Consider the following 60,948-nt stretch of genomic DNA (forward strand, 5'->3'; position numbering starts at 1 on the left):
AGGGCCAGATGGCAAATCAGGAGGTCAGGGACAGGGCCAGAAAAGGAGCACAGAGGGGGTCTTCTAAGGAGGGCAACCTCTTGCTTGAGGAAAATGCTCCTGGACATAGGTGGGGACCCAATCAGACAGATACTTCTGGCCTCATGCTCCTAAGCAGGGGATGCAATAGAAAAACTAAGACAGATGTGTGGACAGAGGGAGCACCAATCAATAATAGTGAGGAGAGTGTGGATGGGCAGGAGATAAGGAGAGGAGGAACTTCCAGAGACCATAAAAAGAACAAGTCAAGACTCCCATATTTCCAGCTCTGGGCCCATCTCTCTGGAGAAGTCTGTCTCTGTTGCTTTTGCCATAAGCCTGCTCCTTGCTTGCGGTCTCTGTGTCCTGTTCTTTGATTCTTTGCTGAATGGTGAAAATGAACCCAGCAGCCCTAGATGGTAACAGCGAGAGAGGACACTATAGCTTCACATCCTGGTTCTTACCCCTCCCCACCAACGAGCTCATGAAGGATTCTTGGGAGATGACCATGGCAGCATATTCCAAAACCCCACACAAAAACAGAGTAAGAGCCGCTGGCAACATAAAGACCCTGGGTATGTGTGGACAGTGGATTTCCCAGAGACGACATGACAGGTGATAGCCCAAGAGATTAAAGGCTGACACAGATGTAAGAACCTGACCTCTTCCATTAATTCAGACCCAAGGAGATTTGCAGAAACAAAACAAGCCACTGTCCTCACTAAATGTTGTGTTTTAAGAAATATAATTCCTTTTCACTTAGAAACAAGTCATTTATGTTAACATGCAGTGGGAGCACTGTGGCAGAAGGGCTTCTGCTGCAGCTGTTGGGGTCCTGGAGACCCTGCGTGTGCACACGGCCTCCAGGACACACTGGGAGCGTATCAGAATCTTCGAGGGAAAGGACAATGGAGACAAATGGAGGAAAGAGTTTAGGCCAAAGTGAGGGAGAATTTTGGACCAAGAGACCTCAGACCAGGCTAATGTCACACACAAACAGCAGAAGGGGACCAGCAAAATGAGAAAAGCTGTCTGCAGCAAGCCTGCTCCAAAACCACGGCCACCACACTCTCATGGAAACAGGAAAGCACCAGTCCCGTTCACTCCAGGGCACTACGAGGAGGCTGGCTGTGGCTCAGTGGTGAGCGTTCGCCTAGCATGCATGAAGCCCTGGGCTCGATCCTCAGCACCACATAAAAAAAATAAATCAATAAAAAAGAAAAAGAAAAAGACAGGAAGTGAGAATAAGGAGCAGAATGACCCCACGGTCTGTGGAGCACTCCAGGAGGACGTGGCCACATGCACAGACCAAAATGGCGTCCTGCTGTTTGAAAAGCTAAAATCACACACACACACACACACCATGAAAAGACCCCAAGTAAAATCCAGAAGTGAGGTGACAGACTCAAGATCTGATTAGAAATGTAAAGAAACTATTTCATCAGCAAAGATTCACCTAGAAGAAGAAGAAGAGTAACTTGACACGATTAATAGCATTTGAGAGAAACAAGATGATGAGGAGAGTTTTGAGTTTCAAAACTCAAAAACAATCAAAAAACCCAAAGGAAGCCATGCAAGGGTGTGAGAGAAAGTGAGGAATACCGAGGTCAGCCAGAGGAACCCGGCGTCCAGACACGAGGAGGCCGAGGGAATGGCCAGGGCAGGGGAGCCCAGGACTTCGGCCACCAGGGCCTAGACAGGGCTAGGAAGATCGATCCCTGGGCGTCCGGGCCAAATCGCAGACTCAGGAGGGAGGAGATGGGACTGGGTGGACTTCCTGGGGGCAGCCCTTCCCGGCAGGGGCAATGGACTGGGGATGACAGAGGCTCAAGAGAAGCGCGTCTGGGCCGTGTCCCTATGCCACAGAACCGACCCCCAACCACGAAGAGGGCAGAGGAAACACCGAGGAGGGCGAGAACCCTGTCCCCACCTCCTTCTGAGGACCTGCGGGAGAAGGGCTTCCACCGCCGGCAGGACCAGGAGGACACGGACGCAGGATGGCTCCTGAGCTCCAGACAGGTGGGCGTTGAAGTACTAGTGGGAAAGAAGAGATGTTGTAAAGTGCAGCGGCCGCGTGGCGTGACGACGTAGGTGTCACGCAGATGCAGCAGGAGACCGGGGGCACCTCCTGAAAGCTGCGTGACTTTGTCAGCGGTCACACTCAGTGGTGGCATTAATATGCTCTCCCGAGACAAGGGTCTGAGAACCAGAGTACAGCTAATGAGCAACGAAGGGAGTCGCTCTCTCGCCCTCCTGTCCTTGAGACTCAGGACTCTGTGCAACATGAAGGGGTCAGAGGAGGATTCCAGGCTGCTGTCTTGAGATACCGCTTCCCACTGCCAGGGCCTGGAAAATGCTGGATCCCAGGTCTGGGCAGGAAGGTCATGGTGCGCCTACAGCTGGGAGCCACGAGGACCATGAGGGCCGCTCAACAGGCCCCGGGCGATAGCCTGGGGAGGGTCTCGCTGTCCCAAGAGGGGGGAGTTCAGCCCCAACGATGCTGAGAGCTGTGACAAATCCGAAGCCCCTAGATCTGTGTGGACCCAAGAGTCCACCATGGCATTTAACAAACAAACTCATCTCTCACACTGCGAGGGTGATTCGGGTGAGTCTTTCTCTTGAAGATGAGGTGAATTAAAGCAAGTATTGATCGCGTCTTTGCTGCGAGACGTGCACCACTGTGATCAAACAGCAGCTGTGGGAGAAGTCCTCTTTCCAAGATCGTGGATCATTCCAACTCTTTGATGAAAACAAAGGGGGCAATTAGCTTTGCAGCCCCAATGGCTCCCGACATCACAAAAGGAGGTGCCAGCAGACGCCTGTGTCCAACACAGAGCAGGTGCCGCTGGGAGCTCACGGGTGGCCGCACGTCACGCCAGCCTGCACCGTGAGCGCGTGCCCAGCCAGTCCAGGCGTGGGAAACTCCTCAGCTTGAGCTGTGTGGCCCCCTCAAAGACAGATTGCAAAGGAAGGACAGACTGACGAGGAGCACAGAGGTGAGGACGCTGATGCCACCCCAGGCCGCCGTGCAGCAACCTCTCGGCAGCATCCAGGGCCACACCCAGATCAGAGCCTTGGTCAGCACGTGCAGGGAGCGGGGGCCAGACAGTTGTCAGAACCGCCACAAGAGGAGGGTTGGGCTGGAAAGGAGGCCTGTGGGGGTTCTCCTGGATGGCAAAGGCTATTTCTCGACCCCTGGTGTGCCGGGTGCAGGGATCCAGTATCTACTCTTGCTCTGCGTGGCTCTCTGAATCTGTTTTACCTTCAGGATATAAAGGTAGCAGGGCAGGATGTCCGTGCTGAACTGCCCTCCCGTCGTTCCTGCCTCTCAGAACCCAGCCCCTCAGAAGTGAGTGCACCTGTGGCGAGGCCTTTCAAGAGGTTACTGAGGTAAGATGAGGATGTCAGGGTGGCCCAAGTTCAATCTGACTGCTGTCCTCAAAGAGGAGGGATGGGGACAGGCCGAGACACCAGGGACGCCTGTGCGCACAAGGGACAACCATGGAGGTGCTGCGGATGGCCAAGGAGCCTCAGGGAAGACCAACCTTGGTGCCCCCTTGACCTTGAATGTCCAGCCTCTAGGGCTGTGAGAAAATCACGGTCCTTGTTGGAGCTGCCCAGCTGTAGTCTGGCAGTCTGAGCAAAGAATAGGGGAGGCAGAGTCCCAGCCCCAAGCTGGCCACAGGGTCATCCTGCAGTGGGGACTGCAGAGTAGGGGCCGAGGGCAGGGAGCAAGAGCCCAGACGCTTGCCACTCGGGACAGGAGCGACCCAGGATAGCCAAGTCACACAGGGCTTGCTCATGTCTTTTAATAGACTTTTTTTTTTTAGAGCAGTTTTAGGGCCATGGCAAAATCGAGCCGTAAGTAGTTTCCACACACCCTGCCCCGTGCACACAGCCCTCTCCATGGACATCCACACCAGAATTCATCCTGATCCATGGGCCTACATGGACATATCATGGTCACTCAGAGCCCTTAGCTGCTTTTAAGAACCAGTCTGTCCTCCCTCCAGGTTGGTGTTGAGTTCCTGACTCCACAGCCGACCTTGGGAAGGTGTACGTTCTAGTCTCCTGGTCCAAAGTTCTGGGACATGAGGACAGGTGCAACCATGGAAGGAAGAGGAAGGCTGAGGCGGAGCTGCAGAGCCCTCCATGAGCTGGCGAGGGTGGGAGGCCAAGGGCTGGAGCCTGCAGGGGCTGGGCGACGCGAAGGGCAGAGCCCCTTTCCTGGGCCACACTGGGTGTGGTTGTGCTCAGATGCCTGGCGAAGAGACGGCCGTTGGCTGGTCCGACCCAGCAGCCTGAGCAAGATGTCTGGGGGCTGGCAGGAGGCCGTGGACCCCTGCCATGGCCCCACTGCCCGAGGCTCAGCAGTGCTTAGCTCTTTGTGCTTGGTTCCCTGAGTTTGCAGAATGCAGCCGGCGTTCTGCAAACCCAGCATGTCTGGGAGAGAGTAAGGGGAACAACGCCCGGCCGCCTGGCCGGTGTGGGTTGTCTGGGTGGCAGGAGAGCAGCAGAGGAGCCTTCTTCTTTGCAGCTGCAGAGGCACCTGAGAGGCCACTGAGCAGGAGGCTCAGGTGCAGCTCCAGCCTTCACACCAGGGGCAGCTGAAGGGTGGGAGTGGGGGCACAGGACAGTCTGAAAAGAGAGCCCTGTCTAACTGTGGCTAACTGTCTGCTGCTTGGGCCTGGGGGGGACAGAACAAGGGTCTCCTGGAAAACAGCAACATCCACACGAGGTCTGGAGTTGGGCTGGTAGCAATGTCCCAGTGTTGTGGTCTTGGTCGTGACCAGTGTATGGGGTCATAGAAGGTGAGCCCAGAAGAACTCTCAGGACTATCTGCTACTTGTCTCAAACCTAAAGTTATTCTAAAAGAAAAGACACTATCAAAAACGCAAACAGGGCTGGGATGATGCTCAGTGGCAGAGCACTTGCCTCGCACATGTGAGGCACTGGGTTGGATCCTCAACACCACATAAAAATAAATAAATAAAATAAAGGTATGTGTCCGTTTACAACAACAACAAAAAAGAAAAGCAAAAGCAAAAACAAAACACACGCACATACAAACAAAATGAGCGGCAGCAAGAGCTGTGGGAGGCTGACCCCGGGAGTGGGGGCAGCCGTGTGGGGGCTGCAGAGCGAGCGGGAGCGCTGCGAGAGAGGACGCGCAGCTCTCTTGGCCGGCCAGAGGTCAGCCAGCGCCTTCTCTTTCATGTGCCTCCATGACGAAGATGATCCCAGTGAAGATTAGGATCATGATCAAACAGACAGCGCCGCCCGGGGCCCTTGGCAGTTGCCGGCTCACCTGGGTCCTCACCGCTTCCTTTGGTCTTCAGGACAGATGAGCAAACAGTGATTCACTGGTCTCCATGGACACCTAAGTGATACTGGGGACTCTGGATGGCCGTTGCCCTGGCTTCAGATTGGTCCCCTCCTCCCAGGACTCCTTCTGGGTGGTAAAAGTCAGGCAGGTGCCCCTGGCTCCCAGGGTTCCAGTTGTGTCCAGTGCTGGGCTGGCTGCGGCCCCACCTCACACAGCCTGTCCAGCAAGTGTCCCAGGCAGGGATGAACCTCAGGCTGCCCTGTGCATAAGTGAGAAACTGGCAACATTGCTTCCTCCTCAATCAATTCTGTAAAACGGTCACTAAATCTGCACCAAAGCCCTTCTTAAAACACATGGAACAGAATGCAGCTCCTGAACATGTCAGTCTGGGAGGAAGGCGCAGACACAGAAAAGCTGCTTTTCAGAGCCATCTCCCACCCCGGCTTCCTGGTTGGACTGGCCAGCACAGTTGCACAGAGGCCAGCCTGTCTGCAACAGCCACAGCAGGTCTCACAGCTGTGACAAGACAGGGTGCTGAGGCTTCTGTAGCTGTCAAACACTTAGCACGGGCTCAGTCCTGCTGGTCCCAGGTCCTTCCTGGGCTTGAGCAGATGATGCAATGTTTGCATCCTGTTTTGGCACAGCCCCAGGGCTCTTTTGTGTTGATGGGCTGACCTCTGGTGGCCAACCTGGACATTGCCAGGCTCAGAGCTTCTAACCAACTTGTAGGCTATGTTGCATCAGCCAAGGAGCCACAAGGGAGTCTGAGATCTGCTCTGCTCCCAGGGCCCAACAGGCCTCAGTTTTGTGGGTGTGGGTGGGTCAAGGGACTTCAATAAGTCTACCTCAGAGGCTCAGCTGCTCAGCACTGCGGGGACTGTCTGACTGACCGCCTGCAACTGGCTCCAGGCCAATGGGAGCTAGTGGCCAGGAAGAACCCTCCCAGGAGGCTCTGCCACTATTTCTGAACAGGGTCTGTGCTGACCCCTGGTGCTTCAGCCCTCTCTGCGCCCATCTTCGGTCCACAAAAGGGTCAGTCCTCTCTGTGCAAAGGCCCAAAATGCCTGGGATTCAGGCCAAAGTGTCTGACACTAAGAGAAAACAAAACACCCCTCTTGCCTTTGAAAAACGTTATCACCACTGAAGTGTGACAGAGCTCTCTGGCAGCTTCTCTGGAGACACTGGCAGGGTTGGCTCAGGGGTCAGAAATGGGGGCAGACAGGGGCAGGGTAAGGATGCTCAGCTCACGTGTTACCTATGACCTGGCTTTCTGGCTTCTCCTCTGCTGTCTCTCTGTATGTCTCTCCATCTCTCATTATTTTTTTATTTTAAAATATATTTTTAAATTGTAGATGGACACAATAACATTATTTTTTTATGTGGTGCTGAGGATGGAACCCAGTGCCTCACATGGGCTAGGCAAGGGCTCCACCATTGAGACACAACTCCACCCCCAATTCTATTATCATAAAACATATACTAATTTGACATGTCACATGTGCCTCTAGGCAAAGTGGGTTGCTGAGGAGTGGCGTGAGTCACCACCTGGTGGCAAGCCCTAGCACTGCGGTTCCTGGTTCTGGATGGGGTGGCCAGGAGGCATCACATGGAGTCAAGGTTCCTAAGCCAGGAAAACAATGATTTTAACGTTCTTTAACATCATGCAGACAACAGTCGGTCAGTGAGCGGGCTGCAAGGAAACCATGACCCTAGCGTGCTCCCCGCGTGATCGCAGGCTCACATCTGCTTCAGGCGTGTGCCTCCTGAACCCACCCACACAGCCTGTCTCCCCCTTCCCGCAGCAGTGATCAGAGGTGCCCCCTGAGAAAATGCTGAACACAGGCGGGGCAAACTGCTAATGCTTGGCGTGATTTTAAAGAGGTCAGAGTACTGGACCCAACAGTGTTAGATGTAGATGGTGCTGACAGTGAGTTGGGTTTAAAAAGAAAACAATGTTTTTTCGGTATTGGGGATGGAATTCAGAGTCACTTTACCTCTGAGCTATACTCCCAGCCCTTTTTATTTTTAAGACAGGGTCTTACTAAGTACACAGGCTGGACTGGATCTTGTGATCCTCCTGCCTCAGTCTCCTGAATTGCTGGAATGACAGGCGTGGCGTGGTGGCCACACCCACCACAGTTTCTAAAATCCCTCTAACAGCCCTGTTTTGAGCACTTGGTGCTTTCATTCTGCTCAACCCAGGAGCCAGCTCAGCTTTCCAGCCCAGTGATCCCTTAGCCAGCGACCTGTGCACAGTGCTCACTGCAGCAGTCTTTAAATACCACTGTCTGCCTGTGAACGTAGATGCCCGGAAAACTCTCCGTTCTCAGAAAGAGCTCTTCTCTGGATGTTTAGCCACAGGCTCCGATGGAGGTCCATCTGGAGGGGCCAGGTGTTGCCTTCACGGAAGCTGAAACCTCCGCTCTGGGCATGGAGCTAACCACATCCTCTTAGTTTTGGCTGAGTTAGTGAATGATGCAACCCGTGGAGAACAGGTGAAATGCAGCGAGGGCCGCCCCTCCGCCAGATTCTGGGGTGGGCAGCTGTAGAAGGCATGGCAGTTTCATACCAGGAAACCAGATCGAAGATTTGGCAACACGTTGCCCAGTGTTTCATAGACAAACCTGAAACAGATCGCTGGCATCTGATTTCCAAGTAACCCAAGATGTTCCCTTTAATGGCACTTCCCTGATGGCACACGGACCTACTCCAGAAATGACTCAGAATTCCTCTTCCACCCCATTCTTCCTCCTGCCTTGTCTCACTTGCCTTTGTGTCCCCGGGACAAGACTTTTGCCCAGTTTGTTAAATGTAAATAAATCATTGATAAATGGAGAATGAAGAAAGTCCCCAAATGGCTCATGAAAGGATGCAGAGAGTATTAGCTGGCATGGTCGGAGGAAGGGAACATATTAGTTGGTCAAATGTCTGACTCATCCTGTATGGTGGATCACCCATTTCCAAAGACTAAGAGCCATACGTGTTCGATATCAAAACTTAGGTGAGATACAAATGAAGAATCAAAGGGTTGTGACAGGCACACAGATGGACAGTGCACTTGCGTCTGATGGGAAGAGGTGCCGGTTCTGCTGCTTTCCCACTTAGATGCAGGTCTGGTCTTCCCTGTGAAGGGATTTTACCGTGCGGAGCTTGACAGTCTCATTGCGAATCTGTAACTCCCGTCTCTGACACCCCCGTTAAAGATTTTGGTGACAGTTCTCCTGCTCATTCATTTCTTACATCTATCTACTTTTCTTTCCTTCTTTTACTTTTTTGTAGCCTTTTTTCTAAGAAGGAAGGCCTGGAACAGAGCAGAGGGGCGCTCTCGGCACTGGGCCCTAGAAACACTGATGGCATTGAAAGGAAAACACGGGCAAGGGTGTTCCAGGGAATCGGTGGGAAATGACCCCAGGCAAAACCGAGCCACAGGTGACATCACTGTGGGGTCAAGCGAGGCCTCATGCTCCCTCTGCTCTAGTCCCATCAAAATGCACCCGAGTTCCAGTTTCCCACAAGACCCCTCAGCACCGAGAGAGAGCTAATGACTTCACGAATTGTGTCATTGTCTGTCATCAGGAAAACACCAAACACAATGGTACACAACACCACCACTTGCCTGTTGAAGCGGCCAAACTCCAGAGCGAGGGAGACACCGAAGTCTAGTGAGGTGGGGGGCTCTTTCCATATAAGTTGTGTGTTGACTGTGACCCTCGATTAACTCACCCACAGAAGAGCAGCTCTGAGCAACTCGTACTACGCAGAAGGCAGGATGTGGTGGGGGGACTTGGAAGCCAGGGCTCACCTTCCAGAAAGTGAGGCCTCAGGAAGCAGGCCCGAGCCTGCCACCTCCTGTGGAGCCCTCAGGAGCGCCTCTCGCCTCCTGACACCATGCTCACTTTCAAAACCAGGGCAAAGGTGGCTACTCGGGCTGCGACCACATGTCCAGCATGGCTTCTGTCTTTCTTCTGTTCTCTGTGCTGTTTTCTAGGTTTTGGAGTTCTCCTCTCTCCTATCTGCATCTGATGACTTACGAAATGTCCTCATCTTCATGTGATGCCTTGAGATCCTGATAACAGTGAGAATGCAGGAGACCCTGCCCTGAAGCCAGCAGAGGAGACCACAGGGATCTGCCTGCAATCAGGCAGAGGATGTTCCTCCAGATGCCAGCAGTGTCTGCCTGGGGAGGAAGACTGTAGGCACCTTTGGGTTCCCTCAGTGTTTCTGTTCACATTTTCCAAAATTCAAAGGTGTGTTTGTATTAATTACACACAAAAAAACTACCATTTGGAAATGAAGCGAAGCCGCACCTCAAGGCACAGGTGGATCCCTACAGTGGGTGTGGAAGTGCCCCTGGGGATTCAGGTGAGCTTGGTCCCAGTGTGGAGATGCTGAGATGGGGGACCTGTAAGAGCTGGGCCTCGTGGGGCAGTCCTAGGTCACTGGGGAGCTGCCCTCAGAAGGGATGAAGGCAGCTTTTGTGGGATTTTGAGCTCTTGGGAGAACAGGATGTTAGAAAAGGAAGCTCGACCTCTGAGTTGCTCTCTGGCTCCCTGTTTCAAGATGTGATCTCTTCTTCCTGTGTGTTCGTGTGCACTCACTCTCACCATCCTCCACGGGACCCCTGCCAGAGCTGGAGCCCTGCTGCTTAGTCTCTGATCCTCTGTAACTGTGAGTTAAATCTCTTTTCTTTATAAAGTAACCTGTCTCAGTTATTTCACTACAGTAATGAAAAATAGGAAAATACATCTAGGTAATTTGGACTATTCCTCCCATTTGAAACTGAAAAATACAGGATAAAGGTTGAAACAGATCTTCTTAAAGGCATGAGAAAGCTAAATAGGAAGTAAGGAATTACCAGGCCTAAACATGGGAAGCTGATATCAAGAAAGGTCACTGGACTCTGAAACCCATTATGCTTACAGACACAAGCCAGTCTTAACACACTCAGATTGTGTTCAATAGCCTCCAAGGGCAAGGGAAAAGTCAAGGCTGACAGAGGGGATCTAAGAGAGACCTGCCAGGTTCTGTTGAGGTCTCAAGAGCTCTGCTGGAGTGGCAAGGGCCGAGAATCCCATAAGGAGGTTACTCAGCACTGTGTGCCTGTTGCAGAGGGAATCCCTGAGACACTGACCACACTGCAGCCAAAATTAACCCCAACTGGGTTTTCCAAAGCCTCACACCATGAATTTGGACTGGTAGTGCCTGTGATTTTCTGATGGCAGTGAAAGTTCTTCCCTCTGGAAAAACTGGAATCTTTCAAAGGACACTCACAGAGAATTATCCAAGGATAATGAGTACAATTATTGAAACACACACTGACAAAAGACAAGCTTGAAAATATCTACGGGGAATGGGAAACTACAAAAATGATCCAGCAGATTCCAGAAAGAAACAAATAGGACTTTTGTCCCATTTTATCATTGGCTGTCATTAACCAGGGTTGAAGTTATGTGGACAGCTTACACTGACTTGCTGGGGCTAAGGCAAAAACCCAAGAACCCAGTAGACAGATCAGAAGTATTTCCAAGAACGCAGCACAGAGAGCCAAGAAGATGGAACCTGCAGCACAGAGGCTGAGATCTGAGAGGCAGTGAGAAGAGACACTGCATGACGGATGGGTGACACAAAAGGAGAGAGACGGAGCAATCAGCCCTCTGAAGGGAAAATGACTGAGAAGTTCCCAGCCCCGATGCAGCCAAGATTCACAAGAGCAGCCAAAGCCAAGTGGGATGAACCAAAATAAATTAGAATCCAGATACATTTTTGTGAAATTCAGAATAATAAAGACAGAATCATGAAAGCAGCTAGAGGAAAAAGTTACTTTCCAGGAAGATCTCTGGAAAATCTCCAAATAACACCTTCTAAGTAGCCCCTGGGTCTAAGAAATCGGGGAAATCAGGGAGTATTTTGTACTGAATGAAAATCAAAGCACAGCACATCAAATTTGGGAAAGATCTGCAGCAACATTCAAAGGGAAACAGAACGCCAAACAGAGATCTCCAATCAACAAAATCAACTTCAAAGCTAAGGAACTGGAAAAAGCAGCAAATTAAACCCATAGCAAGCAGAAGAAAGGAAAATACTAAAAATCAGAAAGGACAACACAAGAAATATAGGGGGAAATCAGTGAAGTGCTTTGAGATTGATGAAGTTGATAGACCTCCAACTTGATGCAGACAGGCTGGGGTGGATGGGGAGAAAGGAATTAATGGTATCAAAGAGTGTGCAAAAGATAAAAATTACCAATGTCAGGAACAAGAGAGGGGACATTACTATGAATTTACCAACAGAAAATATAATAAAAGACGACTCTGGGCAACTATTTTGCCATTGAATTCAACAACCCAAGTGAATGGACAAATTCCTTGAAATATACCAACTACTAAAGTTCCCTCAAGAAGAAACAATCTTACAGCCCTGTATCTGTTAAAGAAAACAGATTTGCAGTCAGAAAATTTCCCCTCAAAGGAAACTCCAGGCCAAGCTGGTTTCACTGATGAATTCTACTAAGCAGAAGTAGTATTGATTCTATACCAACCATGGATGGTAGTATTGATTCTATACCAACTAGAGGTTCTATATCTACCATAGCAAAACTATTTGACAAAATCCAACATCTATTTCCTATAAGAACTCTTGGAAAACAAGGAATAAAAGAGAACATTTTCACCCAGGTAAATGGTCGCTATCGTACCGATTCACCAGCTGACAGGCCAGATGCCTAGAGAGAGGTGGTTGGGCCTCTGGCTCCATGTCTTGCGAAGTTATCACTGCGGCGCTGCCTGCCCTGTGCTCCTGATGACTTGGGTCCTCCTCCAAGCTTGAGCAGTGATGACTGGTGGCAGAACTCTTTCCTGGTTGTAGGACTGAGGCTGCCATGTTGGCTGGCTGCCAGCCCCAGGTTACTGCTTTACTTGCCATGTGGCCGCTCCATCTTCAGAGCCAGCACAGAGAATCTCCACATGAATTCCTCTCCTGACATGGGCCTTGCCAAGAAGGCTGGGTCCCCCTAAGTCCCCTGGGTAAGTCAGGCACTCCTCAGGCAATCTCCCTTTCTCACAGTCAACTGTGCCATGTAACCCACACTTCCTATGTGAGAAATGTCCATTATCTACAGTCCTGCGACACTATGGGACAGTAATTGTGGGGGGAATCTTGGAATTTCGCCTACCACCAAAGATAGAATGCTTTCTTCCTAAGATTAGGATCAAGGTAAGAATGTTCCTCCTAATTCTACTCAAACAACCATGGAGGTTCTAGCCCTGCAGTAAGAAAAGAAAAAGAAAGTAGCCAGATTGAAAGGAAGAAGTTAAATTGCCTTTACTCACAGATGGCATGGTGATAAATGGGACCAGGCTATGGAATCTACCCAAAGCTACTAGATCTAATAAGTGAGCTGAGGTGGTTGGATACATGGTTGGTATAAAAGACAGTTGTAGTTCAATGTAGTAGTGACATTTTATGAATAGAAGTTGAAATTAAGTGAATAATACCACATACAATAGCACCAAGAAATGAAATACTTAGTGATAAATCTAACAAATGATAAACAAGACCCATGTGGAAAGGAAAAAAAACCTCGTAGTTGTTTCAAAAAGGCCCAAATAAACATATTATGTTCATGAATTGAAAGACTGAATGTCAAGGGATCAGTTCTTCCTAAATTGACCTATAGATTTAATGAAATCCCAACTGAAATTCCAAGAGGTTGTTTTTGTAGAAATTGACAAGCTGACATAAAGATATACAACTTGTGTGATTACAAACAACTTTGAAAGAAGAATAAAGTAGGAGAACCAATACAAACTGTTTTATGCCTAATAAAGCTACTATAAAAAAAAGACAGTGTGGTATTGGCATGAAGGAGAGCAACAGATGGATGGAACTAAACTGAAAACAGATGGACTGACTTGACATATATATTTTTTTAATCTGGGGGATTGAACCCAAGACCTTGTGCATGTTAGGCAAGTAGTCTACCTCTGAGAGACTTCCCCAATTCTTTTTATTTTTTGAGACAGGGCCTCGCTAAGTTGCTGAGGCTGGTCTTGAACTTGTGATCCTCCTGCCTCAGCCCCCCAAGTCACTGGGATTACAGGTATGGGCCGCTGCAACTGGCTCAATTGATTTGATAAAGGTGGAAAAGCAATTCACTGGAGGAAGCATGATCTGTCCAACAAACGTGGAAGAATATCTACATGCCAAGACATTTCTTTCAGTCATGCCTTGCACCCCAAACAAAAATCAGCTCAAAGGGATCACGGATCTATTTATAAAATCTAAAACTTTAAGAAAATCTTAGAGAAAATATTAGGCCCCTATGCCAGACTAATGTTTTTCTAAATGTGATAAGCCTGATCTATAAGGAAAAATCAATAAATTGGACTTTATCAAAATTAAGAACTTCTGTTCTCTGAAAGATACTCTTAATCTAAGTATGAAAATTCAAGCCACAGACAGGAAGAAAATATTTTAAAATCACATATCTGATTAAGCATTCTGTCTCAATAAAAAGGAAACAACCCAATAAAAAATGGGCAAAATAAGCCAGGTGGGGTGGTATATGTCTGTAATCCCAGCTGCTTGGGAGGCTGAGGCAGGAAGATCACAAGTTCCAGGCCAGGCTGGAATTTATTCAGACCCTATCTCAAAACAAAAAATAAAAAAGGTTGGGATGTAATTCCAGTAGTAGAGAGCCCTGGATTCACAAAATATCACAAAAATAAATAGATCAGAAGGATAGATAAATACCTAGAGTTTGAAATTTTAACAATTCTCTCTCTGGGATTGATTGGAACAAGAAGAAAAATTCAGTAAAATAAATAAGGCTATATATAGTTTGGACAACACTATTAATTGACTGAGCCTAACTTATGTTTATAGAATGCCATTCACCACACAGCTGTTGAATCAAACTCAACCATAAACACATGCAACATGCTCTAGGACCAGGGGTTGGCTCTGAACTGTGCCTCAGTACATCTAAAAGGACTGGAATCATGCAGTGCACCTCCCCAATTAGAAATAAGTACCAAAAGATGAAAAGATCCCCACATTTTTGGATATTGAACAACACCCGAGAGAGGAGATAATTTTGTCTCCAGTCACTATGGAGCAATGAGACTGGATTTGCCATCTTTCCCCCTAAAATACTGGAAAACTGGTGAAATATATGAAACAATAGCTTTGCTCCTTTCCTTTTCCCTTCCCCTTCTCCTTTTTTGTACCAGGAATTGAACCAGGGAAGCTTAACCATTGAACCACATCCCCAGTTTTTTTTTTTTTTTTTTTTTTTTTTTTTTATTCTTTATAGAGACAGGGTCTCACCAAGTTGCTGAGGCTGGTTTTGAACTTGCCACCCTCCTGCCTCAGCCTCCTGAGCTGCTGGGATTTCAGGTGTGTGCCACTGCACCCAGCTCCTTTCTTATTCCTTGTTTCATTTCACAAAGCATTTGGGGAACATTTTCATATGTTTGTTTCAATAGAACAAAATCTCCCTGAAGCTGGCAGCTGGTTCTTCTGTTTGGTGTTTCATGTGTCCTAGTACAATGTCCCACATGTTGTAGTATTTAATTAATGTTGTTAAATGACTGTCAGGTCAAAATCATGATCTCACTCAACAGTATGCAGAATCTCTTAAGGTTTATATATTGCTTTTGATGTTTCTATGCTTTGTTATTATTTCACTTGATTCTCCCAAGGCTTTTGTGTAGTATGGGCTGGTTTATTATTCTCATTTTCCATGTGGGAAATGTGTGAAGAACCACCTCATCTATACCACACCTGGGCGACTCTTCCGGTCTTGCTGATTATTGTGTGAAAGTAAAAAGTTGGTATCTGTCCTTCATTTAGTCTATTATTAATACACTTTCTTCTTCTGAATTTCTACTTGAAAGCAGCAGAGGGCGCCTGATTACACAAAAGATAGTCTAAAAGGGACATATTACATTTGAGAATTCATTAAATTGTCAAAAATGTGAATATCACAAAATTAGGCGCCTGTACTTAATCTTTTTACTATTTCAGGATTCTGATCTCACTTTAGATGTTCCATTCTATTCCTTTCTCAGTAATGAGAATTTCAACCTCATGCAAATTACCATATGTGTAATCCAAGAGTCTTCCCATTTAGCTTCAAGATTCTTTCAGATAATGAATGTACTAAACCCTCCATCTTCCAGGTCCTTCTAAATCTTGAAGAGGGACTACACTCTCCCTTTTGTAGCTATTACGAGGGGACCACTATAATGTATTGCAGACAGATGTGCTGTGACTTAAGGGTCAGTTTGCTTCAAGTGCATTGCCTTAAGGTGACCCAGTATTCTCAAAAAAGCGTGGAAGGCTTAGTTCTGTTCTTAAAGTCACGGAATTCCCCCCGTTCAATGGTGAGGGTTTAGTCTTTGGTAGTTCATTACAAATGATCATATCTGCGGGTTCAGGTCAGGTTTTGAGAAGTTCTCCAGCTCCATACTGAGTAGCTTCTAACTAGTTCTCTGCACTGACCCACCATCACTCATGTTCCACAAAAGTGCTGAAGGTCGTGGGAGATTTAATCCAGTTCTACTTTTCTTCCTATTGTTTCCCCCAAATTCATATTTTTCTTGAAGAACTGGGTTCATGGGCAATGACATGGGCAATGAATGACCCTTCCTTAGCGATTCTGTGTCAGGTAACCGACTGCATCCAAGGCTGAGTCCTTTGGCACCTCACCCGCAAGGTAAGAAACTGGATGATTTCCTGATCTGCGCTTTCCCTTTGGCAAGCGTCTGCGTGTCCTCGTCCCCGTTGTCCCCCTTCCTTGATTACAAGCCCAAAGAGGACATCTAGGTTTAACCAGCGCTTTCACTCTGCCCTTTCCAACCACCGCGCGCGCTCTCGCCCACGGCCATCTGCGGCGTCATCGGAGACACATCCTAGCGGGTTCCCAGCGCGGTGGGCTTTTCCGTTTCTCAGCCTCGACCGTCCGCCTAGCCCCAGGGCGACGCTGCCAGGGCCACCAGGACGTGCGGCAGCCGAGGCCCCGCAAGGGGAGGAGGGCAGTCAGCTCGAGGCCGCCAGTCCGCGCGACCGCGAGGAAACTTCCGGGAGGGACTCGGCTCCCCTGCGGACGGCCGCGCCCAGCCTCAGGCTGCGGCGGCAGCGCCGCGCCGGAAGCGCCGCGCCGGAAGCGCCCGGCCCGCCGGAAGTGACGCCATCTGCGCGCGCCAGACTTCCGCCCGGCCGCGCTCCCGGCCAGCCGCGCTCCTTCCCAGGCGTCAGGGTTTCCTCGGCCCCGGCGCGATGGGCAAGAAGGGCAAGAAGGAGAAGAAGGGCCGCGGCGCGGAGAAGACGGCCGCAAAGATGGAGAAGAAGGCGTCCAAGCGCTCGCGGAAGGAGGAGGTGAGCGGGCCGGCGCGCTGGGCACGGCCTGCGCGGGACTCGCCGCAGCCCCGCCGCCCCTCGAAGGGTAGCCGGGTTGACGGGCATGCTTTCCCTTGCCCGGCAGTGTCCCTCTTGCTCCGCCGCCCTGTTCCTTGCGAGGCAGGGTGGTGGCAAGAGGCTGGGGTTAGCGCGGGGGCCTGGGGTGAGCATCAGATGGCTTCTGCGAGCTGTGGGATCTGGGAGTGAGCCTCTCTTGGGCTCCTAAGAGGACAGACATTCCTGACAGCAGCCGGAGGAATGAGCGTGTAGCGGGATCACGGAACTGAAGACGCCGCTGGAAATGTAGGGTACCCAGCGCAGTCGATGGCGACCCACTGCCATATTTTCATTTTATCCCTCCGCTCACCCCAATACCTGTTGGTCGGTCAGTGCTGACTTTGGGGTAGAGTGTCGTGCTTTCTGTTGACCTCTGCTCAAGGGGAGGGGTGGTTGTCATGGCAGCGTGTGGTGCGTGTTTGTAGCATGCCAGGACTGTGCTGTCTGGGTTTTCATCCTCACAGCTTCCTGAGTTAGGTAGCACTGGCATTTCCACTGGACAGGAGGGAAGCCAGAGACAACAGGTCACACGCCCATGAAGTGGTGGGGAGCTGGAATTTGACCAGATATTCCCAATCCAGTCCAGAGCTCCTGGCCACTCTTTTGTGCTTTTCTTCCTAAGACACTCATCCCTCCATTTCCTCAACTGTCACATAATGCGCTGGTTTTTCCCTTTCAACTTGCGTTAGGCTTTAAGATCCTAAGGTTCCTGACCAGTTAGGTGCACAGGCTGTGCTAGTCTGATTTGCCGGTCTTCACCACCACTAGCTGGACAGCCTCAGAGGAGCAGGACCTGCTCCTAGGGTTGTGGCATAGTCAGTTCATCAGTGTGGTGTTTGAAAGCAGTGCTTGGCACTCAAAACTGTCATCTTTATACATCTTTATATCACCCAGTTTTGCTGGGACTTAGAATATGATACCAGCAGCTTCCACAAAGAGAGAGCTTGGCCTGGGACCTTGCACACTGTCTGGATTCATTCTCAAAACAAACCCTTGGGGTCACTGGTCAATTGATTAGGCCAGCCCCACAGAGGATAATCTCCCTGTCTTCAAGTTAGCTGTGCCATAAAATACCTCGTTATGGGAGTGATGTCCCATCAAATCACAGTCCTGGAGATCATTAGGGGGAGGCAGGGCGGTCTTGGAGGCAGCTGGGAATTCTGCCACAGAACCTATATGTCTGACCACCTGACTGATAGCTTGTCTCTGTCCTGGCCTCTGCCACCTCTCCAGCTCTCTCCCCAGGCTCACTGCTCCAGCCACACCACCTTTATTCTGGTGTCTCAAATGTGCCAAGTTCTTCCTGCTTTTGTTTTTTACCTCTACCCCAATCACATTCCTTGTGATTGGCTCTTTTCGTCTTATCTTTGCCTGGAGAGACTATCACTGACTAGACCACCTGTATCACCCAGACCCTGCTCCTTCCTGGTAATTATGAACCTCAGCCAAGGCTAAGAGGTGCTGCCCGAGAGTAGTAGGAGCAAGTGCCGCTACTGCACCAGTGTGTGCTGGTGAGGGTTCAGCATGCAGGCATGTGGTGGGGATGCTGGAGAACTGGTGAGGCATGGGAGATGCCCAGCCTGCCCTTCTCATGAGTGATGACACTACCCCTCCCAGCTGTACTCATTTCCCTGTGTCTGAGAAATCTGGACAAAGCCCAACTCCAACAGGAGACACAGTGGGACTCCTTTGTCCTTGTATGATTGGGTTAGCAACATGGATGGCCTTAGTCTGGGGGACTAAGTGCCAGCTGCATGCCAGGGATACTCCCTGTCCCACCCACTGCCTCTTTGCAGCCCATTCTTTCTTCCCTCCTCATCTTTCAGTAGTCCCTTCTCCATCCAGGTCTTCTGTAAAGTTCCATTTGTTCAATAAAACGTCTTAAGTATGGAATGCAGCGTATTTTGTTAGGGACATGGTGTTCCATGGATGGTTGCAGATGACTACCACATAGGAGCAGGATGGTGGGTGCTTACTTGGCCTGCTGGGGAGCATACAGATTGTTGGAGCTAATTGGATTCTAATTTGCCCATATCTAGGAAAGAGGAGGCTCAGCCCTCAGTCATATCTGAGGTCTTCTTGTGGACAAACTCCCTTTTCCACAAGAAGACAGACTTGAGAGTGGCCATGGTAGTATCACTTGTTAAAGAAAGCGGGAGGGCAGGGGTATTAACTGAGTCGTTCTTTGCCACAGAGATGGACAGATAAGCTGTGACTGAGTCGTAAATGAGTAGTTTAGTGTCTCAAATGGAGACAGGGCCCAACAGAGAGACGGGGCAGAGGTACTTTGGGTCTTGTCTCTCGGCCTGGCAGCAGACTCGGGCAGCTTGGTGAGCCACCCTCAGCCAGCGTCGTCTGCATCATTGAGGTCGGGTGCCCTGTGTGTGTTCTCATGTCTTCAGCACAGAGTAGCGTGCTTGAGTTGAGTGTCGTCACCATTCCCACCCCTGCAAGTCACCAACAAGACCGCTTGTTCAGAGAGTCAGCCTGACCTCGGCCTGTTGGAGCTGAGTCTCCCTAAATGGAAGCCCCAATATTGCCTGCAACCCCCAACTGCCTGCGTGCTTGCTCACCTGACTCAGTTTGACGTCCGTAGTCATCACTTCAACAGATCCCATTGCCATCCAGGTATGGTGGTGCACACCTATTACCCAGCTACTCAGGAGGCTAGGCATGGCCCCGAGTTTGAGGCCAGTCTGGGCAACTCAGTGAGACGTCTGAGGAACAGATAGAAAGGCTAGGGACGTTGCTCAGTGGTAGAGCTCTCCTGAGTACTACACACCTGGAGAAAAAGGATCCCAAAGGATCCCAGTGTCTGGTAGGACTTTGTGAGAGGAACATGGGGCGGGGCCTGCTGGACTGGGATTACCTAATGCAATTTTATGGTGACAGTGTGGCTGCCCAGATCTTTTTCCAGATTAGTTGTGGTGACCAGTGCCCTGCCTTCCATATTCCTGGGCTCTTGTTCCTTTCTGCAGGCAGGACTTCCCCTCCTCTCCTAATCTTGCAGGCATCTCTCCCCATTCACTGTCTTTACTTTCCCTTTCTCCTCCTCTCTGTTTTTCTTTCCTCCCTTTGTGTCTTCCTCTATTTTTCAGTCCCTGCTTAAGTCAGGCACAGGTGTGCAGAGACCTCTGTATACTGGGAGTTAGCATCCCCTGACACAGCTGGCTCTCGCCAGGGCTAGTCACCCTGGCAGCCACTAACTAGAAAACAGGCCTGGTCCGCTGAAGTAGTTGGCAGGCCCACGTGAAAGCCGGGGTTGAGTCCCTGGCATGTGGAAAGCAGGAGAGTTTGAGAACCTTTCCTTTTCTTTCTCGGGGGAGAGGAGTCCTATTTATTTTTCAAAACTGGGTGACAGCAAAAGTACTGGGTCCGCTCCATCATAAGAAACACTCTTGATGACCCACTCTTGTACATCCTTCCTCATCAAGGTTGAGTTCAGGGTCATCTGCCCCTTCTGCTCCTCTGATGCCTTCCCTGCCGTTGCTACCTCCTTAGTGGCACTGGTTCCCTCTTGCCCTACCACTCCACCCTGAGAGACCAGCCCTGACCTTTCCTGGGAGACTTTGTTCTGGGACAAAATTAGAACCAGCTATTGGGGTTTATCCTCTGAGGAAAGTATCTAATGGAGAAGGAAGTCTCACTAGAGTGTCTGTCCTTTTCCTAACAGATTTGGATTATGCAAGGAAAGATTCTAAGATGAATTTATAAAGCTAAGCTTGTCTTTCCCTTACTTGGCGAGATGTGATGGTAGTCCTGGCTCATTGCTGCTCTGCTGGTGAGGGACTGGAATAAGTGCTAAGGAATGGACGTGACTGATGGGTCCCCAGGTGGCAGTGTATGCAAGGCAGGCAGTGGTGCTGTCCCAGGTCAGGACACTGATGGCATTACAACTTTGCTGTCCATAGGGAGCTGATAGGGCACTCCGTCACCTGCTTGACTGAGGGCAGGAAAGGATGCATAGTTAAATCTGTGAATTATGACAGAGTCCAGCTGCATTCTTATACAGGCTGATAGAGAAGCTTTTAGAAAATATACTGAAATTGATCCTAACTTAGCAGAGGGAGAGACCCTGATATTCATGGCTTTAATCTCTCAACCAACCGCAGACATTAGGAGAAAAATTACAAAAATTAGAACATGGACATTAAACTCCTGTAGCTACTCTGGTTAATGAGGCCTTGAATGTATTTAATAATAGAGGGCAGAGGCAAACTGGGGTAAGTTATTGGCTAGAAAACCAAACCCCGAGCTTTCAGCTGCCCTATTACAGTCCCCTCGAAGTGACCCTAAGAAACAGCCCTGTCAGAAGTTTGGAAGTCACTGAAAGCCCCTGGGGCCTAGTCAGTGTGCTTACTGATAGCAGAAAGGCCACGGGCAACCTGGTTGTCCAGGTTGGGCTCAACTGTGTGTCAACCCAAGCTAGAGGCCTTGTTGGCACTGCTGGAAGATGACTGGCGGAGTGACAGGCCTGAGCGCCCATGTGGCTCCAGGAACTCTCTTAAGCTTCACATTGATCGTGCTCAGTGTGGCAGGTAGGAAAAGTAAGTTACCTGTCCACACTAGGGCTACCTCTTCTGTTCTGTTGACCTTTATCACACCTGAAATGTTCCATGATAGGAGATAGTAGACCTCAGATGAGACACTTCACTTTTCTTCTTACTTGCAACATGGCTCTTCAACTATCTCCCATTCCTTCTTTATGTTCCAGAATGTCCTATCCCTCTGTTAGGAAGGAACCTACTGACAATTAGGAGCAAGTGTCTCACTAACAGGAAGCCAGATTCAGGTAGAAGAGCCCTCAATGCCAGGCATTCCTTTGGGGTGGATTCTAGGTGATAGCTTGCTCAGTAGCAAGACCTGTATGTGAAGCAGGGGATAGAGACAGAGCAGAGGCTCCCACTGGGCCGCAGGCACCAGAGGGTGTTTTGACTAGGTAAAGATAGCTGGATTGTGCTTCTTTGGCCTCCCCGACTCAGAAATCCTTTCATATACTTCATATGTGAAAGACTGGGTTTAGCTTTAGGAGTTCTAACCCCCAAATTGGGTCAGGAGCCTATTCTCAAGACCAGTAGCCTATTCTCAGAACAGATCCAGTGATATCATCAGTACTGTAATCAGCCAGACCTCGAAGATGTCCTCTTGACAACTCTGAGGTTGAGTGGTTTGTAGATGGGAGTAGTTTTGTAGAAGGTCATGGAAATTACCACCCTGCAGGTGTTAGGACTCTCTGCTGAGAATTCCCTACACTTCCTGTGTGCGTTTCCCTGAACCCTGAGCCCACTTCTAGTTACCTCCTTGCCTCCACCATAGCTAGGCTCCCAAATACTAGTCCACAATGTCCTTTTTTTTTTTTTTTTTTTTTTTTTTTTTTTTTTTGGCACCAGGGATTGAACTCAGGGGCACTTAGCCACTGAACCACATCCCCAGCCCTATTTTTAATTTTATTTAGGGACAGGTTCTCACTGAGTTGCTTAGCATCTTGCTTTTGCTGAGGCTGGCTTTGAACTCGCCATCCTCCTGCCTCAGCCTCCCAAGCTGCTGGGATTATAGGTGTGTGCCACTGCGCCCAACCACAGTGTCTTCCTGCCTCACTTGTCATTAGTCAGCCAGCTCTTAATTGAACTCCTAACTGGTTACACTTTGACCTGCCTGCATCCTCCTATTAAGACAGTCCTGGCAAAATACTCCATTGCGCTCCTCGGCGGTGGCCCTCGGTCCCAGCCGCGGTGGGGCTGGAGGTCGTCCTGGGCTGAAGTACTCTGCCAGTAAAGTTTAAAACTTTAAATGGGAATAAAGGGTTGTATTTACGAGGAAATGAGAATGAATAAATCATCCCTGGTTTTCCAAAGAGAGACCATATTAAACTTACATATGTGAAGACTGCATCCCCTGCCTCAGTACCAGCAGTTTCTCTGTTCTGTGTTCAGTGTGATTCACAGGAGCTTCTTAGTGACAAACGAAATGAGCCCAGGGCGTGGAAAATATGATTTCTATATTGGTTTGGGATTGGCTATGACCTCCAGCATTTTCATAGGAAGGAGTTTCATTTTGAAAAAAAAGGCCTTCTGCGACTTGCCAGAAAAGGCTCCATGAGAGCAGGTCAAGGTGGCCATGCATATCTTAAAGAATGGTTGTGGTGGGCTGGACTGCTGTCAATGGGGGCAGGCGAGGCGGCCAACTTCGCTGCATATGCCTTGGCACCAGCCACACTAGTGACGCCACTGGGAGCTCTCAGCGTCCTTGTAAGTGCCATTCTGTCTTCATACTTTCTAAATGAAAGACTTAATCTTCATGGGAAAATTGGATGTTTGCTAAGCATTCTAGGGTCTACAGTTATGGTCATCCATGCTCCAAAGGAAGAGGAGATTGAGACCTTAAATGAAATGTCACACAAGTTAGGTGATCCAGGTTTTGTGGTATTTGCAACACTGTGGTCATTGAGTCCTTGATATTAATCTTTGTGGTAGGACCTCGCCATGGACAGACAATTATTCTTGTATACATAACAATCTGCTCTGTGATTGGAGCATTTTCAGTCTCCTGTGTGAAGGGCTTGGGCATCGCCATCAAAGAACTGTTGGCTGGAAAGCCCATGCTGCGGCATCCCCTGGCCTGGATTCTGCTGCTGAGCCTCATAGTCTCTGTGAGCACACAGATCAATTACCTAAACCGGGCCCTGGACATATTCAACACTTCCATCGTGACACCAATATATTATGTTTTCTTTACAACCTCAGTTTTAACTTGTTCAGCTATTCTTTTTAAGGAGTGGCAAGATATGCCTGCTGATGATATCATTGGGACTCTGAGTGGCTTCTTCACAATCATTGTGGGGATATTCTTGTTGCATGCCTTTAAAAACGTCAGCTTTAGTCTAGCAAGTCTGCCTGTGTCTTTTCGAAAAGATGATAAAGCAATGAATGGCAATCTCTGTACTATGTATGAAATTCTTAATAATAACAAAGAAAGCTTATCCTGTGGAATTGAACAACACACTGGTGAGAATATCTCCTGGAGAAATGGAAATCTGACGGCTTTTTAAAAAGAAAGATGCGATTTAAAGGTTAATTCATAATTATGTTATAAAGTGATTTTGAATATCAGAATCTGTCTGAAAAAGCATTGTCCTCAAATAATGCTCTCTAAAGACAATCTTTTTTAAGTTTTCACTAATTTGAACCAAGAAGTTACTTTTCTTATATTTAAACAATGTTAGCTCACTAAAACGGTCTCAGTATGTGGCCATTTTCTATTAACATTGTATTATTGTAGAGGTATTTTACATTTTGATTCTTTCTTCAAAATCTAAGTGCACTAATGACAAGTTTTAAGTCTATAAAAATGCTTTATTTTTTCATTGGTGATGAAGGTCTGAAATGTACATTTGTCATTCCCACTCCCATCAATCCCTGATCATATAAGGCTTTTGATTGTAAACAAGAACAAAACTATCCCAATACATTATCCTCTGATTTACCTTACCTATTAAAAAAAAAAAAAAAATACACCATTGCCTCATCTTAAACCCAGAAGGGTGGCTTTGGTTCTCCTGTTACTTGATTCCTTTGTGATTGGTGTGATCAGCCACCCACTTCTTGAAGCTTTGGATTTCCTTGGTTTCTGTGACATCAGTCTGATCCCTTGTTTTAACTTATTCAACAAACTTCCCTGCTTGGTGTTGTGCTGGTTGTCTGCGATGCAAAGATGTCAACCATGATCATTCAGGACTAAGAGGTTTGGGCAGATTTCTGAAAATTTTCTAACTTCTTGAGGTTGTTTTGCTGCCTCTTTGTTTCTCAGCCCTGTGTGGGAATGCTTTAAAGACACTGCTCAGAAAAATGGAGGTTCAGTAGGCCTGGCCTTGGAGACAACAGGGAGGGCAAAGAGAGGAGCTCCCAGGAAAGAAGAGCTAAGAGATTGAGGGGGCAACTGAGAGACAGAGGCAGCAGGAAAGACTCTGTTGCATCAGAGTAGCCTCAGGGCCATAACTTGGAAAAATCTCTGTGACTTCCTTGACCTCAAGAACAGTCTCTAGTGCATGCTCTGGACAGTACTATACCTCTGAGCTACACTCCCTGAGACTGAGACTGCTTTCAAAGTTACACTCCCTGAGACTGAGACTGCTTACAGCCTGAGACTGTTCCTTCTTTCAAAGATTGTGTTTCTCCTGAACATGTGAAACCATGACCCTGCAGGTTAAGGAGTCTGAGTGGAATTTGCTTGGATTTTAAGGGATTTATGTGACCCTCTTGAAGATGTCCCCTGAAGTGAGTAGATAGGAGTTTACAACCCCAGAGAGAATGCACACTTTGTAAACTAGATCATTGCTGTGTCAACTTCCTTGTGCTTAGTAGACTTTTCTTAAGTTGATGTTTATTTGACCTGTGCTAAGGAAAGGGGTGTGGGTGACTGTTGAGGCCCAGGGATCTGTGTGCGGAGGCCAGTGTTGTGTGGGGAGGAGGGGAGATGCTCTGGAAGTGTCTTAAGTGCTAGAAGGACATCTGATTTCTTCCAGCCCTGCAGAATGTGGGAACAGGGTGTGTAAGAGGGAGGAGTGGAGGCAGATCCCATGGCTCAGTGCCAACAAGGTGAGGGTGTGAGATGGAGAGGAGACCACAGGCAGCTTTCCAGATGACAGCTGCGCACCAGGCGTGGGGGCAGGGTGTACTTCATGCCTGCAGGGAGTGAGCGCCCCGCAGGGTGGGAAGACTGGCCTCCAGGTCTGCCCAGCTGTGCCAGTGCGTCAGCTTTAGGTCTGCTGCCAGAGCTGTCAGTAGAGCCTCTGAGCCCCTGTGCAGGCCCTGTCCCAACCTGATTCCAGTGCTCTTCTCCTGGAGCTCACGTTTTATCATGGGGGTGGAGGTGTGAACAGAACAGACAGGAGAAGGGAAAGACCAGGTGTTGCTGTCCTACAGGAGGCAGGCTTGGGGGTGCCCAGGCCTGAGTGCTGAAGTTCGGTGGACAGGTGTTCTGCCACTGAGCTGCGTCCCCAGCCCGGTGTATTTCCTGAATGTGTTCAGTCCTGTGTATTTCAGACTCAGGGAGAGCAGGTGAGGATTCCAGATGTGATAGACGAGTCTGATCCAAGTGACTGAGGAAGAAAACTGGATAGGCTTTTGGCTCCATGGCAGGTTCTAGAAAGAGTCTCATGTTGGCTGTTTGTGTGCCCCTAGGAAGACCTGGAAGCCCTGATAGCCCATTTCCAGACCCTGGATGCCAGGAAGACCCAGGTCACAGAGACGCCATGCTCCCCACCCTCTCCACGGTAAGCAGACAGGCTTCCCTGCCTTCTGGTTCTGTTTCCTTTTCTTCCCTAAGTTGGAAAATGACTTGACATGGATACCACATTCTTGTGAATGACTGAGCACTTGGGACATTTCCCATGAGCACTTGCTGTGGGTCACTTGCCTCTGCAGAGCTGGGGCTAGGCTGTCAGCTGTGCCCTGCAGGGGCCTGGTGGTAAGGCTCAGCATGGTTGCTTCTCTCAGAGTGGGTTTGAAGACCCTGTAGCTGGTGGCAACCATGGGTGAGTATTGTCCCCCAACTGTTCTTTGGCTCTGAAGGTGTTTTAAAAGTCCATGTGACATGGGTTTGTTCCCAATGCCTTTAAATTCTCACGTGAAGTTTATTAGACATATGTTGCCATTTTAAATGAACGTGTAAATGATGAAGGAAATCTCAAGTCTTTTGTAGGACTTCAAACACCGGTGGAAACAGCTGGAATGGGCTGAAATGAACAGGCATTGGGCCCCCTGCTTCCTCTGAGTTTCTGAGTGCTGATCATTTTCTGCTTCTGTTTGGGACCCTGTAATTCTCTGTCAGCTACTCAGAGCAGTCAGGTCACTGAGTGCATCAGGTTAGGAACCTAGGAATGCCCAGCACCCTCATGAGAAGACGGTGCAGCCTTCAGAGTAGGGAAACACGTCCCTGCCATGGGCACCTTGGCTTTTTTTTGTTGAGAAATACTTGCTTTAGTTCTCAGAATGAGATGAGCTTGCAGGCCCCACCTGGTGGTATGTCAGCCTGGGCCAGTGCTCAGGAACGGGGCTGTGCTGGCTGTCTTCGCCTTAGCAAGGTCAGCGGTGACTCTTGTGCCTGCATCCCCAGACCTGAGGGCCGGCGGGGGATGAAGCGAGCCCCGAGCAGAGTGCGGTGGTGGAGCAGCTCCAGGCACACAGCCTCTTGTTGTCTGGTTCATCCTGCCTGGGACTGGGTTTTATTTTTCCCTTTAGTTGGCATGTTATGTTTGGTAGATGGGCATTTTCATTTGGATTGTTGAAGCAGATTGAATGTCTTAAAGCTTTGTGTGTGTACCGGCACTCCTGAGGGAAGCCACTTGGAACACGGATTATTATTTGATGGTGTTTTAGAATTTTTGTAAAGAAAAAACTTGCCCCAAAAGTCAGGCTTAACGCCAAGATATATAAAGTGCTGGCTGTCCCTGTGCCCGCTGCGTTGGAACGTGCAGTGAAATGAAGACCTCGTTGGGGAGCCTTCGTAACTTCTGCCCTCCCTCCTCTGGGTTGTCATTAGAAACCCTAGACAGTTACCAGTTCTTAAGGGTGCGTGGCCCTGAGTGTGGCCCAGGTGTGGCCTAGGGCTGTAAGGAAGCTGCTCTCACTGGGGTGTCTGTGCCTCTCACTGCCTGAGCCCGGGTGGTGCCTGGGTAAAGTGGAGGCCTTGCTGCTGCTTTCTGCTTTGGGCCTTGTGCAGATTCTTAGTGTTGGGTACTTTTCCACAGAAAAGTAGGAGATGTTAAGAGAAAAAAAATTCGGGGTAGGGGAAATTTGAGAAGTACTGCTCTTTTCTAAAAACGTTTTATTATGGTTGTGTGTATAACACAATTTGCCATTTTAACTGTTTCCTTCAATTCCGTGGCATTGCTTACCTTTGCAGTACCATGCAGCCGTGGGCTCAGCCAAGTTCCCACTCCTGCCTTTACTCAGTACAGCGATGGCTCCCGTGGGGCGGTCACTCCCTGTCCTGCTTGCTTTGTCTCCTGGACTGTGGAGCTGTGTCCAGATGTTGGCGCCATGTGGTGTTGGCGTTGGGGCCTGGCCTCACCCACTCTGTGCTGGTGAACACTTGTGAGCAGTGCTGTGGTGAACACGGCCACAGGTGGCTGTTGATTCACACTGTAATTCTGGATTTAGCTTCCAAGGGACTGCCAGACTATTTTCCTGCAGCTGCACTGTTTTAATGCTGGTTTCTTTACTGTGAAATTTTCTAGACTGTGGAATGCTTCTGTGCATAATAAATCCCCAAGAGAAAAATAGAGGTTTCAGGTTTCCAGAGCTGCTTGAACTTGAGACCTGCTTTCCCTTTGAGAAGCAGCTTTTGGAGTAGTGTGGGCCCACCTGGGGGCTCCAGTGCAGAAAAGGTTCTGAGAGCCCGGCCTCAGCCTTGGTTGGCCTCGTGCTCACTGCCCCTTCTGCTTTCTGCTGAAGTAGGCAGTGTGTGTATAATTTCCCCCATGGTATTATTTTGTCCTGCATGTACAGGAAGTAGAGTTACTGACATTATCTTGGCAGAAGACCCCTGGGATCCACTGGGCTTGCGGGGCAGTTTCGATTGTGCTTTAAGGGGCTAGGCCCCTAAAACAGGGCAGGGTTGGCAGAGACAACATGTCAGGCCTCTGGACTTCTGCCTGCCTGCTTTGTGTTTTCAACCGGTTCTGAGTGAGGCAGCCCAGACAAGGGCTCTTCAGGTGTGTGAATCTGCATCTGGCCAATGGTCCCAGGATGGCCCCTGTGCCTGCTGTCCCTGGTGAGGCATGCTGATGGAAGAAGCGTGGCCTCAGCATGGCTGAGGTGCTCATCTGTGCATTCTGTCTCTTGCAGGTTAAATGCCTCCCTCTCCGCTCACCCTGAGAAAGATGAGCTAATCCTTTTCGGAGGTGAATATTTCAATGGCCAAAAAGTAAAGTATATATTTTTTCTTTTCCTCTCAACCTTTTCTGGGTCATTTGAAGTGCAGTTAATTGATATAAACATCACTTTTACTTTCCTGTCTTACATCCCACTTCCTGAGTGTCAGGCCTGGTGCATCCATGACAGTCACCAGGGCCAGCCAGGGACTGAGTGACTGCAGGCAGAGTTCTGCAGGGTGCTCGTCTCTGACCTGCAGAGTTCACCCCCAGCACTGCCTGCAGAGGCAGACCTGCCTGCTGCTGTGGTGCTTGACTGGACTGCTCTTCCTTATGGCAGTTTTTCACATTCCCATCCTTCACCATTGGTTTCCAGCCCTGGGAATGGATCCCAAGGGCTTGCTCATGCCAGGCAAGCTCTCTACCCCTGAGCTGTATTTCCAGCCTTCAAGGTTGTTCTGAATAAAAAATAGTGCTAATAAGTCGTGGGGCTTTTATTTTTGAGTAGGCCAGAAAGCCTCATGCACGAAGCAGAAAGTGTGAGCCCGCTTCCTCTGGCCTGTGAGGAGCTCCATGAGCCTGACTTCATTCATGCATTTCTTAGCCTTCTCTTCCTTTTCAGACATTCAAAAACTAGATTTGAGCTGAATGTAGTGCCACACGCCTGTAATTCCAGTGACTGGGGAGGCTAAGGCAGAAGGATCTCAAGTTTTAAGGCCAGCATCAGCAACTTAGATCCTATCTCAAAAAAAAGGACTGGGGATGTAGCTCAGTGGTAGAGCCCTGGATTCAATCCCTAGTGCCTCAAATCAGTCAATCCATCTCCAAAAAGCTAGGCTTGGTTTTGGAGAGTGAGGGTCTGGTTGATCAATCAAGGTGGCACTCGGCACCTCAGAGGAGTTGGGCCATGGGCATTCAGCCTCTGTCTGCAGCGACCTCTGGGAAGGAGCACCTACATAGCCATTCTGTGTTTCACTTTCAGAGCCATGACATAAGATGACAACACTCTGTTATAAAAAGGGCTGTGCTTTAGATGGTTTGCCCCACTGTGGGCAGATGTAAGTGTTCTGGGCACACTTAAGGCAGGCTAGTTCAGCTGTGATATGTGGTTGGTTGAGTGTGTCAAATGCCTTTTCAGCTTAGAGTGATAAGCAAGCTAACCTATACCAAGTTTGGGACACCTGTCCTGTCGTCCCTGCAGATCTCAGGACCAGAGCACTGCCTGCCTGCTTTGGTCTGCAGTCTGTTGCTGTAGGAGACAGGCTTTCTGGGGAATTCTCACAGCATCCTGACCACATTCTGTCACTTTCCTGGGAGCATGTCATTCATGATACTGAGGTTCCTTTTCTTCCCACAGACTCTTCTGTACAACGAGCTGTATGTCTACAATATCAAAAAGGACACCTGGACTAAAGTTGATATCCCCAGTCCACCTCCAAGGCGCTGTGCTCACCAGGTAATTGCTACTGACCATCCTCCTTTCTCCCTCTGCAGGCTGGAGCCAAGGGTAGGCCCTTGCAGAGTCTGTGGAGAGCAGGCAGCCTCATGCTGATCATCTGGGCTCTGCTATTTCTAATCTGGACTCTTCATTAGGTTCTTTGTGCTCGTAGTTCTTCACCTGTGAGAAGGGGAGGGGACACGTGCTTCCCAGGTGGGGTGAGATCATATTAACAACTCGTGTCTGGCCTGGCACATAATAGGCTAGTAAAAGGCTTGCTTCCCTTCTGAGTGAGGAACCCCGCAGGCCTAGGATCTGAACTTGTGTTGAAGAGGAGGGGATGGGGTATGCAGGAAAAAGGCACATGGAGGAAGGAAAGTAATCATATTAGAATGAAGTGAGCCATGGCGAGATGCAGTGTGGAGCCAGCTTGTGGTTGGCCTGTTTCTGCCCTGTGCCTCTTGGGGAAGGAGTTCCTGGCTCCGGTGTTCTGGGCTCCATGGGATGTGGGTCTCTCCTTGGTCCTCACCACAGCTTTGCCCTGAGAATAGTGGGACTCACTTGCTGCCCTGTAGGAAGGCAGGGAGCGTGTGTTAGGCACAGCGCTTCTGCCTGGGCTGTCCGTCAGCGGGCAGCGTGCAGTGAGTCTGAGAACTGCAGGAATGAGAGTTGGTGTCCTTGGTCACTTGCTGTGGCCCCAGTGACTACCTGACCAGAACACACTTGGAGTGGGATGTGTTTTCCCACAAAGAAGACATTTTCAAAGATTCCAGATGCTGAGAGACATCAAGACTTCTATGGGCCTAGCATACGGATGAGCAGTGGTGGTTTATGGGGAAGAGTTAACAGATACACACTTTTATGAAATAAGCACAGTCACTGTGTCCACCCAAGCCACAGAAAGTTGTTGCTAAGCAACGACTCCTGAGCAGGCCTTGTAGGACTCCTCTGTGTCCATACTAAAGAGACATACAGAGTGGCCTTTATCTGGTAGGCCCTATTCTGGGTGCTGGGATGTGGCCATAAGCCTGGCTCTTTCTAGCTGTGTGCCTGTTCCTTGCCCTGTCTGTTCCCGAGGTTGTTGGGTGTGGATGGGGCTTGGCTATGCCTCAGCGGAATCTAAGACTGGCAGTAGAACTTGTTCACAGCATGCTGTTTTATGTTGAAGTCCATTGATTGCTGCTTCTGGCCTTTGGGAAGAGGGTTGTAAACTTCAGGTTTTTAGTTTATTCCAGTTAAAACCACAAGTAAGCACAGCCTCACAGGATGAGGAGGAAGTGGGTGCTGGCAGAGATGACCTTGCTCTGTGCCTCGAGTCCTTGGGGCAGGCGCCAGGCACTTGGTCCCGTGGCAGTGTTTTGCCTCCATTGGACCTGGGGAGTGAAGGTGGTTAGTCACCTTAAACAGAGCTTCAGAAACGTCATATGTGTGCGCTACGTATACATCTTGAAGGTGATGCTGTTTAAGACACTCTATTTCTAAACAGGTAATAAACGACCACACACGGATGGCTGGGGGAGTAGCCTCTTTATCAGCAAGCCGGACACTGCCGTGAAGTATAGATGGTGGTGGGGGAGCTACCTGCAGCCCATTCCAGCCAAGGACGCCTGGTCTCTCCGGAGGGTGGCCAAATTTGTCCTGAGGGCTGCATGATAGTCCTAGTCCATAACCTCAGTGGTCTCTAAAAAGAAAATGCTGGTCTTTACCTGGGAGGGATGTGACAGAAAGCAGTTTTGTGAGAGCACTTTTATAGTGAACTCTAATACTTCCTTCTTGACCCTGAACCTGTTATGTTTTAAGATAAATTTCTTCCTCTTAATATCTTTTGTCTAATGATTGGTTTTTCTTATACCTCAGCATGCTTCAGAGTACTGCATGCTCGTGATTAGATTTGTTTTAACTGACAGTGGCCTTGTTGGGTCCTTGTTGGGTCCTTTCTGCCAGACAGTGGTTCATTCTGTTTGCTTAATAGTTTCAAAATGGAGAGAACATTGAACTTGTCCTAGATTGAAAGCCAGGGCCTCACACATACTAGGCAAGTGTTCCACCACTGAGCCACCTCCCCAGCCTTGAAATGTTTGGGTTTGAATGATTAGCTCCTGTTGTTAGTGCCTTAGTTAACCATTTCATTCTTCTGTTTTTCCTTACCCAAATAGTTTTTTCCCCATGTTTTTCTTGTTTAGTGACTGACTTAAATCTGTATAATGGTCTTTACCCCTAGGTAGTTGGTTCAAGATATTTGAACAGGCCAGATTATTTGAAATAACTAGAATTTCAGTGTGTATCTTGCTGAAGGAGAGTGAACTGTGTGTTTTGACAGTAGCATGACTTCTTCAGTGTCCTTCTTGACACGTGCATTCAGACTGATTTCTGTGGGAAATCTGGGCAGTTTGGCTCAAGCGTCCTTGGTGGTTCTGGAAGACAAAGTGCTCACCGTATATGCAGTGTGCATGCTTCTTTTGTGGAAGAGAGGGAGGAGAGCCATCTTCCTCAAGTCTTTTGGTGTGACAAGTAGAGATTTTGTTTTATCGTGCATTTCCTTAAGAAGTTAAAACATAATTTGGCAGGAAGTACAGATTTATTTTGTCATGGTTTATTTTTAGTGTGCACGTGGTAAGGGTCTCTCTCTGCAGGAGTCTCTTTTGATGTGAATGGCAAGTGGGCTTTGGTCTCATGTTGCAAGCTCAGCTTGTTTAACTCAGGTTTTCTGATTGTGCTGCTGGCTGGCATTAGATGACCACAGTCCCTTCTGTATTTGAATCTTTAGGAGATGATGCTGAAGTTTGAAGTTTGGGGAAAATAATGACTCTACTGCCTTTTATCTAGCAACTTTGAAAGCATTCTTGAATGAAGGTAGAAAAGGTTTCCAAGTTACTTAAAAATCTCAGCATTACACCCTAAACAGAAATAGTGTTTTCTTTAGGTATTTATGATTTTTCTACTTTCTTGACGTTGGGTTCATTGATTTCTATTTCTATTTTATTTTTCAGTAATTTTTATATTCCATTATTTCCTTCCTTCCACACTTTGAGTCTTGTTTGCTGTTTCTAAGCTTCCTAAGCTGAAGGGTCCACTTTTAAATCTTTTGTAACATAGTATTTAAAACTGTGAGTTTCCTTCTAGACTTGGCCTTGCTGCTCCCTGCATGCTGGACCTCTTGTGTTTTGTGTCACTCAGATTGAAGTAAGGTACTTCCAGAAGTCTTCTTTGACCCGTGGGTTAGAGTTCAGAAGTTGTCGTTTAATTTGTGAATATTTGGGGATTTTTCAAGAGGCCTTTTGTTACTCATGTCTAATTCTGTTGCACAGAGCAGCTTGTGTGATTCAGTTTTCATGTCGAGACTTAGATTTTGGCCCAAAATGACCTATCTGGGTGTCTGTCCCATGCATGTTGGTGAAGCAGTTGTGGCTGGTGGTGGTCAGGTCTTCTGTGGCCTTGCTGACCTTGCCTGATGACCTTCGCTGTTCTCAGGACCCTTTCCCTTCGTCTTGACCTTTCACCCCTCATGTTTCAAGTGCTCTTCCTGTAAACAGTGCTCTGATTGTGTCCTGTTTCATGACCCTTGCTTTTTAATTGGTGAGTTCCCCTCGGCGTCAGTGTGATTGCTGATTCCACCATCAGGCTCTCGATACTACGGTTCGTGTTTGTCGCGACTGTCCTGTAGCTCTCCTCCTTCCTCCCTTCTTTTGGATGGACTGCATTTTAATGTCTCATTTTTGTTTCCCTGTTGGCTTCCTAGCAGGTCCCATTGTTTGTTGTGGCACCTGTTCTGTGGCCTGCAGTGTCCTTCCTCGACTTCAGGTGGTCTGTCTTCGGAGGCCACACTGCTTCTCATAAACAAGAGCTGCAGTGGGGTCCACAATGTCTGTTCTGTTGTGTGCTATTATTGGCAGATATCTTCTGTGTATTTTATAAACCCCACAGTGCAATGTTACTCTTTGATTTAGATAGTTATTTTTAAAAGGAACTTTAAAAGGAGAAAGAACCTCATGTTGACTTATTCACCACTTCCAGCACCTTTCGTTCCTTTGTGTAAATCCAGGCTTTCCCTTGGTAATGTTGTCCTCCAGTCTGAAGAACTTCTCTGGCTATTTCTTGAACAGGTCTGCTGCAATCAAGTATTTTTTCAGCTTTTTTTGCTAGTGAACAATGTCTTCATTTTGAAGGTTATTTTTGCAGTTGACAGCAGTTTTCTTTCCATTGTGTGTTCTTTCCATTGAGAGGCTAGTGGTCATTAGTGTGTGTGCGTGTGCACACACATGTGCTGGGGGCGGCCCCCGCCAACTGGTGCTCTGGCCTTAGGTCTCCTGTACAAGGTGCCCACTTGGTCCTTTGCTCTTAATTCTCCTGTGTGGGTCATGCCTGTCTTTCCTTCCCAAGGATGCCTAGAAGATTTCTCTTTATTACTGCTTTTTCATCAGTTCAGTTTTGCTCTGTCATTGATTTTCTGGGAGTTGCATGTATGTTGGAGTGTTTAATATTATCCAACCTGGTGATCTTTCCCTCTCCCACTCTGGTTTTTTAAAAATTTCTATTCAACTTGGTGTAGTTTCTACTGCTCTTCTTCACGATCAGTCTGTGCTCTGTCAGCTAATGAAAATTTCTTTTTATAGTCTGTATCGGAAAGCTCTAGAAGTTGTGTGGTTCTTCATTGTAGCTTCCATTTCTCTTATGTTGGTGTGTTCTTTTAAATCTTTGAACATAGTTATAATTGTTTTAAAGTCCTCATTTGCCATTTCTCCCATTTTTGCCACTTTTGGATCAGTTTCTGACCAGCTGTGCTAACTGGCCACTTCTGGGCAGTTTCTAGTGCTGAGCTCTCTCCTTCCTGTGGCTCACGTTTTCCTACTAGTACTGTGTGGTTAGAAGCTGGCTTCGTGAAAGCCTCCTGTGAGTATTTTCTTGACTAGACTGAGAGCTGCAGCTCCATCCGTCCATCCTGGTTGGAATGGACTGACTGGGTGGTAACTGTAGACAAGTGGAGCTTCTGCCCCTGGCCCCTCTTCCTCCGCTTCCTGATAACCCCGTGAGCTTATAGCCATCCTCTCCTGGGCCGTTCCACTGTGACACACTGCCTCACCTGGGGCCCAGAATTGGCTGTCTGGAGACTCTGCTGCTGGAGTCGCTGGGGAGCAGGTCCTGTGGGCCTCACACCTACAGCCCGTGTCCTTCTTTTGGTTGGCAGCCTCTGATGACTGTTGAGGAGTGCCCTTGCTGCAGGTTTGATGTTCTGCGGCCAGTGGAGACCTTGTGGCTTTGCCCTCTGCTGTCCTCAAGTCCTCTGTGCTGATTCAGCACAGGAAGAGCTTCCTGGGGTGGCCCAGAGGCCTGTGCTTTCACTGCTTTCAGTTTGTCCTAATCCATTTTGTGAACTATAACACAGTGTCATAGTCTCTGTAGTTGTATTAAGAACAGAGGTTTGTTTCTCACAGTTCTGGGGCTGGGAAGTTCAGTATTGAGTGCCAGCCTCTGGTGAGGACCTCAGTGCTGCGTTATAACATGGCAAAGGGCATTAAGTGTCAGGAGAGCCCACTGTTGTGACAAAGCCCCTCCTGCCATCACTGATCCACTGGCGAGGGTGGAGCTCCAGGTTCACAGCAGCAAAGAGGGCCTGTGCCCAGCCTGTCACGCAGACGAGAGGGGCTTTCAAAGCATAGCAACTCCTGCGTTTCAGTCTTCAGAAGTGAACATTAGTGAAACTCCACAAATTTTTCTGTATTATATGTACATTTTATTTCTTCTGAGGATAGTTTTAGGTGTACAGTGTGAGGGTCGAAACAGCTTTATGGTAGACATTTAATGAAGAGAAAGTAGCGATGGCTTGTGTATAACTATTGTTACGTTCCAAAGTAACTGTCCATTTTAACAGGCTGTGCCATTGTCTAACTTCAAGTGGAAGCTCATTTTGCAGTCTGAGAAGGCACGAAAGTATCTTGACTTTTGACTGCGCCTAGCGGGAGTTTTCAGGATTCTTCTTTGCAGAGGCAGGAGATGGTAGCTGGGGTTCCCTGAGTTCTCTGGCCCTCTGGGACTGGCTTGCTGCTCTTGTCTGACGTGACTTGTCTTTCCCTTAACAGACTGTCGTGGTCCCTCAGGGTGGTGGACAGCTGTGGGTCTTCGGTGGGGAGTTTGCTTCTCCCGATGGAGAGCAGTTCTACCATTACAAGGACCTCTGGGTCCTGCACTTGGCCACCAAGACATGGGAGCAAGTCAGGTAAGGTGCTGGACAGGAACCAAGCCCTGGGCTTTCCCTTCTGTGCCATGCTGTGTGCAAGGGAGCAGCGCTGGTGGGCCCAGGTCACAGTCCCCAAACTGCTGTGGAGGGAAGTCCCCTCCACTGGGCTGTGGAGGGAAGGCTCACACTCTCTTGGACCTGCAGAGGGAGGCCTGGACGAGGAAGGTTGCAGCTGCCCGCTGCCCAGGCGTGGTGAGCACTGGCTGCACGGACAGTGTGTCTGAGCCTGCTTCCCTGCTCCTCCCACGTTCGCTCCCCATGTCCCGTTTTAGTGTGTCCTTGCTGTGGGCCTTCTGTCTTTCTCTGGGCAGGGCTGGAGGTGGTTCTGGGTTCAAACCTGCTAGAAAGGAAGACGACCTCCTGGGTGTGCTTCTCCAAAAAGGTACTCCCTCTAAGAGTGGAGGCGGGAACGTGCAGCAGGTCATGGGGACCAGAGAGCCTATGCATTTCTCCTCACGAAGTCAGGCTCAGCAGCCTTTGACGCTGATGTCTGCCCGTTGGAAGCCTGGCAAACGTGGTTGTGGGCTGCACCGAGCAGGCGGGAGCAGCACACCCTTCTCTGTCTGGGGAGGCAGATGGTATATTTGCACATGAATTACCAGAAAAGCCTGGTCGAGGTGCCATTCTCCATGAATGCTGCCAGACCCAGTTGCCAGGGCTGTGCAAACTGCAATTCCAGGGCACCATCCCTGCTGGCGAAGCAGCAGGCCCGGGGTCTGCTTGTTCCAGGGGGACAGGTAGCCTTGTGGTGCAGAGCCTTCTCCCACAAGGGCTTTGACCCTCCCTGCAGGACTGCAGCTGCTCAACAAGAAGTCTGGGCCTCGTGGACTGCCCCTCTTGGCGCTGGGCCTGGACAGCCTGTCAGGTAGAGAGCTTGCCTCTCACTCAGCACTCATGCTGGCACTGGGGAAAAAAGGTCACTTAGCAGGCACTACAATCAGGAAATCACTGCATCTGAAACCATTGCTGTGTGTGCATTGAGCCTTGATGTATCTAGACCCAGACCATGTGCTCTTCATTCTCTTTTGCTTTCTTCTAGTTATTCTTTCAAAACCCATTTGGGTTTATTTGCTTGTTGGGTCCTGTTTGAAGAATCCTATTCACGCTGTTTAGTGCGTGTGTCAGCCTCAGCAGCTCTCATCCATGACCGAGGTGGGCACAGGACGCAGCTCCTCAACAGACTCCACTGTAGCTCCTCTCGGCTGCTGTTGGCTGGCACCTCTGTGGGTCGTGGTGACGCTCTGAGCAGTGTTGGTGGCATGAGCACTTTGCTGCTGCGTTTCTCTTCTAAGGACACAGAGGTGCGCTCGAGGCATGGTTGTTAGCACGCAGAGACCGGGCCGGAGGCAGACCACACATATCAGCTCAGCTCAGCTCTTTTATTCAGGAACCGAGTCATGGTTCTGATGGACCCACTTTCCTGGTGGAAAATGAACTGCTGAACAGAGAAAGGAACTAGGCTTATACAGGTTATACTGAGAGGTGGTTTAGTGAACGTATGTTTGGGCACTCAGGAAGTTGAGTTCTTGGGTTGGGGGTTCAGTGGCCAGCACGTGGAGAAGAGTTATCTTGGAAGAGATTGGTGTTTCCCAGAGACTGTCATTCTAGGGTTAATGAAACACTTTCCCCAGCTGTGGCCAGCATCTGAAAAGGATTTCTCTTGAAAGAGACAAAAGCTATCAATGTATGACTTTCTTTTTCATTCCCTTTCCTAGGCCCCACTATCTTGGAGGTTTTCATTTTTCCATATCCAACAGTGGTCACTCAAGGAGTGGCCCTGGCTGCTTTCTCTGTTGCCTCAATGTGTCCTGGCAGTTCGGCTGGATTGCACCCACAGGATGTGCGGACAGCAAGTATATTGGGAAACTGGTGAAGACATTTTTTTATTCAGATGAGAGCACAGACCTTACATTTAGCTACCATTCTTCACTCCTTGGTGGCAGCCTGCAGGAAAGTGGCTCCTTTGTGTGCTTTACTTTATTTTTTCTGTATAGATCTCTGTGTGGAGCCTGTTGGTGATGATTTCTGACTCTGTGGCCTGAGTGATCACTGATGAAGGAGACAGAGTGAGACGGACAGACCCAGAGAAGCATGCTCTGAGGGGCTGGCCTCAGTCACCAGGGTGGTACGATCCTTGTGCAGGAGGGGCACATGTGAGCGTCTTGGATCAGAGAGATGGAGCTTATTTTGAGTATAGGTTTAGAAGTCAGGAAATTGAGGATCTGTCTCCAACTTTGCCTCTTATTTTGTTTGCCAAGCGAGTTTTGATAACAGCGTCATTTCTGAGTTTCTTCTGCTCAGCTAGATTCAGGTTCTGCTGCTGAATGCATTCATGGTTACAAGATGCCTTACATTTGAGCCATAGTCACTTTGTGAGGCTTTTAGTGAAATGTAGAAAATAATAGTATAGTGTGCGTGAGATCATTTGATGACATATGTCCTTTCTCCTCTTGTCTCCGGCTGCTTAGGCCACTTGGGGTGCTAGCCCTAGCTTTTCCCAAACCAGGGGTCTTGGCTCTCCACTGGCCCCAGCCCTTCCTCTGACCCCTGGCCCATGCCCCAGATGCCATCTCGAAGACAGTTGATGCAAGTGTACCTTCCTTATGGCCCCTTCTGTTGCTGTGACAGCTGTCTGCAGACTTTCCTGCAGGCTGCATGCATACCTTAGGTAAGGCTTCATGAGCTGGACTTGCCCTAGGAGCCAAAGAGATTGACAGGTCTGCCCATACAAAATAAGGTTTTCTGCGGGAAATGATGCCATGGAGAAGCTGAGTATAGCAGCAGGTGGGGAGAAGGAACCTCCAGCCTGCAGCAGCGCTCCTGTCCAGGATAGAGCAGCCTCTTAGGAGAGACCAGAAAGCTGCTGCGCTGGCATCAGCCAGGAAGACTGCAGGGCAGACCTCGCCAAGTCAGGGCTGACCGGAGTTGGCGAGGGGCTGAGCAAAGTGCTGTTGCTGCCCAGGACTGGGGGCATCTGCCCTCCGCTATGGGGCACATGCCCTTCAGCTACACATTCACTTTGAGGAATGTTCTCTACAGAAGCATTGCCCGTTTTCTTCAGGGACCATTTATGAAAACATCCAATAAAAAGAGGCAGAGCAGCATGTGTCTGGGAAGGACAAACCTGTGCACAGTGCCTGCCATGGACCAGGGAGCCTGGTACCTGCCCACTTGGACGCAGGAAGGGCATTCATTTCATCTGCCTCTTCTAGTGTCTCGCCACTTCAATCCCTGTAGCTTTAGGGTGTATTTTGGTAGGTTGGAGGATCTTTCTCACTAAAAAAATTCTCTTCGCTTTGTCATGCTCTCACTCAAGGATCTTACCCTCGATCTTTCACATTCTGTTTTTAAGTTCCAGTGGGAGTTTCATTGGATTGCTTTCTTTTCTAGATTGCATTTAGTGAGAATTAACATCTTTGTGATTCTTAGCCTTCCGAGCGAGAAGCAGTGCATATGTCCATTGGTTGAGTTGCGTCTCATCCTTCACTGTAGCCTACCGTGGCCAGAGCGTGGAATCGCAGTCCTGGGCTTGTGTGCCAAAGCCTTTGCCCCATCCTCCCCAGGCGGCCTGTGGAGGCTCCTGCTGCTCTTCTGTTCCTGAGCGTCACTCACGTCCACCGCACTTGCGGCTGTGGCCTGCCACATGGCTGTGGTTTGTGTTGCTGAGGAGCACGGTGGCTGGGCGCACGCCTCCTCTGCGTGGGCTCATCAGAACACACACTCTCACCTATGTGGATTTTGAGACTCGTCTCTGGGGCATGTAGCCGTGGTCCGTTCACTGGTTACAGAGCAGTCCTTCCTTTGGCCTGGTAGGCTCTGGAAGGCCACAGCTGGAGTCCTTACAAGTGGTCCTATCCTTCCTGTCTCGTGATAGACAAAAGTATATGTTGCCATCGAGCATATGCTGCGGAGCATAGTGAGGCTTCGCACTATCACTGCTGTGTGACTGGTGAGCATCATCCAGACCCCGTGCTGACTTAGTGACTCGCACCAGAGAGTGCTGCTCCAGAGCATCTCCAGCATCTTGCTCCTGCCATTCCAGTGGGTGTTTCTTGTCACGTTGACAGTGAGTGGACACTTGTGCTTGGTAGCAGACAGGTGCTGGTGTTGTGCCCGCACTCAGAGGGCCAACGCGCCCCTGGAGTGTTAGCTGCATGCTTCTGTGATGTTGGACACGCATGGCCTGCTTCAGCAGTGGTTTCAGGAGTCCTTTCAGGCCATCTGGAGTGAGGGGCCTGCAGTCGGGCCAGCAGCATAGACTCTGGACTAGCAGTGTTGATTGTTGCCAGTGAGTGTGAGGGGAGCTGGGCGCGAGGTGGGGCTCAGGCTCCCGTGTGCTGGCAGGCTGCAGAGGGCTGGGGACAAGCGTGAGGCTGCGTGGAAGGTCTGTCTGCTCACCAGCAAAGCAGCTGGGCCCGCAGCAGCAGAAAGCCTGGCCTCTGGCCACTGCAGATGTCTGCCTCTCAAGAGAGAGGCGTGGCTGTGAGTCATCCACTTGGCCCCCGGGGAGGATGCAGGGACAGCAGAAAGCGTGTTCCCCTGTTGGGAACTTGCTGAACAGAGGCTGTCATGTCACAGCACCTGCTCACTGGGTTTTGTGGCCACTGTTGTGTGGCTGACATGCCATATAGTCACCCTTTGGGGTTTTAGCACGTTTGGAGTGTGCGGCCACCAGTGTCTAATGAGAGCATTTCTGTCCACCTGAAAAGAAAGTCCCTGCCTCCCTCCAAGCCTCCCTCAATCCTCCCCCAGGTCCATGCTGTCTGCCTCCATGGATTTGCCTGTTCTGGGAATCACACAGAAATGGGGTCCTGCCACATGGGTCTGCCGTCACTCAGCATGACGGGTGGAGGGCCGCTTGTGTTGTAGCCTGTGTGAGGTCTTTGTTCCCCCTTAGGGCTGAATGACATTCCCTTCCCTGGGTGGATCACAGTTTATCCATTCATCTGTTAATGGACACCTGGGTGGTTTCCACATTTTTATGTGTGTCAAATCACTTAGCAGAGGATCAAGAACATTTTCTGTGTGTGTGTGTGTGTACTATTTCTTCCTGGTGTGTGTGTGTGTGTGTACTATTTCTTCCTGGTTTTAGAAAGGAGCCGGTGTTTGGTCTGTAGCTAACTTCGCTGAGCGTAATGTGTCAGAGCAGTCTGTCGATCAGTGCCTGGAAAAGGAGGATTGTTGGCACGAGTTGGGGTAGTTTTTAGCCCTGTTGTGAGGGCAGCGAGACACTGGCTGAGTCAGGGTGCTCCATCCCGGTATGGAGCCGCCAGCTGGCACCGGACGCCTCACGCTTCCTGCATGAGCTCGGTGGGCCTTGCGGCCTGCACTTCTCTGGGCAGTGGGCTGCCTGCTATGTCTGCTGGGTAGGGAAGGTCATTGTGGTAGAGTGTGACCAGTTTGCAGCAGTACTAAGGGGGTGGAGCATGGATGTGTGACACTGAACACACATTAGGACAGGTACCAGGTTTTGACACAGGTGTCAGCAGGTGCTGAGGCCAAGCTTGGCGGTGGTTAACACCACGCTGGTATGGCCTAAGTTCTGGTTCTGCCGTGCACTTGGCTTGAAAGTGGGCCTTGATTTTCTCATCTGTGAAATGGGAATAAAGGCAGTGCCTGCACATAAGGTACAAAGGCACACAGGAGAACCTTGCCCCCCAGAACGAGCACTCCCAAGTGGTGCTGGCACTGTTCGTAGTCTTGGTACAGCAACACAGGGACATTATGTGTCTGTGCTGCCTGGATCTGATATGGCTGCTGACCCTGCACGCTGGGGTTGGATACCCCAGGCTCACTCTGCCCTCACTTGCGTGGTGCTGGAAAAGCAGGGCTAAGCCGCACAGTTGTGCTCTGGGGGATGAAGGGCCTGCTCTTGCACTTCCTGGATCTGTGCTCCAGGGTGCACCACTGGGCCAAGCTCCCTGTCGCATCAGCTGTGTGACCTCCAGTCTCAGGGCCATGATAGGAGCTGTTCCTTTGCCCATTGAAGGCCTCGGGACTGTACTGTGTGTAGCCATGAGTTTTACCATGTGTGTGGAGTGCTCAGCTATTTGCTTGCTGAATCTGTGCAGCTATTTGATGCTCAGACGTCTCCTGTGAATGTCACCACGGTGGCCCAGTAGGTGGCCTGGTGACACTGGCTGGCAGTATGCCCTGTGGGAATGCCATTCTGTGCACCTCCCAAGTGAGCCAAGAGCTCAGCGGCCCCAGCATTGTACCCTGTGCCTGAGTGGTCATGCTAATGCGTGAAGACTCCACATTTAGGGCTGACAGCAATTCAAAAGCCTGTTTAGTTTGTTTGTTTGTTTGGAAGGAAGGAAGGAATGGCTTTATTTTCCAAAAGGCGATATGGAACTTTTTTATAGAATATTTTTTCCTTTTTAGTTACAATACATAGTGGTACTTGACTGCTACCACAGAAAGTTGACTGAGTCCTTCATTCCTGATGGGGCCAGAGGATGACCCACCCCGTGGAATTCCTATATGGGTGGCTGCTAGAGATCAGCCCCCAGTCTTGTGGGCTCTTGGGGGTCAGAGGCAGCCAGCTGACTGATTGGCCCTGGCCTGTGTTACTGGACTGATGAGGAGGCACCTGGAGTCTCTGGTCTGTGGAGTAGACTTCCCTGTGAGGCAGTGGCTCATGGCTGTTGGATGGAAGCCTCTTCCCGCTGCGTGTGGCGCACTCCTGTAATCCAGGGCCTCGGGAGACTGAAGCAGGAGGATCGTGCATTCAAAGCCAGCCTCACTAAAAGCGAGGTGCCAAGAGACCCTGTCTCTAAATAAAATACAAAATAGGGCTGGGGGTGTGGCTCAGTGGTTGAGTGCCCCTGAGTTCAATCCCCAGTATACACACACACACACACAGACACACACAAAAGAAAGCCTCTTCCCTTTCTTCCTATGAAGTAATATATCAAAAAACTCCTCAGAAGGGGGTCGGCCCCTCGCCCAGTGTGCAGGTGTTCCTTCTCATCCGCATGTGCGTGTGCAGCGTGTGGAGGGTAGGTGGCTGCACCATCCTTCGCCCTGGGACATAAGCAGCTGCTCATGCTGTGGTGAGAGCCAAATAGTTCCCAGCAGGCCTCCTGTGATGTTGTCATAGTGTGCTCCAGACCCTCTCTCCTGAGCCTTGTCACATTTGGTATTTGTGATCATAAATTCTGGCAAAAAAAAAAAAAAAATGCTTACTAAATTTGTGGGTGATAGAAAGCTAGGAGGGAAAACAAGTAACTGGTTGACATATTCAGCATCCAAAACCATCTCCATGAACTGACCCAGCAACATGGAATTTACATGTAAGTGTCAGATGAAGGAAGGAACTGGGCCTGAAAATCCCCCCTGAATAGAGGGCTCTGCTAAACTGTAGTCCCACCAGGCATCAGCAGGCGACAAGGCCTGCAGGATATGGTGTCAAGAGGAGAGCTTGCCTCCAGCTGATTTAGTACATGCCATTTGTGGGATTTTACATGAAGCCTTGTATGTGGGTTTTGGAGACACCTAAATAGCATGCACAAATATAAATGAGAAATAATGCATTATATGAATCGGTGTCAACCTGTGCAGTTCAGAGTGTGACTGCCCTTTGCAGCCTGGAGTTGACCATCTCAGGTCAGGGAGGCAGTGGGAGGGCCAGGCAAAAACACTGTGAGGAGCTAGGGGTTGAGGCCCGTCCTCCGCCAGTCTCAGGAGCGACCCCTGGTGGCCTTGCTGGCTCTTGGCAAGGCCCTGCTCTGCTGTCTGTGGTTCTAGCTCCCCATGCGGGATGCCCCTGCTGCATTGCAGCCTGCAGCCATGCCTTCTCTTGGTGTGACTGTGACTTATGCTCTCTGGAGAAGGCTCAGGAAGTGCTGGAAGCTGGTTCAGAACCTGCTTAGAGCCTGTCGAGTCACTTGCTTCTCCATTGCTTTTTTACCAGCACTTCCTGTGGTGAGAAGTATCTTAATCTGAATCTTAAAACTGTTGCTCAGGTGGAAGTGCATGATTTCTCTACTTTGTAGTTCTTTGATCACAGTTTGGTTATGTTTTGGTTTCCATTATTTGTTCATGCTTAATAATCCTATTAAGGATTACTTCTTTTTTCTGTTGCTTTTTTACCACCGTGTATTTTTTTATTCATTTTGTTGAGATAGAATTACAATAAATGCTTACCTTCCAGATGTAAAGGTAGGTGAGTGTCAGCTACTGCAACTGAGATGCAGAGCATTTCTATCACCCCACCAAGTCCCTTCTAGCCAAGTCCCCGGGAGCTGCCACCAACCCCAGGTTAATATTTTTTTCTTTTAATTATATTTATATATATTTTATTTTATTTTATACATATATATATATATTTTTTTTTTTTTTTAGTTTTTAGTTTATTCACTTATTTACGTGCGGTGCTGAGAATTGAACCCAGTGCCTCACACATGCGAGGCAAGAGCTCTACCTCTGAGCCACAGCCCAGCCCACAGGTCAACCTTTTAAAGACCTCACATAAGTGGAGCTGTGCGTGTTCTTGAGGCCCGTCGGTCCTGGCTGTGTCTGGAGACGTGTGTCACCTTCCGCCACAGCGTAGGTCAGCCGCCCTCTGCCTTGCGGTTTGGGGAAGGCTGTGTGAGTGTGTCAGCCTTCGTGTGACTCGGGTCTCCCTGGCGAGCGCGTGTCTTCCCTCAGGTAGAGGAGGGGCCTGTGCTGACACTGGGAAGCCTCGGAGTGGCTGCACCACTCAGCTTCCCTGGCGCTCAGGACGTGGCCTTTCTTCTCAAGCCCGCCCTGGTGGCGGCAGGAAGCTGTGGCTTTAGCTGGGTTCTCCGCCCACTCAGGATGTCGAGCGTCTGTGTGTGTCATTGGCCACTTCTGTGTCTTCTTTTTCTTCCGTTTTTGTCTGATGGACTTCCTGTTCACATCTTTGCCCTTTTTGTTTTATGTTTTGTTTCCTTCCTCTGCGGGGATTGCACTTGCCAGGCAAGCACTCTGCCACTGAGCCACACCCCAGCCCTTTAATTTGAGAGAGGGCCTCACTAAGTTGCTCTGGCCTCAGACTTGGGACCCTTCTCCCTCAGCCTCCAGGAGTTACTGGGATCACAGGCGTGTGCCCTCATGCCTGGCCATGCCAGTGTTTTATGGGGTTTGCTTTACTGTTAAGGTAGAATTGAGTATGCGTTGGTCAGTTGTGTATTTCTCCTGTTTCATTGTAGAAGTTTTATAATAGCTAGCTAGACTATTGGATGATTTTGGTGGCTTGTGATCAAAGTCAGTGGTACTCAGCAAGAACTTAGAAAACAAAATTAGTGTAAAATGTCCTTTTTAAAATAGCAACTGTGAGGCATTGCGTTTGGTCCTCAGCACCATGTAAAAATAAATTTAAAAAATAAAGGTATTGTGTCCATCTACAACTAAAAATATTTTTTAAAAACTAGCAACTGAAATTAGTCAATTTTATAACTCTCCCCCTTTTTAATTTTAGATCAGCAGGGGGTCCTTCTGGTCGGAGTGGACATCGGATGGTGGCCTGGAAGAGACAGTTAATCCTTTTCGGTGGCTTCCATGAGAGCACAAGGTTGGACCAACAGCAGAAGTCTTCCTTCCTGGAGCATTTAGGGGCAGACCTTTTACTGTTCTGAATGAACATGGAAAATCCTGCCCTCTCGAAGCAGGGCCAGCTCCCTGGGCACACAGTTTGGTAGGGCCTTAATTGAGTACCTACTGTGTGCAGGACAGTGAGTGAGATCAGCTAGGCCTTCCTTTTAACTTCCAGGTTATAAATCAAGTCAAGTTTTACAGTGGTTTTAACTTGTACCACTTTAAAATCAGAACATTTTTTTAAGACTATGTTATCTTGTTTAAGATTACCTAGGCAGTATTTCAGACCCACAGACAAGCACTGATGCTCCAAGAGATGTAGCCACCATCCCTGTTGAATCAGCTTGACTTCTAAATGCCAACCTCGCTTGCCTGGAAGCCGTTGCTCTTAGCTGACCTGCAGAACAGACTCCCTTTACTGAGAGTGCACGGCAGGAGGGGCGGGAAGAGCTGTCCTCTGGGAGGCGTGAGTCTGAGTGGCAGCCAGCAGTCCTGGGCCGTCCTCACCGCCGGCTGCACAGGGGCGAGGCCCGCTTGGCACCTACATTCTCATGCAGGATTCATCACTTTGTACGAGTGCTCCCAAGCCCCAGGCTTGGATTACTTGGATGTGGCGTGAGAAGGAAGAACGGTTGCTCCTGACCAGGGTAGAGACAGAGGTCCTCTCCTTTGCCTCTTGTTGAACACTGTGTCATGCAGAGCTGGAGAGCAGCAGTCACCTGGTGACAGCAAGCGCCCCCATTTCACTTCCAAGTCCTGTCTGTGGGCTGTCTTTTAGCGTGAAGTCCCTCTAGAGGGCCTCAGGCTGCCCCATGTGCCTTGCTTGGGTTGTGGACACAGACTGCTTCCATCCTTCAGTTTTGTGGATGCTCTGCCCCCTCACCCACACCCGTCCCTTTCAGTCCAGGGTCTCGCCCCAGTTCTTGTCAAGCTGTGGGTCTCTCCATCCTTGTGATTCAGTGAGACACCACACTCAGTGTTGGTTTTACAGTCTCAGAGTCACCTGATGTAATTATCTGGGAGATTGCCGTTTTGTCAGTGAGGAGAGGATTAAGTTACTGTGCTTGGTTGAGCTGGCATCATTTCTGGCTTCCAACGCAAACTCACGTGTTTTTGTCCTTCATATGAGTTTAAGTATGGAGTAGACAGGTGACTTAGTGAAAATGCAGAAAGTTAAGCTTTAATTTAAATCAGGTGCACTTCTCGGTGACCTGCCTATTCCCCATGGTACCACTGTGACGCCCTGTGTTCCTGTGTTCCAACCAGGGATTACATCTACTACAATGACGTGCATTCCTTCAACCTGGACACCTTTGTGTGGAGCAAGCTGTCTCCGTCAGGAACTGGGCCCACGCCCAGGTCAGGCTGCCAGATGTCCGTCACTCCCCAGGGCAGCATAGTCATCTATGGGGGCTACTCGAAGCAGGTGAGACCTGGTGTGCAGGAAGTAGAGGAATTTCTGTCTGCTGCTTGGCCATGTCATCAGTAACAGACGTTTCCAAATGAGATGACATTTGCTTAATATAAACTACGGACAGACAATGTCACTCTCTTCCTCTTTACCTACATTGAGATTTTTTAAGGCCTTTTGATGTTCTGATTTGTATCTCCGTAGAACACTGCAGTGTGACTAAGTGTGTTTTGGGGTCTTTCTTCTGAGGCCTCGACGCTGACGACCATGTGCTATCTGTCATAGAACGTGGCTGTGCTCGTCGCTCCTTTCTTCTGCTGACGACCACGTGCTATCTGTTGGTAGAACGTGGCTGTGCTCGCCGCTCCTTTCTTCTGCTGATGGACTTTTTTCTTATATCTGCAAGCGGCACCAGCAGCACGTTCGTAGGCACAGGCCTGGAGTCCTGCTGGTCTGTGGCTGTGGCGTGTGCCCCCAGGGCTGTGGGCTGTCCTCTGCCAGCAGCAGAGCTCCTCCTGCCCCACTGCTCATCCGCACGGTGCCAGTCTCAACAGGTTGAGCATCGTGTGGTGGTTTTAAGACCTTTGCTTTGGAGATTCTGAAACACAAAGTGATCTTGCAGAGCACAGTGAGCACTGGCATGTCCCACACAGGCCCTGGGGTGTCTGCTCTGCGGGGCTGGTTTGGTCACAGGTCTGTTCACACTTTGTGCCCATCTATCAGTTGTCTTCTGTGTCATTCACAGAAAAGTACAAGCCCTGTGTGTGCATGCCATTAAGTAGAGGTCATTGGTGCTGTGACGTCAAGGCCCCCTGCAGCAGATGTGACAGGTGTGTGTGGTGTGGCCCACCCTCATCCTGCCAGGCCCGCTCGTACCATCCCTGCCTCCCCCAGAGGCACGTGCCAAGCTCCTCACTGCTAGATCTGCCTGTTACGGAATGTTCCAGTCATTGCTGTGACCCATCTGAGTTTCCGTTGTGTTGATGGAATCCTGTGTTGTTTTCAGTTGATAACATGAGCACTTCGATACAGTCTCCGCATGGCTGCATGTTTTGGTTCCTTTTTGGGGGGGTGCTGGGTAGCCAGGAATCAAACTCAGGGATGCAAAACTACTGAGCCATAACTAAAAAGCATAACTGAAAGCCCCCCAGCCCTTTTTGTAATTTTTCATTTTGTGACAGGGTCTCGCTAAGTTGCTTAGGGCCTCGCCAAGTTGCTGAGGCTGGCCTGAACTTCTGAGCCTCCTGCCTCAGCCTCCTGAACTGCTGGATTACAGCTGTGCACCACTGTGCCTGGCAATGTTTTGGTTTCTCTTAGGAAGCACCAGGGAGGGAAACTGCCAGGTCCTGAGCGGGCCTAGGCTTGTAGTTCACATCCAAACCACCTGACGATTCTGTTGCTTGGCCTTCCTGGCACCACTTGACTGTGGGTCCTGCAGTGTCATCTCTGTTTTGACTTCAGTCCACCGAGTACGTTGATGTGTTCTCTTGTGAGCTTGCTAATGTCTGTGTCTTCCCTGCAGCCTGCGTGTGCGCGTCTGGGGAGTTGCAGACTGCCAGGCCGCCTCTGCCCGTGCAGCTTCAGTGCTGCCAAGGAGCAGAAGCTCTGCCTCTGTGAAGTCTAATTTGTCATGCTTTAAAGGTTCTTGACCTGAGAAGACAGTGTTTACCTTCGGTCAGGAAGAGCCTCCCATGTTCTCTGAATGTGGCAGTTCAGCTTTTGGGTTTTGTTCTGCTGTCTCCTCGCCCTGTCTGTTTGGAGTGTGAAGGTGGTGAGTCTGCTTGTGCCCCATGGAAATTGGCTCTTCCAGCACCATCTGTTCAGAAGGTTTTCACTGGGGTGCCTGGGGACCCTGCCATGGACCTTCCTCCTCTTCCTCCACTGGTCAGCCCTGTGGGGCACCCCGTGCTTCCCTGGCTATTCCTGCCTAGCACGTCTTAGGGTGGGCAGCTGAGGTGCCTAGCCTTTGTCCTTTCAAACTTGTTTTGGCTGTTGTAGGTTCTTTGCATGTCCATAAGAGTTTTAGCATCAACTTGTCAGTTTCTACTTAAAAAGCAAGAACAAGGCACCCCACCTCTGCCTGATAGGAAGGTGATCGGGGCTCTAATTCTGGAGGAGAGTGGGGGGGAGGCCGACCTCAAGTCTGCAGCCATTACACATGGATGATCTCTATGTTTATTTTGATTTTCTTTCATTTCAGCAGTGTTTTGTGGTTCCCAGTGTCTTACATGTCTTTTGTTTAATTATTTTATTGATGCTGTTTTATGATGGAGTATCTTGAAATTACACTTCTCCATTGTTTGCTGTTGGTATATAAAAATATTTTATCCTCTGTGTTTATTTTGTAATGTGTGAACTTGCTAAATTCACTCTTTCCAGTAATTCCAGATGCATGAGGTTATGTGAACAGTCATGTAACGTGCAGGGGCAGCTTTCCTCTTCTTCCTGGCTGCTAATGCCATTCCCTGGTCTGTCCATCACAAGGTAGGGCCTGCCGGTGGTGTTGGCTGAGGTGTGTAGTGGACCTCCTGGCTCTGTCCTTATGGGGAGGGACAACACTGCAGCATCTTCTTGGACATCCTTCAGAGTCTAAGTTGTCTGCTGGGAGCTTTTGTCACCAGCAATGTATAGTTTTGTTAAAAGCATTTTCTGTGTTTATTAATGATCGTATACCTTTGCTCCTTATTCATTTTCTTGCAGACTACCTTGGTTAATTTCGTAATGTTGAACTAGCCTTGTATTTGTGTCGTAGCCCAATTTGGTACAAGCGTGTTTGTCCTCCTATGTTCCTGAATTTGCTGATACTCTGTTGAGGATCCTTGTGTCTGTGTTCACAAGGGCACTTCTCGGTCACTCTCTTTGTGGTGCTGTTGACAGGCGGTGGAGTCCAGTTCTGCTTGCTGCACAGTGAGCGCGTCAGTTGGGGTTCAGCTAAAGCTTTACTAACGTGACGGGGTCTGTCTTGACAAAAGAGAGAAAACTCTGGGATGACAAGGACCCGGCAGACACCCCTGTGAGCGCCAGCTGTCCCTTGATGTGTGCCTTTGGGGCCAAGGCTCCAGAGGTGGGGATTCCTGTTAAAGAGATGGGAGGGCTTCCTAAGGCACTGCAGCCTGTGAGCCAGCCCAGAGTGAGAGATGCCAGTAGGACCCTGGGCAGGGAGGGCGGCGGTGGGTCCCTGAAACAGCTTTGGTACTTCATGGTCTGCCTCCATGTGTGGACAGCCCAGGGCAGTCCTGCTGAAGGCATTGTCCTCCTTTACACCCAACGTGGACCTCAGGTGAATCTGCTTGGGGTTTGGGAGAAAAGGTCTCTTTCGAGAAAGCAGCAGGACACCAAAATGTTACTTCAGTATTCAAGATCCTGGAAGAGCAGGAAACACAAGCAGGCGTTGGGGTCATTGACTCTGTAGGTTGTACATGACCTCAGCCAAGAAAAGTCCTGACCTCCCGAGGCCTGTGACCAGCTCTGTAGGTGAGGGGGCCCTGCCACTGTCCCAGGAGACACCAGCTCCCACACTGCAAGGTTCACAGGTGATCCCACTCACCTGGTGCACACAGCTGCGTGACCCTGACCTGTCTGCACTGCTCTTATCCAGCAAAGCGGGAGATGCTTGCTGGGAAAGAGGAGGAGGTAAGAAGAGCATCTCTGCCTTGGGCTCCATTACTCACGCAGTCCCTGGACTCTGTCACTGTAGGTCTCGGGTGCACGAAGGACCCTGCCCTCTGGGAAGGAAAGAGGACGAGGCCTTGTCTTGTGGTGACAGCTGGGCAGTGGTGTTACTCAGCTCCAAGGGTTAGAACTGAGTTGCCAGAGAGGAGGTGTGGTGCCCACTGGCTCCAGCAGAAGTTGCCCTGAGCAGTGTCTGCTGAGGGAGCCCGCCGGTAGGTGGGAGGAGGGCGTCTGCTCAAGATTTAAACTGGAGCTGGGAGACAGAGTTCCGGATATGCATTCAGTTTTGCTGACTAGACGTGGAGCTAGGCAGGTTTAGAGGAGGCTGTTTTGGCAGCAGCCTTTCCAAAGTGGTGCGCGTGTTTCAGGCTGCCCACATGGCAGGTCACTGCACACCTCGTCGTGTGCGCCTCAGTCCTGTGGAGCGACTGCTGCACTGACCAGCTCCCTAGGCCACACACACCCACCACCCATCTCTAAGGGGCTTCAGCCACCCACACTGTGTGGCACACTGAGAGTGGCATGGGGACTTGCCTGACAGTGCCCAGAGAAGGTGATTGAGCAGCCACCTTGGGCACCCTGGCCAGCAGGCCACAGTTGCAAGGGTGACTGGGGACAAGAAGAAACAGCCAACTGTGGTTCTGCGTCCACAGACATCTGTCCAGGCCACCTCTGGCTGAGGTCACACTCCCGTCCCAGGAAACTCAGCTGTCATTGTGCCTCGTTTTTTTTTTTTTAAATTACCCTGTGTTTTGAAAGTCCAGGGTCAGGATAAGGTTCTGAGATGACTGTCCTAAAATGGCAGTGATGGCTGGGGCAGGGACAGGAAGGTAGCTTCATCCTCCTTGCCTTCAGGCAAAACTGGGTGTTTGCGCAGCAACGGGGGACATCGGTCAGTGCTGCGCAGCAGCCTCTGCTTGGTCACTGGGACCGCTGTGCTCCTCAGCTCCACTGGGAGGTCCATGCTCGCCCTGAACCTGGGTGCTTTCTCCGCCTCAGACCTGGTCCTTTTCTCTCATGGCCTGCTGTTGTCTATGTGCCTGCTAGGGCTGGCTTAAGTGGCCTGTGGAAAGTAGGTTCCTCCAGGGGCATGTCCCTTGGCCCTCCTCACATTGCTTTACATCTTGGCCTGGTTGTGGCTGCTTCTGTGAGCTCAGGAAGCCCACATCCTCTGGGTCACCTTGGCTCCACAAGAGTGGTATTCTGCCTGCTGTGGTGTGGCTCTTCTCCCCTAACAACACCCATCATGTGACACTTTTTAAAAAAATTATCAATGAACCTTTACTTTATCTGTAAATATGAGGTGCTGAGGATCGATCCCAGTACCTCACACTGGGGGTTGTAGCTCAGTGGTAGAGCTAGGCAAGTGCTCTACCATGAGCTACAACCTCAGCCCCTCGTGTGACACTCTTGCTGGCTCTCCAGGGGCCTGGGGGTGGCTGGCTATGTCTCCTGCTCTCATGACAATTGAAATGAGCCCACACCTGAGTTTAGGCTGAGTAAGCTGAGGCTGCAGCAAAGATGGACGGTGGGCAGTGGAGTTATGTCCTGTTAGGGACATGTGTATAGCTGGTGCTTTTCCCGACTTGCTGGCTCTGCTGATCTGAACTCTGGTGTATTGGCCAGATTGGATGAAGACAGGGACAGTGGAGCTGCACAGACTAGCATTGTAGCCTTGGATGGTAGTCCAGCACTTCTGAATGTTCCCACGGAGTCTGCGTGCTTTCTAGTACTGTGAATCCACCCCTGTGGAACAAACCGCACGATTGACAGCTGCCGTGACCTGCATGATGGAATGACTGGTGGCCCAGTTTGTCCACAGTGAAACACATGGCAGCCTTTCCTTTCCTCCTTTGAAGACAAATGGACTGGGTTTCTGGGGAAGTCACAGTGCTCAGGGCAAGGAGCTAGAAGGCTGTTGGGAGGCCAGAACTGTGGGCTGGATGTGCAGCCACGTGCCTGAGGAGGCCCACCTGTGCGCGGCTCCCACCTGTGTGCAGTCCCCCCCAGAGCTCTCGGCCTCATGATCTTGAGGGGAAGCACTTAAATGTGGTGGCATCAAAGACCCCCTTAGCCTGTTGACCCCGGGGAGAAAGTTGCTGTCAGTAAAACCAAGGACAGGTGAAGCAGGGGACATGGGAGACCCAGGACAGATCTGCCAAAGCTGGGCAGTGCCTGACAAGCAGAGATGCCATTGAGTTCTTCAGCAGGAGAGCCTCTGGTTATGAATTCAGGCCTCAGGAATGCTGTGTGTTGGGAAGAGAGGACATGGCCCAGCCACTGCTCCCCCCGTATTAGCTTGCCAGGAAGAGACAGTCTGTCCTTAGTGACTGTGGGTCACGCACAAGAATGGTGTCACTAGGAACCAAGAGGCGGGTGCCTGGTTTCCACTGCTGAGGGTTTGCTGCTCCCCACAGCGGCAGACGCTGGGCCTCCTTGAGCTGTGGGATCTCAGGCCCAGGAGGAAGCAGGACTGTGTGAATAGTTGAGTTGCTTCTTGTTCAAAAAAAGCCGTTTTTCCCCTTTCAACGAATACAATGCTGAAAGAGGAATACCTGCAGATGCACACCTCCTTGCTGTCTCTGAGAGGCCTAGAGGCAGCCACACCCAGCACCTAGGTCTCAATTTTCAGCAGGACTCTCCAGCCTGAGATGCCAGGGCTCTTGCAGGACTGGACAAGGAGTCCAGGAGATGAGCCCGAGGGTCCCATAGTGCCTAAGGTAACAACAGCCATCACGGGCCCCAGGTGGGCCCTGGCACAGAAGAGGGCTCGAGGGGACACTGAGGAAATCTGAATGAAGTGTGGACTTGGGTTGGTAGTAGTCAATCAGGGCTGTTTCACTGAGCGCGACTACACCGTGCCAGACTGGGTGCGTGCGTCAGGGAGCCTGGGCATGGGGCCCAGGGCTCTGCCCTGTCTGCTCAGGTTTTCTGTACCTTTAAAGTCAGAAGCTATTGAAAATATGAGAATTTAAGCACAATCACAAGGAAGAAGTTACAGTGGACTGGTGCCCCCCCCACCCCCAGGGTGAGTGTCTTGGGAGCTATGGACGTTGGCTGCTGGGGTGGCCTTGCAGAGCACCAGCTGTGCTGACTGGGGAGTGAGACCGTCGAAGCCCAAGAGTGAGGGGCTTTGTTGGTTTCAAAGCTATGTGTCTGGAAGGCGAGGGAGTTGTGGATATAGGGGTTGGAGCAAGGTGCTGCTGGACCAGGCTACTGCAGAACCTGTCCAGGTGGTACAAGCTGGCCATGGAAGCTAGCCACAAGGACCCCACAGGTGGGAGCTCCAGCATGCCTAGCAAGGTGGGTCATCAGATGCCAGATTTCACATTGGCCTGTTCTTAATCTGCCACGTCTGTCAGCCACCTCAGAGGTGAAGGGACAGATCCCGCTTTGAACTGAGCCCCTGTGTGAGACGTGCCCAGCTTGGGCTGTGATGGCTGTGTGTAGTGCCTCAGGTGGGCTCACCCACCCACCCTCTTTCCCTTTTGCAGAGAGTCAAGAAAGACGTGGACAGAGGCACCCAGCATTCAGATATGTTCCTGCTAAAGCCCGAGGACGGGGGAGAAGGTACTGCTGTGCCCACGAGGGCTGGCTCGGCCCCTGTGGCTTGAGGGGCGGGCCCTGTTTGGCCTGCAGACGGAGGCGAAGCCCACCTCCCTCTTGTGGGTGTAGAGGTGGCAGTGAACTAAAAAATAACAGCAAACATTGCACTGGGCAGTGCCAGATGAGGCCATGGTGGGCCCAGAGTCCCACCTCCTTGCACACGGTCAGAGTTGGGCCTGGCCATCCTGTCCTGGGAAGGCTGTGGTACCTGGTCTAAGTGGGTAGGCACCCGTCGGGCCCAGTGCCATTTAGCCGCCCCACGTCCCTCCATACCAGGTGCATGACGTGCTTTGAGATGACCGCGAATGCACCTTCTGGCCAGGGTTGTGTGCACACTCTCAGGGCCCCAGAGGACAGAGGCAGGTGTGGGTAGGTGTGGGTGAGAGGCCCCCCAGGGAAAAGGGCTCTTGCTTTGCAATCATTTCTTGACATTTTAAGGAACTTTTGCTCTTGCTCAAGATCAAGCGAATGACAGCAGGAGGTGGAATTCTGGAATGTTCCTGAGAGGCAGGGAATCCCTTGTCCTCCAGGGGAGCTGGGAGTGGCCACCTCCCAGGCGGTAGCACTGCATCTTGGGAGAGCACTCAGTGGGTCTGGGACCTGTGTTCTAGGACCAGGGCTTCCTCCGTGTGAAAGCGTGTTTCTGACCTCCCTAGGGGAAGTGAGGGGATTGCCATGCACAGTAGGTTTACTTGGTTCCTGCCCTAGAATCCTTCAAACCAAGGTCTCAGAACTGCCCTGCACCAGGCACTTCTCAGGTGACCACAGTGCCCTGAACTTGCAGTGAGGACACTTGGTGCTCCAGGAGGGGCCAGGGCACTTGGACCTAGAGGCTGGACTCTTGTTTCAGGCAGCCTTGCCTCAGCCTCTGCTCAGCTCCTCAACCCCAGTGAGAAGGACCGGAAGGAGGTGAGTCCTGCCTGACTGCATGTGCGCTGGTGTGTTCTCTGGCTCCTCACAGCAGTAACTGCCCATAGTGGTGGGCCCAGAGTCCACCAGCAGGGCATGTTCATGGCCTCGTCCAGCACTGCCCAGTGCAGTGTTTGCTGTTATTTTTAGTTCATTAGGGGAAATATCTACTCTTTTTTCTAGAAGTGGTGAGACTTTCCTTCACTTTACCCCAGACCACATCTTGAGGACTGTCACCTGCCAAGAGAATGCAAAGATGTCGCCAGCAGGGGAAAGGCACCAACCCAGGGTCTAGGCTGCACCGGGTGGAGAGGGACAGCGTCCTCTGGTCCCTTGTGAGGCTGCGCCCCTAGCCTCCCAGGGGAACCTGTGAGACGCAGGTTTCCTGGAGACCCTCCTGCTGAGTTCGGCTTTGGTACCCCTGCCCTCCCTGCACTGACCACCAGGTGACACTGTTCGGAGGGCAGGTGAAGGCTTGCACAGCTGGGCCTGAAGGAGGAAGCCCCAGGGTAGAACTGCATCCTGTTTTCCTGCAGAGGGAGCTTGCACAGTGAGGCGGACGTTGGCCGCAGCCTGCGCACCGCTGTTGTCAGCATTGGACCTCAGGGCTCCCCAGCCTCCTGCGTCTCTTACCCTCCTCATCCTCTTTGTTCTCTGTTGACAGGCAAATGGACATGGAACCGGATCAGCCCTTCAGGGGTCAAGCCCACTCCAAGGTCTGGCTTTTCAGTGACCATGACCCCAAATCATCAGGTGCTGCTCTTTGGGGGCGTCTGTGACAAGGAAGAGGAAGAGAGCCTGGAGGGTGTATTCTTCAACGACCTGTACTTCTACGACGCCTCCAGGAACCGCTGGTTCCTGGGACAGCTGAAGGTGTGGGCTTGGCGTGGAGCGCCGTGCAGGCAGGCTGCAGCTCGGTGGCCAGACCCCCACCCTCATGCCTCAGTGTGTCCTTCTACCTGTAGAGCATCTGCGTACCCTCCCAAAGGAGTGTCCTGCTTCTGTGTGTGTCCCAGCTGACTAGCCTTGGACCCTGGCCTGGTGCCCACTGGTGCAGCCTGGCTGGCCTGGCCAGGCTTGAGAGCCAAAAGTTCCCCAGGCCACCATCTGACGAGGGTGCTGGTCATCCTCTGCAGCAGCCTTAGTCTGTGCTGCCAGGCTTGTCCTGGTTTCAGCACAGCTGCTGCCCAGGGCAGCCTGGCACTGCCAGAACAGTGGTGGCAGTCCAGGAGGGACCTGCAGGCACCCAGGGTCTGTGTGAGCACTCGGTCTCCCGCACCCCAGCCTGCCCACATAGGGCGCCTGCCCGTCACAGTGAGTCGCGCATGCTCTCGTGCACGCGCGTTTTCTGCGGGCAGAGTGGCTCCCTCCCCAAGGTCCAGGGCTGGGTGGTCGTGTCCCCCATGAGTTGGGGGGTGTCCCGAGCATGTCCTCGTGAGGCTCTCAGGCTCAGTGCCGTGAGCTGAGCACCTAGAGCATAGACTTGCCCTGGGCTGGCCTGCAGGGAGTAGTGCTGGAACTTCTGAACCAGCATGGCAAGCGTCTCACAAGGACATGGCCCCACGAGCAGAAGGGTCCAAGCAGGCTGCAGTGTGGTCCAGGAGACCAGAGGAGAGCAGAGGGTCATCTTGCAGGAGGGGGGGCCCGAAGGAAAGCTGCGTGGGAGTGTTGGGTGACAGTTCTGCTTCCCACATGGCACCTGCGGTCAGCAGGTTCTGTTGAGCACCCGTCACTCTGCTGGCCCTCGTGGCTGAGGAGCTTCCTGAGGCCAGCCTGGGGGCTCCAGAAGCCAGGGCACTGCTGCTGGGCCCTGCTAAAGTACCACACTCTCGCATGCCCTCTGTCTTTGCCACCAGAGAGTGCAGGGAGGGGGTTGTGTCCCACACTGTCCCCACATGTCCATGACTGGTGTGGGACAGGGCCATTCCTGCACTGCTGCTCAGCTGAGGTGCTGTGCTGTCATTTCCTTGTCAGGGCCCCAAGTCAGAAAAGAGGAAGCGGAGGCGGGGCAAAGCAGAGGAGCCCCAAGGCACCAGCGAGCCGGAGCCCCTGGAGGTGGTCAGAGAGGTGGTGGCCGAGGATGGGACCGTGGTCACCATTAAACAAGTGATCCCAACCCCGGGCCCAACAGGCCGGCCCCCACCAGAGGAGGAGGATGGTGCTGTGGAGGCTGGCCCCAGGGTTGAGCCCTGTCCACGCTCCAGTGCCATGCTGGCCATCAAGCACGGGCTGCTATATGTCTACGGGGGTATGTTTGAAGCCGGCGACCGCCAGGTGACCCTCAATGACCTGTACTGCCTCGACCTCCACAAGATGGAAGAGTGGAAGGCCTTGGTGGAGATGGATCCAGGTAAGCTGGGCAGGGGGACCCCCTTACCAGGAATGCTGTCTTCACGCACCTGCCCAGGTTGCTGCATCTGCCCTGCACCGGGGAGCCTCATGGGGATTTGGGCTCTTGCCCCCAGCCCAGGTTACCCGAGAGCCTGCCTGGGTGCAGGCCACGGAGGGCAATGGATGCCAACCAGGACCTCTGTGCAGGACCTCTGTGGGTGCACCTAGCGGTTCAGTTCTCTTGGCACTCAGCCAACCAGACCAGGCAGAGTTCACCCTCCATGTCCCTGGTGGGCCCTATCTCTGCCCCTTGAGCCTTTATGTCCCCATTTTACCTCAGACTGTCACAGGGCCCATGTCACTACTCATTTTTGTGAAGACTTGAGACTATATGCAGAGCCTGCACGTTCAGGGAAGGAGCACCGTACGTAGGTGCAGGTCTGCTGCTGTCTTCTGAGAAGCTGCTGGGTTGGGACAGAGGTGGACGCAGGAGGAGGCAGCTGCCATTCAGCAGCCCATGTCCATGGAGGGAGTTGTGTCTGCTCGTCCTCCGTGTCCCCCCATCTCTGCTCTGAAGTCGGGGAGATGCTGTCTGTCCTCTGCTGGCCCTCGGTGTCCAGGGTAGGGGAGTTGGGTTTCACTTCACAGTCTTGGGTAAGAAAATGGAGTCCTCTAAGTTAGCCAGCTCCCGCTGTGCAGTTTTCCCTGGCACCCAAGGCTACAGTGAGAATCTCTGTTCATCTTGCTTTTGAAGAAACTCAGGAGTGGCTGGAAGAGACGGACTCAGAGGAGGATAACAGCTCGGCCGAGGGTGCTGACGGGGGAGATGAGGACCAAGATGAGGACAGTGGGGAGGAGGAGGAAGGTGAGGCTCACTAGGCTCTGCCTTCGCCCTGTGCTCTCGAGGCCAGCCTCAGGCAGAAGAGCACCCACGTTGGTTCCAGCAGCTTGCTGAGGGCAATACTGCTGCGGCCTCTCTGCAGCCGCACCGTGACCGCTGTCCTCTGTGCCGCCTGCCCAGGCTTCTGGATGGAGGAGTGGCATGGACCGTCCACCCAGGACTGAGCACCACTGGCTGAAACACCGGGGACGTGTGGGGCTTGATGCTTGGGGGAAGATGGTGGGGAGACCAACTGGGGTGGCTGGGGTAGCTGAGGCCTGGAGCTGACCAGCACAGTTTAAATACACTGAGCGTGAAGAACGAGGCCTGCAGTCATGTTCTTCAGCCCGGAGTGGACCAACAGTCTGGCCAGGCCTCTGCCTTGCTCGGGCTCTGCGTGCCAGGGTAAGGCTTGAGGTGAGGCCACAGAGACGGGGCGAGGCATGAGTTTGAGGGACCCCAGCAAGCCTGTTTCTATTCTGATAAACCTGCACAAGGTGTGTTTGAGGGATTTTCCTTCTGCATAAGGGGAAGCCCATGTTCTGATGACCCCCACATCATTATACCAGACTCTGGTGTCTGGTGGTCGGTGACACGGCCATGGTGCTCACTCACATGGTCTCAGTTACCTTCAGCGTAGAGCACCTGTTGCCGGGCCAGTCCTCTCTGCTGCTCGGCCTTCCTCCGTGGGTCTCACAGGAGAAAGCTCCAGTGCTCGCATGCCCACCCACTCCGTCACGGCCTTCTCAGGAGGAGGTGGTGGAGCCATCCCCCGTGCCTTTCCTCCCTGTGCCTTTCTGGGCCGAGATGGTTTGCAGAATGGCAGCAAGGAAAGGAAGCCAAGTGCAAGGGCTCTGTGCCCCTGCAACCTGCCTGCCCAGCGCCACTGGCCCAGGAGCAGGTGGGGCTTTGTGGCCCGGAAGCCCGTGTGCTGTCGTGGTGGCCAGGCCTGCTCCAAGGCTGAGACCAGGTTTCTTTGTGTGCTGTTGAGTTGGGGTCAGACTCTGAATCCACACTGGTGCTTTGGCCCTTTTATGCTAAACATCTTCGCAGTGACGTGCAGGCCTGGTGGCTTCTGTAGTGCTCATAACTGCTGTCACCCGTATTGTCACTGTGGAGTTGACTAGAGGTAGAAGTGGCTGGCATGGCGGGCTCAGGCAGAAGAGTTCTGACGGGGAAGCGGGGAGCCCAGCTCAGCTGGAAACAGCCTCCTTTTCCATCATCTTCTCCGTGCCGGGTCTGCACCAAAAAGATCGGGGTAGCTCAGGGCAGGATACCCCACACCAGTGAGGAGGAGCTCGGCCACCACATCTGCAGCAGGCCACACTCCTGTAGGTCAGTGGGTTGCAAGTGCAGCTCCTTGTTCTCTTCCCAGGGCAGCTGTACTGGCCATGTGTCACGCTGTTAAGATGAGCTTGGGGGTTGGTTGGGCTGAATTGAATAAAATGGAAGGGAACCACCCAGCTAATCTTGGAAATCTCATCATTGAAAGTTTGGTTTTGTTTGGGCTCTTTAGGTGTGTGGTGTTTATCCAATTTGACATTTTTTTTCCCTCCGAATCAGTACAAGCAAGAACTCAGTGGTTAGTTGACCCTTAGAAGTACTTCAGGGGAGCCCAGTGAAGTGGCCCCGTCTGTAATCCCAACGACGTGGGTGGCTAAGGCAAGAGGATTGCAAGTTCGAGGCCAGCCTCAGTAATACCAAGGTGTTGTCTCAGAAAGGGTTGAGGGTGTAGCTCAGAGGTGGCATATCCCCACTCTGGTTCAATCCTCAGTACTGCAAACATTACAAAAGACCTTTAAGGGACCAAAGGCTGGTAGCCTCCCCATGAGGTTTGGAGCTAGCTCATGTCCGTTTCAGGTGCCTAAGTGAGACCCACACCGAAACCCTCCTCAAGTGTGTTGTAATGAGGCAACAGCATCCTTTGATGGTCTGATGAGAGGGATTTGCCTAGGGAAGGGAGGGCTATTCCCTCACATGGAAGGAGAGAGCGGGCGCCAGTCCCCATGTACTGTGTCCACTGGGTCTGTGTGTGCTCAGGGACTTTCCAGTTGCTACTGCTTTTCTGGGCAGTTGATAGTGGAAGCAAAGCTGTGTGGCAGACCAAGATGGCAGCCTAGCACAGCTCCCAGGCACTGTAGTCCCTTCTGCTTCACCAGGCATCAGCAGTGTTGTCTGGTCACTGAGGTCTGACAGTGGCATCCTCGAGGACTCAGCAGTCACTGAGGGAAA

General features: G+C 50.7%; 1 protein-coding gene, 1 long non-coding RNA gene and 1 pseudogene across 7 annotated transcripts; all 3 read left to right on the forward strand.

Annotated features, from left to right (window-relative positions):
* Nucleotides 1–16,548: 16,548 nt before the first annotated feature.
* KLHDC4 (kelch domain containing 4) lies at nt 16,549–60,177 on the forward strand. Of its 5 annotated transcripts, XM_079119623.1 has the most exons (12): nt 16,549–16,723; nt 25,981–26,072; nt 28,648–28,726; nt 30,031–30,129; nt 36,189–36,325; nt 45,792–45,884; nt 47,174–47,333; nt 54,485–54,560; nt 56,170–56,378; nt 57,480–57,855; nt 58,591–58,701; nt 58,820–60,177. In XM_079119623.1, exons 1-12 carry the CDS (start codon nt 16,625–16,627, stop codon nt 58,828–58,830), a joined length of 1,542 nt encoding a protein of 513 aa, XP_078975749.1. In that variant the 5' UTR covers nt 16,549–16,624; the 3' UTR covers nt 58,831–60,177. The 5 variants fall into 5 exon arrangements, with proteins under 5 accessions (XP_078975749.1, XP_078975748.1, XP_078975751.1 ...); XM_079119622.1 differs by having other exon boundaries at nt 58,591–60,177; XM_079119625.1 differs by lacking the exons at nt 16,549–16,723; nt 36,189–36,325 and having other exon boundaries at nt 25,997–26,072; nt 28,648–28,703; nt 58,591–60,177.
* Nucleotides 22,508–23,917, forward strand: LOC306647741 (magnesium transporter NIPA2-like; annotated as a pseudogene). Its single transcript has one exon. The product of its transcript is annotated as a magnesium transporter NIPA2-like (transcript).
* LOC306649035 lies at nt 48,468–51,719 on the forward strand. The gene is made up of 2 exons (XR_013760559.1): nt 48,468–48,787; nt 48,960–51,719. It is a non-coding gene; the product is annotated as an uncharacterized lncRNA (long non-coding RNA).
* Nucleotides 60,178–60,948: the final 771 nt, after the last annotated feature.

The sequence above is a fragment of the Sciurus vulgaris genome, assembly GCF_902686455.1.
Source record: "Sciurus vulgaris genome assembly, chromosome: 17".
NCBI classification, from domain to species: Eukaryota; Metazoa; Chordata; class Mammalia; order Rodentia; family Sciuridae; genus Sciurus; species Sciurus vulgaris.

Bases quoted from the DNA above. Each gene is read 5' to 3' on its own strand.
- KLHDC4 (XM_079119622.1), top strand. From the start codon at position 16,625: ATGGGCAAGAAGGGCAAGAAGGAGAAGAAGGGCCGCGGCGCGGAGAAG. The intron at 28,727-30,030 runs GTAAAGTATATA...TTCTTCCCACAG, and splicing joins AATATTTCAATGGCCAAAAA to ACTCTTCTGTACAACGAGCT. The intron at 30,130-36,188 runs GTAATTGCTACT...TTCCCTTAACAG, and splicing joins CAAGGCGCTGTGCTCACCAG to ACTGTCGTGGTCCCTCAGGG.